This window comes from Solanum dulcamara, chromosome 2, assembly GCF_947179165.1.
Source record: "Solanum dulcamara chromosome 2, daSolDulc1.2, whole genome shotgun sequence".
Taxonomy (NCBI): Eukaryota; Viridiplantae; Streptophyta; class Magnoliopsida; order Solanales; family Solanaceae; genus Solanum; species Solanum dulcamara.
In genome coordinates this window covers 77,102,067-77,174,155 of record NC_077238.1, presented here as the reverse complement: position 1 = coordinate 77,174,155, position 72,089 = coordinate 77,102,067, and the positions used below count along the sequence as shown (strand labels likewise).

Here is a 72,089-nt window from a genome sequence, read left to right as displayed (position 1 = left end):
TTTTACTATATATTAATGATGATTGTGTGTATTGACAAATAATAAAGCTTAAACAGTCTCTAATTGCAAAATTTACACATGACTTGGAGGTAGTTTGGTTGTTGGTAAGAGACTTAGAGTTATGTATGTATTAATAATGTAAAAGTTATTTATATAATTATTTAGTAATATAAAGATTAATTACGCAAAGTTTAATTATTTATGTAATATCAGTTATTTCTTTTTTTAAAAATAATACATAAAATTGACTCATATTGATACATAAACCCTATATCTGATGCGCTAAATTTTATACAAAGAAACTAAAGAACTATCAAACATAAGAGAAAATACATAGAAACCCCCTTAAACTATGATTCTTTTTTAAAAAAGACACTCAAATTTTGTGGGGATCCTATTACACCACTAAATTAGTTTAAAGTGAAATTATTCAATTATTTTTGGGCATCTAACACAAAGAGTGTATATCACTGTTCCGAAGAGCGTGAAAATTAAAAAAAAAAGATTAAATTTTATTTTGCAATATTTTTTATTTATAATCTTTTATTTTATTGTTTAAATCTTTTTTTTTTTCTTCTTCTCCATCCTAAGCTTCATCATTGAAGGAGGATGGCAATGGTTTCAAGGATTTTCTTTTCTTTCTTTTTTTCTTTCTCTTTCTCTTTTCGTTTTCCATTTAGATTGGATTTTGACGACGAAGAGATTCAGTTTTAACTGATTTTCTCCGCAATAGCGGCGATTTTGTTGTTTCATCTTTGATTTCTTCTTTTCCTTTTTGGCCGGCAGGGGTGAGAAGCACCGAAAAGTTGATGGCGACGACATCGAAGAAGGAATCGTTGGCGTTGTTTTAGGTGACACCTGATCAGTTATGGGGGCTGGAATAATCCCATCTAGATACAACTCATGTTGATTTAGAGCAAAAATCAAAGACAAATTACACACAATTTTATTTTTTTAATAGAGATTTGAATTTCCAATTTTAATTTTGATTTGATGATAGAAATGGTGTTATAGCAATGATGGTGATGGTGGTCATTCCATTGGATTGTTGGCGAAGAGGAGCAAAAGGAGGGTTAAGGCGTTAAGAAACTGAAGAAGGAATGGAAAATAAAGAATTAATGCTTAAAAAAAAAGCAAAAACATAAATAAAAATAAAGATTAGAAAATTATGTAAATTTGACACGTGGCAAGCAATAATTGGTGCATGATTGCACCTTTTTCCTTATAGGTGGGATTGGCAAAAAAATGAGATCTTTATATCACTTTAAACTAATATAGTGGTGTAATAAAATTTCCGCAAAATTTAAATATTTTTTTTAAAAAAAGGTCATAGTTTAGAAGGGTCTTTATGTATTTTCACCAAACATAATAGTATTAACTATGAGCCTGTTTGGATGGGCTTAAAAAAAGTAACTTTTATGTATGAAGTGCTTTTAGAACTTTAAAGTGCTGAAAGTTATTTTTATAAATAAGCAGTTGAGTGTTTGGATAAAAGTGCTTAAATGAGGAAAGTTATGTGAATTTTAGGGTTAAAAGAATAAAAAGGATAGTTTGGGAATTTAGTTAAAATATAAGGGATATAAAAGTAATTTCCATGGTCAAAGAAAATGACTTTAAACACTTAGAAAAAAAAAAGTTAGGAATCCCAACTTTTCATTTTTGACTGACTTTAAGAACTTTCTGGCTTAAAGTTAGCATTAGGCAAACACATTCAAAAGCTGAAAAGAGGCTTTAAGTTGGTTTTGACCAACTTAAAGCCAATCCAAACGGGCTCTATGTTAGTTTTAACTATGAAGTTAGTCGGGGCGTGTCAGAAGTAGAACCGAAGACCAAAAGGGTAGACCCAATTTAGGGAAAAATTTAAGAACAGCCCATTTATCTGCTTTTTGGCGTCATACGTGGCTTGTCACGCTCTACTCGCGCGACTTGCTGTGCCCCACAATCCCCCACCCCCACACGATCCTCGTTGACAACATGAATTTGTATGCAAGATATCGAATTGGATCCTCCGGGTGTGAATTATCACTGCCGTTATAATTTATTTATTTATATTAAAGCGGGGATAAATGGGGGCGTTGAATGGATGGAGAGAAGAAATTGAACTTGAAACATTTTTTCTGCTTTTATTGAAAAAATTATTTTTAAAAAAATTGTTTCTTTAGAAAAAATTTTAAAAAATTTCGACCGATAAAATAGGAGAAGTTAGAGAGCATTTTTTGAAAAATTGTTCTTTCTCAACTTAATTCCTATTTTTCTCTTTAGTTTGAGACAATTTAAAGTATTATTTAAGCCTTGAGGCTGATTGTTTTATAATTAAAATAAAATTAATCATTTGAGGTTGATAGTGTAATAATTAAAAACATTAAATCAAAAATTCTCATATTCGAACTTTTTGGAATGATTTTTTTTTTTGGAAATTAATGTCACCTTTAGAAATAAGCTTTATAAGATGCAAATATGAATTTAATCGAGACCAATATAAATATAAGATATCAAGTAAAAAATAAAATTCGAAATCCTAAATGAGTCAATTTCCGTGGAAGCCAAAGCCAATGAACCATCGTGATCATCAGCATATAAGGTTGTCATTTGTTTCTTTTCATGATAGTGAATTTCAAATTTATAAAAAGTTTTTAAAATCTTAAATTTGTATTTATAAAAGAATAAAAAAGAAAAGTAGAAAAGGTTCGACTGAATATGACTAAACAACAAATCCTCGCATAAACAAATGCAATGTTTAGTGTCAATTTTTTTCTCGAATATGACATAACATTTACGGTTCGATAGTGTGTATAAAATTAATATTTAATAAAATGTATTAATATTAAGAAAATTAATAATTTTAAAATTAATTATGTTGAAATTATTTCTTATTTATTATTTGAGTTGATGTATTAAATGTTGTTTCACTTTTAAGAGCTTATTCATGTATTAATATGCCTTGTATTATTAATATTATAATTTATTATGTATTAATTATACATTTTATAATATTGAATAGCGTATAAATTTAATACATTTATTAGTTATACATAAGCTGAAAATTCTATCAAATAATGAATTAAATAATACCATGATTAATACATGTATAACAGTATAACAGATTTCTTGGCACAACTTTGTGCCTGTAACAAAGTTATGTCTGATCATAAATTTTGAGAGTAATTTTAAAAAAATTATTTTTGAATATTTGTTTAGTCATTAAATTTGATTAGATTTTTTTAAGTTTTTAAAAATTAACTTAAATTAGTATTTAAATTTTTGGGACTTCCACGCATAAAACTTCAATATCAAAATCTATAATCAAACGGAAGCTTAGTACATGTATGTAGTTTACAAATTCTACTATTATCTGAGCTAACATTAAGGAATAGGCGGGATGCTTAAGAAAAGTGTATTTTCAGGTAGCTATGAAATTGCTGTTAGTAGACTGAAAGGCTATTCCCTCCCTAACTCTAAGGTAATCGCTACACAACTCATTTCCTGGGCAGGGGGAATCGTATCAATCCAAAATGGGCTTTTATTTCTTTTTCATCATCTTAAATCAACCGTAAGGCTTACGCCCTTGGGTACTTTACATAATTTGAAATGAGGAAACTCCTAATGCGAAGATAGACTCCGGTCTTCTTATTCAAGTAGTTAACTCCCTTTCTTATCAACACTGTAAAAATTAATCTGTTATCCCTTTTTATGTTATACAATCTTGAAATTTACTGAGTACTTGAGTGGAAATCAATAGAAAGCTGAGAAAGCAGCTTAAAGCTGAACATAAATAGGGGCCGTTTGTTTACTAATTAGAGTTATGTAGATATTAATTATGCAGGTATTCGTTATGCAGAGTTTAGTTATGTAAGCATTAGTTATGAAGAGTTTAGTTATGTAGAGTTTAAGAAAATTAGTGAGCTAATTCTTATTTCTTAATTTCAAAATGTTTAGTGAGCTATTATTTATTAAACTTATTAAAATAAATATATAAATAACACATTAAAATTTAAATAAATATCAATAGCTAAAATGAGAAAATGTGTAATTTATTATTTTAATATATGTATAACTAATACCCACAAAAACTTATTCCGCCTTCTATCCCGCATAACTTATATATAGATTCTCTCATAAGTTATATAAGTATTAATTATGTAGGATTACAAAAAATGCAACCAAACATTGTATTAAAGTAATACGTTAATAACTTTTAGTGAAAATTTTATAAATGTCATATTTAATGTAAGAAATTTCGACTTGTGACAGTAGTTTCTAAATTTTAGGTTGCATCAATAAAAAACTTTCAAGTTATAACAGATTTGAAAATAATATGCATTAATTAAAGTATTAAAAATGAAATATATATATTTAATAAAAACCGGAATAAAAATGGCATTGTATTTAGTTACCATAAAACTTGGGATTCCCATCAATCCTAAATATTAAAAGCCTTAACTTTCTGTTGATTTGTTGTAACTGTAAAACGAATTTATTGTCCTTAAATTACTCAATTCCTTAAATATAGAGTTTTATAAATGATCAGATATATCAATTCTTGATTTTCTCCATTTAATTGGACTCTATTTTGTTGTTATCAATCTACTAATTAATATCCTAATTAATAGTATCAATCTATTGTTTTAGTTTCTCTTTCCTCCTTCTTTCTACGACATTTTATTATTATTATTTTGAAAATTGATCTCATTTTTATTTTTTTTATTTGAAAATCATTTTTTTATTTAGTATTCTTTTTACTTAAATCTGTTTTGTTTTTTTAATCTCTCCTTAATATCCTCACAAATTTTCTCCCTTAATGTACCCATATTAGTTATTTTTTCTTTAACTTTGTTTTTCTTTTTCTTTCCTATTTATCTTTAATATAAATTTTATGTTTTCATCCATGATTTTAAATTAATTTATTTTTATATAAATTATGTAAAGTAATATAAAAAAATTCAGTATGAAATATGACAACATTCATTCAATCTTGATTCAATAAGGAGATAATAAAATAAAATCTTAATTAAAACTAGTATCTAGATTGGAACTTTAGTTTTGAAAAACACTACATATACAAAGTAGTAAGAATTAAATATTTTGAAATTCAATTTAGATACCGATTGCATATTTTGTTACACATAAGCTATTCATATGAATATCACTTGGATACAGCATTAACTAATTTTAGCTTGGCTTACTCGGTTGAAATATTAATTATATGTTGTATTTTCAGCTGGATATCAATTAGATACCAATTTCATACATGGTTAGACTTTTCCAGTTGGATATCAATTGCATACATTAGTGGACTTAATTTTTCAAGTGGATGCCAATTGAATACCATGTGGATTCCAAATGATTATCATCATTAATCAGTTTTAGTTTTTGAGTATACATTTGAAAAGCAATACATACACAAAGAATTAAGTATTACACATAATATATATTCTGAAATCAGAATTTATTGAGTTAAAAGCCCAAAAAATCAAAATATGTGTTTGTCACAATTAAATAACTAAACTAAAATAAAAAAAATTATGACTAATTTTCAGCAAGATAATTTGAATATGTCTTCCTGTTGTGTCCTTCTCAACGACATGTGTTGCACGCAATATATAATTTTTTCTATTTGAAAATCAACATACTTTCTTGTTCCATCATAAATTTAATGTATTACATAATACCAAATAGAAATAACATTTATACATATTTTATATCATATTCATGCAAATGCGTATACATTTTATAACAAAGTCATATTAATTTCATACAAACTGTAAAAATACCTATATAATGGCACAATATATCAAATTTTCATACCATTTTAATACCACATATAACTATAAAATAGATATCGAAAAAAATAATAACATATTCTATAACTATACCAAAATCATAAATGTAGACGAATTAGAGATTAAGTACCAATTTCATAAAATAAAAAAAAGGACAATCTGGTGCACTAAAGTTCCTGCTATGCGCACGGTCCGGGGAAGGGCCTGACCAATTTCATGCTAATTATAAATCACATCACATCAACTTCATATCAAATTAGTATAAATTGTAAAGAAAATCAAAATCTTATCACATTATGTCAATTACATGCCATTTATATACATAAAAAAATACACTGTGTACCAGTTTGTGACAATTATAAAATTCATACCAAATTTATGACAACTATAAAAAAAAAATCAAACTAAATCTGTACACATTTTTCACATGTATATTCACATAAAAATACCATTTTCATGCCAATACATAAGTTTGGACTAAAAAGATTAGAATATATCAAATTCATAATAATTTCATACTAACTTCGATAACAGGGTATTAATACGAAAATTAAACCAAGAGCAACAGTAATTTCAAATTTCTGGAATGACCTTCTCCCGTCGTTATGGATAAACCAATGGGAAATGATTTTGAGCTAGAAAACTTCAGATAATAACTTCGACAAATTTGAGCATAGACCAAACTTGGACGAATTTGAGCATAGGCCAGACTTGGACGAATGCTGAGTCAAGTGAATTTTAGGGTGATCACATGAATGATGGGAGGTCAAATTTATAATTTGATTGAATAGGCTGATAGCCAAGGCGATACATAGCATTTACGGCTTTGCGAAATCGCATTCGGATGAGTAAAACTCCCGAAATTGAAGTTTGCATTAGGGTTATATTTTAATACGTCTTTGAAAGGGGGGTGTTGTGAAAGGGGAGCTTGGAGCACAAACTCCGAGCTCACTGTTCCCGCATATCCCTTCAGAGAGGGATTTGTCATGCCAGAGCGAGACAGTTGCGACTTAAATCGTGAAAAAAGATCAGAAATGGTCTTTTTCTGCAAGATCAATTTCTCGAAACCTAAGAGGCAACCTAGGGCAATTTTCATTGATTTTCCATGGATTTCCACGCTTAAGGTAAGGTTCTACTCCTTAGATTCATATTTTGATTCTTAGAAACTAGAAGTATGAGTGATAATCATTGAAGAATGGTTTGAACTGAAAATTTATGGTGGAAAATAGCCCTAGGGTAAGATTAGGATAATGAGTTTAGCCTAGGGAATGAAATTGTGTTATATTTCTTGATAGTTAGGCCATGATATTGATCCTTGATATGTATTTAAGTTTCTAAACCAAGAACGAGAAGAACGAACTCGAAAAGGGAAGGCTATTGCGTTGTAAGATTCTGAAAACTTGAATTTGAGGTAGGTAATGACTAGTGTCTCTTATGTGTTTCATATAATTGTTAAATTACTTTATGATATGCATATGTGTGTATGAATAGGGAAACATTCTAGATTATGTGTGAAATGATCACTTGTTGATCTATTATTGTGATGAACCTGTTCTTGGTGGGATAAATATTGTAAACATTAAATGTTCTTGTGATTGTGATATCTTGGATTGGGTGTCACATTTCAACACGTATTTGGATCGAGTGTCACATTCCGACACAAAGTTGATTGTTTGTAGGTCCCTTGAGAGGACCCTTGTGAGAATTTGTAGCACGTGGAAGACATTAAGCTGTGATATTGAGATGTGGTTGACTTATTCTATATATGAATATGCCTATTGTGTTGAAATTTACTTGTCTATGATCCGCTTACTGGCTAACCACGTGATCCTATCAATACACCATTATTTTTGTGTACTGATACTACTCTTGCTCTGTTTTTTGTTGAGTACATGACATATTTAGCCAGTAGAAGAGAGACCTCGATTGGAAGATAAGCAGGTTGTTCAAAGTCCAAGGGTGAGCTATTCTGTCATACTGCCATGGACTTTTCTATTAATCTCAGTCCTTCTTTCGGGACTTAGATGTTTAGACAATATTTCTATGTATTTACTAGTCTCTATTTGGAGTTGTACTCTTGTTCTAGACTTGTTAGTTAGAGTTTTGGTACGATGATTTTCAGTTCCTAAGATGTGTTTACTTTCACATTTCGTTGTTATTAACATGGTTGGCTGAGTTTATGAAAACTCAGTATTATTTCTGGTTTATTCCTGCTCCCGCAAGTCTTTAACTGTTATCTCCTAAAGTTTGCTAAGTTGGGCTGTACAAATAGTTCTCCCGCTGAAATAAGTATTGTGGGTGCCAGTCATGGCGGGTTGGGATCGTGACAGTTTCCACCTTCCAATGCGCAGTAAAAAAAAAAAAATAGGACGATTGCCGAGGACATAAAAGCACTTCAATTGATTACTGCAATCAAAACCCCATATCTACCAAATTGAAGATTCGATCTTGAGGTTTATCATGCCTTGGTAAATTTGTAAATCTGAAATGACGTCGAGGATGTGATTGCTGGTGGCAGTACAAGTGAAGGTCAATCGATGACTTGCGATGAACACACCATGTTCATTGGTCACACAATCAATTGTTTTGGTGGATCAATTAAAGTCATTGGAAACACAGGAAGCAATTTCACGAGTGAAGCAATCCATGCGACAGAACAATGATTTACTGTAGGATTTGGATTAGAAAGTGTTTTGAATTAAGTTGAAGAGAGAAGGTGAAGTAGAAAGATAAAAAAAACTGAAAGTACCCGAAAAGGGTGAAAAATATAGGCGTGGGTTATCACCCAAGATTACAGTGATTTGATTTGATCCAATTAATACGATGTTAGATTGTATTCATCTCTCTCCACATAATTATCTCTTATTAATTGTGATCTAAATAAAAAAATTATAAAAGATTTAATTTAAACTAATTTTAAATAAATAGAGATATGTTAAAATCTGAGAATAAAATGTTATAAGTTGAACATACTTAAAACTATATTTAAAACCTGAAATATTCACTCTTAAATACATGTATGGTGTAATTTTTCCTCACTTTCATCCTATTTGTAAACCAAAATGGTATAAAATTAGTACATGGATAACCAAAGTTATTCATGTATTAGTTTTGTGTTTATCTCATAACCAAACAATGTTATACCTAGTTTAGATCGTCTTTCTTTTTGTACGATAGTAAGTGATGGACTTAGAATTTTCACAAACCAATTTAAATTTAAAATATAAATAAATAAACACGCGAAAAAACTAAAGAAGAATTAACATCTTTGATATATACCTAAGAAATAATTTTAATTATATATACATTATTTAATTTTTAGTCGAAAAGAATTTAAATAAACCTCGTTAATCTCACTTGGTTCCGCTCTACATAGAAGAAAGGTTCATTTGGACTTTTTCCTGTCATTAAGGTTCCGGAAGGGAAAGATTGAATGATGAAAAAGGACACGCTCAGTGGCAGAGTCAGAATCTTTAATAAAAGAGTTCAAAATCTAAAAAAAATAGACATACGAACTAATCAAAGGGGGTTCGACATTTACTATTTATACATAAAAAATATTTTAATCATTTATAAATAATATAATTTTTCGTCTCCACTCCTAAACACGCCTGCTCATTATATGACTCAAATAATAATTTAATTGATTACCTTCTTCTTTTTTCAAACATCTTGATTTTTTTAATTATAAAAACGATCTAGATTACCCTTTATGATTTTATTTATTTTTTGTTAAAATTAACATGACTGAATTAATAATAAATATTTAAAAATTAAAATGTACATTAAGATCTAAATGTTTGTATTTAAATACACATCTAAAATTTAAGAAATTATATTAAAATTTGAATACTAAATAATTAAGAGCGATTATTTTCTCAATATCTGAATATATAAACTTGTATTTATTTAAAATTAATAAAATATTTTTAAAAAATTATATGAAGGTTGATGGTGATGATGACAAGCGGTGAGGTGGTTGTGGATGACGATTATAAATTCTGTTAGATGATGATAACGATGGTTGTAGATAGTTACTAGTAGATGGTGGCTGACAGTAATGATTAATAATGGTTGTTGATTAGGGCTGTACAGGACAAACCGATAAATCGCACCAAACCGACAAACCGAACCAAACCGGAAAAAAACCTGACTAGTGGTTTGGTTTGACTTGGTTTGGTGTTTGAAAAAAAACCCGACCATTATAGGGTTGGTTTGGTTTTAACTAAAAAAAGTCAAACCGAACCCAAATCGACCCGATTATAGATATACTATTTTTAAATTATGTTATACATAAAAATATTTATTAAAATGTAATTTATAAATATTTTTTAAAATCTTTTCATAATTTTATTTTCTTTCTTACATTTAGATTTGGACTTGAGTAGCCCATCTAAATAATATACAAAAAAAACTTATCTTATAAAGTTATATTATAAAGTTAAAACTTCAAACAGTGTTGTGCCTTCATCTTATATGTTGATATTTTGTACTAGAACTCTTTTTAAGAAGCACTGCTCTGTGCTTTTTATTAGATACTATGAGAAACTCGAAAAAATCCGAAAAAATCCAAAAAACCCGAGAAACCCGAAAAACCCAAAAAAACCCGAAAAACCCGAGAAAAATTGATATCGAAAAACCCGACTTTTATTGGTTTGGTTTGGTTTATAGATTTAATAACCCGACACAAATGATTTGGTTTGATTTGTAAAAAATCTGAACCAACCCGGTCCATGTACACCTCTATTGTTGATTATGATAGTTAGTGATGACAAATATTAATTGTGGTGGACGTGACAACTAAAGGAGGTGCTAAATGACGATAATAGGTGATTATCAATATTAATTGATGAATATAATGGTGATGGACAATAACGATAGTAAATAATGACTATGATAGTATCTGCTAATTGTGGTGATTACCATTATCGGTGGTGAATAGTAATAATTGATTATTATGGGCGAAAATGACAATTAAGGATAAAGTAGTGATAAATTATCATCTTCCATAAAAATCTTTAAATAGACATTTTAGTTATATTCAAATTTTAATCAGTTATAAATTTTTAATAACTAAAATCTTGATATTTCATTTATCACACAATGACTTTTTCTTTTCTTTGTCTTAGTGGAGGACAAAATCATTAGGCTTTGGAGGAGATTGAAATGGCATGTGAAAAGTCCCATCTTTGGTCAACAAAACATTCCCTTACCCTACCCTTGCTTGAAGAAAAAATTAAGGCTTTTTCCAAAGTAGAGTATGTTTATGCATTATTGCGCGAATGTATAAAAATAATATTGTTTATAATATATTTATAATATTGATATTAATTAGTAATAGTAATAGTAATGATATTAGTGTTAATTATATTGAAAATATTTTTTTATACATTGTTTTTTATTTAGTATATTAAAAATGATATGTATTGTTTAATTTTTAAATAAACTATTTATTTATAAAAATATCATCCACAAATATAATGTAAAAGATGTAGAAAAGATTTTGAGGATAACTGTATCTTTGATCACGCTAATACATATATTAAAATCTCTTTCATTGCTAATACCATGATTTTCATGTATTAGTTATACATAATATAATACCAAATAAATTATATACATAAATTGAAAAAGTATATCAAACAAAATATTAATAGTACTCAAAATTAATACATACATTATTTTTTCTAAAAATAAGAGAAAATGACCTATTATACCCATCAACTTTGCTATTTAAAGCTAATATATATTTTGTTATTAACGTGACTCATATATATTTCTACTGTTACACGAATGGCTCATATATATCTTTTTCCTCTAATGAAAGTGAAAACAATTAATTTTTTATTTTAAAAAAATCCATGTAGGTGTATATTTGTTCTTCTCACACATATTATTTTTTTGACTTTCTTGATTCAACATCTAATTTGAATTTATTATTTTTGTCACTAATTTTCTTGTAAAATTTACCGTAGATGCCCCAATATTTTTCTACAAATACAAAAAAAACAATTACAACATAACTGCAAATAAATTAGTTTTAAATTATAATATAGCTGCAAAAAATTAGTTTTAATTTTTTTCTTATTTTTTTTCTCCTTTTCCATTCACACTTCTTTCTTTTTGTTTCTCTTATTTTTTACACTAAAGTACGAAAGAAAAACAATGAAATACGAATAAAAAACTCAAGTAATAATAATAAGAAAAAGTCAAAAAATAATTTGTGTGAAAAAGATAAAATTTACTCTTAAACTTTGCTAGAAAGATCATAACCTCTATATTGATTTTTTTAAAATTTAAAATTAATTTTTTCATTTCTATTAGTAAAAAAATCTTTACATTATTAGTGCAGATAAATTAAATCTTTCCAAGTTTATATATATCATTTTGGAGGGAGAAGAGGGGAGAGGAGGAAATGAGTAAATAACCACTTTTAACATTTGCTATCAAATGCTAACCACTATTTTAAAAGCTATTGACATTCAACTACTTTTTTGACAAGGAGAGTTTTAGATAAAAATATGTCTTAAAAACACGAAACAATTAAGGATTGACAAATGGAACCATTTTTTTTCATGGATTTCAAACCTTTAAAAGTTCATATCAATGAAGGATTTATGAGATTCAAACCTTTAAAAATTATTGCGTATTTTAAATAGGGTCCAAAATTTATTTCCCTAAAAGTATGACTGTTTTCCTATTACTTTTCAAATGATGTCTAAAAACTAATAGCAGACCTGAAAATCATTTACCTAATTTTTTTAGGTTTTGGAATTAGGGGTTGTCGTAAACATGACTTAATTTGCTGGAGCAATTAATGCCTTTTTAGTCAAGCTTTTTAAAGTTCAAAAGTACTTATTTTAAAAAAGTGAGGTGTTTGAAAGCTTTTGACTAAAAATAAATATTTTTGAGAAGTAACATAAATTATTTTTTAGAACCTAAAAAAGAAATTAGTTTTTTCCTAAAAATACTTTCCTGAAAAGCATTTTTTTTTAAAATACACTTAATTTTTTTAAAAAAAAATTCAAAAATATTTTCTTATATTTATTGACCAAATATAAACTAAAAAACACTTTTAATAAGTAAGTTGATTTTAAAGGCTTAACTAGATAGATTACTAAAATTTGCAAGAGCAATCAAATCTTTGTTCCATAATGAACCATTTGAAAATAAGCTGAGATTTTTGGTGATTAGATAGATAAAGAAGGTAACTAAGGCATACATGTGATCTATTAACTATTCCCATAATCATTCATTTGGAAACATTTGAAATATGGAAGTGATGTAAGAACTACAAGATTGACAACAAAAGAATTTTATTTCAAAGAAGGCCCCGTATACTATATCATTGCAATTCATAAAAGAAGTTGCTTTAAAGAGAAAATATACTAGTATTATGTCCCACCTACAATCATTTCCAAAGAATAAATAAACAACAAAATGATTTTACGTCCTGCTTCACCCTTAATTAGAGGTCTCGAATTCGAGTCATAGGTATAGAAAAGATCCTATAAGAAGTGTCACTCCCGAATGGGCCATACAGTGCGTGATCCGAATTTAATCAAAACTCCACGAACTGTGGGCACCAGATGGGAAGCCGAAAAAAAGTATGTACATAAGAGTGTCAAATGGACAAATTAGATTGAATTCAAATGAGTCAAAATAAACTGAGCTGATAAATGATTGAGTCATTAACTCATCCAAAAGGTCAGTTGGGCTAAGATAAATTGGGTCAAAAGAGGCTAAGTAATGAGTCATAACCCAACCGGTCAACTTTTTGTAAGTTCTAATTTCATTAACATTTTTTTTTAATTATGACTATATATATATATCAATCCAAATTTTAGATGTATTAAATTGGGGGTGGTGGGGTTTAAAATAGGGTGAGTTAGTAAATGAACTAGTTAATCTATTGAATACGCTAAGTTGGGCGGGTTAAAATGAACTGAATTGATTAATCGTTGAGCAAGTTAGATCATATTTTGTCACCCCTATTCATCATTAATGTATAATTAGTTAAAAAGGAATAGAAACTATATTGAGAATGTTTTTAGGATTTAGGAGTAACCAAAACTGTGTATTAAGTTACAGAAAAACTATCACGACGCTCTTATTTTCCTCTTTATAAAGAGATATACAATAACCTGTCCAATTGACTTTCGAGTTTGTTTGGTACGAAGGAAAATATTTTCTTGAAAAACAAGTAAATTGCTTACTTATTTTTTAGTGTTTGGTAAGTAAAAAACTAATATACCAAGAACATTTATATGTAAGATAGCAAACATTATGAGGGTGGACCGGAGTTGGAGGCGGCTCAAATATATCTGTGGGCTAAAGCCAAATTTAAATGGAGGTCTTAATTCTTTTTATAAAGTTTATTATAAATCAATCCATTTAATCTTTATTGAGACATAATATTCTAGCTTTGTCAAACTTTTAATAATTCTTCCCTCTTATATAAAAAGTTACTATTTTCTACAAATATTATTAAGTTTTTTAATAATACTTATAACCTATTATTGCTTTAAAAAAATGAGACTGCTCAAATTAGAGGGCCCAAGACAACTGCTTTTTTTATAAGCCTATCGAGCCGCCTCTAACTGCGGTTGGGGACACTGGGTGAGTGGGGAGGAGACAAATTTTTTGGAAATAGCGTATGGAAATTGTTTTTCGAGAAATCATTTTTCTCATTTTTAAGGAGCTTATTTTCTTCCATACCAAACACACCCTTCAAGTGGTTCTTTTTCTCCTACAACTTGTAACCGCCTCTCTACCTCCCAAGGTCCTGTATATACTCTACCCTCCTCAGGCCCCCAATTTGTGAGATTACTGAGTTGTAAACAACTGTTCTTTTACCTCTACTTATAACAAATGAATATAAATGGTGAAAATAGACAATTAAAGAAGCTTATTTTAACCTAGGTGAAAATAGAGTAAAACAACAGATTAAAACTCAACCTTATTGGTGAAGACCAAAAAGAAGGTAAAAATCTACCCCGGGTGCAGTATTTATCCAGAAACAATGAATACAAACACATGTGTTGACATAATCTTGTCACTAAGCTATGGTTAACTAATATACATTCTCATCTTACTCATAAATTAGTATGGTTTGGTGTGAACATCAAGGGCAAATGCTTTTTACCAAATAATATATTCTAAAGCTTGCACTTAGCAGATGATTAAATTTTGGCTAAATGAACTTACTGTTGGAGAAAGGAACTTCACTCCTTTTCCACTTTTTCTTCTCTCCACCTTTCAGCTTTTCTCTTCTTTCAATGAAATATAGGTATATCCCAAATTGGATCAACATTATCTAGTTTACTTTTAAGATTTAATAGCATGTAAATGTATTCATTTTCTAAGCATTGACACGATCAATACTACTATCGAAATGAAACAAAGGATCTAAAGAAGAGAAGCCATATTAGTAACACTGTTTTTTGGTGAAAAAAGTCACTTCTAGACATTACTCTATTCAGAATTAAAAGGGATTTATCTTCTCCAAATATTGATTTACAAATTATAGATATCTTTCCATCTAATTTCTGCAATTTGAAGCAAAGGGAAAGGTACTAATTCCATTAAAGAGTCAAACCTTTCAAGCAAAAATCAAAAAACATAATCATGATGCAGAATGTTTGAACTTTGTCCTCCTCCCCCCCTCATTATGAATTCTACTTATTTTAAGGCCTAGTCTACTTAATCATCATAGGCTTCATTTCCCCACTTTGGCAACCTTTTTACCCAAGTTCTCAATGCTTATAATTATCAAGCTCTAATATCACTGGACACTTGTATGGACATTGGAAGACAACCCATACACCCCTAAAAGTCTTCTATGATCACTTAGTTTTCCTTGGCCTTGTCATCCATCACTGTGCTTATTCTCTTTTTTGATAAAAGTGGTATCCTCACCGACTTACACAAAACTCGATTAATTCCACAAGCTATCTGCTACCTCCTATCAACACAGGTACCGGGTACCTTTATTTACCACTTGGACGATGAGAAGAAATCACCTTGTGTATATGCTACTTCATTGACCACTAGGTTCGGCGTGATCCATCACTCTGCTTCTTTTCGAGGACCTATGAAAAAATATCTCTTATCTATTTGGCTATTCATGATTGCTATACGAGGATCACTTATGGATTTGCGAAAGGCAGGAATTAGATTTATCCTATAAGAGGAACCAAACTAAGCAAAATGATTTTTTAAGTTCTACTCCAGCTGGAGGAATCCAAGGACTAGATACGAGAATTGATATAATGAATACATGAGTTTCTCTATTAAGCAAGATGCACTTATATGTATATAAAGTATCTAACATGCTGAAAAGAAGGCTCCAAGGTCATGTAATAGTAAAGCTTCTGATCATTTTTTTTAACCGTAGTGTCTGGGTCAGCTTGCACGCACCTCGACTAATTCCACGGGATACCAGGTAACTCTATCCAGAAAGGCTAGGATAAATGGGAAGCAATCGCCTAGTATTTTTATCTTTGCTGGAATTTGAACCTGAAACCTCATGATTGTCAACTCACTTCATTGACCAGCATAGTTTTTGCTTCGTAAAAAAGGGGGGAAAGAAACCAAAGGAAAGATAGGGCAATAATGCTACATATGCACAACATAGTATTGACATCAATCTTACTGCCTCAGTCAATTCTCCATTTCAATCAAATGTTTGAAAGAAAGGCATAAAGGTGAAAGCAGTGAAGCAATGATACCTCTTACCCCTTACATCACTTGGGTGACAAGAGCATCAAATGCAAGATGAAACAAAAAAGAACAGCATAAGATAATCAATTAATTTATGAACCTGCACAGGGATAGAAATAAATATGAGAAAAGGTGGATCACTAAGTTGTAAATGCATTATATACTTAGCAATGAAACGTTCAATCACTTTATATTATCATCGGTTCTTGATCCTGATTGATCTAGGAACGCAGCAAGCATCAGAGCTTAGAACTTATAAAAAGGAGAGGGTAAGAAAAAGGAACTTGCTTAATGCCATCAGATGTAATTAAGTAGGCATCTTGCCAAGTGGAGACCAGAATCAGACATCAACCCAGCGGATATTGAAAATAAACAGAAAAACAACATTGTAAACCAAACAAATTAATTAGTGATCTTCAAAAACATCTTATAATTTTGATGTCTTTTAATAGTTCTAAAATAATGTGTTCTCTTAATAAGTAACTTTCTCATCTTTTTACAATTGGAAAATTCAGGTCATTGATTTGAACGAGTACAATTCTGAGATGTCAACACTGCTTGCATTCAATGTGGAAACCTGACAAGTAAATACGCATACTTGCAGCATTAAGCAAATATTATGGCCAAACTAGAAGGAACATAAACCAGTTCATGAGAACATCAAAAGAGAGTTCCTTCATACCTAGTAAAAATATGAATTTGGCTTTGAGATGCAACAAAGAATTGTCGATATGCTTTGAAGAGCTAAATGCTATCTTCTTTTCCATAAAATAATTGATAATAAGGTTCTTGCTTTGACCTGCATCGAGAGGCATCTGCTTAGGTGAACGTCAAACTTAAAACATAAAAGAAATTTGAGTATTAAAGATTTGGGGAAATAAATCCTCACTGGAGTGGGACTTTCTTCTTCAGTCAGCATGCTCCCGGAAACGTACGATATTATTGATAAAGGTCCTCTCGCGACGATAGCTGAAGATTAAGATAGATAAGACTCACGAATATACACACAATACTTTCAGAATACAATTTAGTTAAAGGACTTTCAAATTATAACAGTTCAAGTTTTGATGTTGTCTTTGGGCCTAGTTTACACTTTACCACACTTCTAGTCCACAGTGCATTAGACTACAAAATGTTAGCTTTGCCAAAGTTGTTTAACAAGAGTCATTTTTGTAAAGAAATGGACCCTTGGCTTGACTCAACAACAAAAACTAGCTCAAAAGGTGATAATTGCCCCAGACCATACAAGAAGACAAACAATCCATCCCACAACAAATGCAGGACAATTTAATACACACATACACACCCTCCCAGCGCGTGGCCAGTCCAGCCAATTGGTGCGTGGTCAACATAATATGGGGGTCAACATTGGGTCACATAATAATAGGGACGGTTTTGGCTCTGATACCATGTTAAGAAATGGACCTTGATCCTAACTCATGAGGTGAGGATTATCCCAAACTATATAAGGAGACAAACAACTCATCCCTCAAACCAATGTAGGACAACACAACAATATTCATAAGCTCCCCACAATCCCTTCTGATAAGAAAAAATATATATGTATGTGTGCGCGCACATTTTTGTGTGTGTATGAGAGAGAGAGAGAGAGAGAGGAAGTCAAGAAATGAAATGCTGGTCATCTGGGAGGGAGTCAAGAGTGCTATACAAATAACCTAGACAAGTTTCAAATATTTTATGGGTATACAGAGAATAAAATCCTCTACTTACATGATAAAGGCTGCTAGCATGAAACTGGTTATGCCCACTAAAAAGTGAATGCTAAATGTTCTCCAGAAGTCATCCGGATCCAGAAATATCTTTTCTGAAACTAGAGTGACTATTCCAGAAAAAAGTAGAAAGGTCCAACCAGAGGGCAGGCATCTGCGAAAGGAAAATGAGGACGAATCCTGAAAAAAATCCGAAGAATATATCGTCAGAATCCAAGGAAATACCAACTTATCAGAATCTTGAACATCCAAAAATCACAGGCATCAGGGAAAATACCTGGAAATAGTTCCTAATGAATACTGCTGAGTAAGTGATCCTAAGAGCCATATCTTTTAAATGTCAAGGAACTAATGGCTACAAATTTTAGATGTCCTTAAGGACAACCTACAACATGGTTCGCACTTCCAAACATGTAGTGAGCCGCTCATGGGCTTCCAATTCTGTATACAGATGCAAGTGCAATAGGAGAATAAGCACAAATCACATTAGAAACTATTTCACTATTAGCAAGTTCCTGTACTTGTGAAAAGGGTGACTACATGCTTCTGTTACCTTGACATACTTGGCAGATAGCCATTTCAGTTTAAGAAGTCAGCCACAACGATACTAATAAAAATGCTTGCAACACTACTACTGCTGCACCTTTATTAACTCTAAAACACAATAGCAATCATCAGGTAAACCCTACCTTCTCCTCATCATATAAAGCTTCCAGACATCACCACAGTGAAAACCATGCTTTATTTAGCCTACTTCTACATATTAGAAGTGTTCCTAAAAATAGTTCTTTCATAAAATGATTGATTATGACCTTGTAATGTGAAAGATGCTGAAAATAAAATATTCAACCCTATGTATGGTGCAACATGAATATTTACTATCGTCAAGACAGCACCTAACTGCAAGACCTTGCCTTATTTCTGAACCAAGATCTGCAGTGGGAACAATGATCATCAATTTTTTTAAAACAAAAGCAAACACTTCAAAGTTCCAAAAAGAAAAAATACTAGAACTTTAATATGTCATGAAAGGATACTCAAAGAATTAGCTAAAATCAACCCAATTGCACCAGCTGAATGTATAAGAGAAACATTCAACACCAGATAAATCAATGAGAATACAAGCAAGGAATCATTTGAGCGCTTGAGTTGAATCTCATTTGCGACTGCATGCAAAAATGCTTCTGATGTTCCTGCACCAAAGACAGAGAAAAAGTCAACAGGATTCACAATAGATCTATAGACTAGTCACCAGGGTAAATTCAACATATCATCTTCACAAGCTGAAGACAAACACAGAGCAAATTAGTGGCAAAATCTTTAGGTCACATCATTGCAATTAATGATGCAGGTTACAGCAGAAGAGAACACACTTGATTGTAGATTTCAGCTACTTGAAATAGAATTAACAAGCTTTTTAAAAGATATTTAAAGCAGCCTTATCAGAAAAATGTAAAAGGACCAAACGGATTCGTAAATGATCGAATTAATAAAATAAAATTTGTACGGAAAATAAAGCTAAAACCTCCAACAATAATTCATAAAGGAAATTGGTCACAACATCATATTAGCATAGCACAAGATGCAATGCACTGGAACGACTTCTGGATTTTTTTTTGGATTGGTAAGAACTTAAGATCAAGTATGGAAAAGATCACGGATATTGGGATCTTTTGTTCCTATCATACAGGTATATGCTGTATTTTAGCTGAAAGATGCAGGGAGCCTGCCAGTGTTACCAAAAGTGGAAAGCGCAAATTAGGCGCAATATATATATATATACACACATTATTACACAGAGATCCTATTTATAGACATTACAATACAATCCTTTACAAAGTAGGATACTATTTATTATTCTTATTCCTATTCTAACGCTCCCCCTCAAGCTAGTGCATACAAGTCATATGTACCTAGCTTGTTACAAATGTAATTAATACGAGGACCGATGAGGGGCTTGGTGAGATATCAGCAAGTTGATCACTCAACTTCACAAAATTGACTATCAATCTCAATGTGCTTAGTCTTTTTGTGAAATACTAGATTTGATGCATAATTCCAGTCAATCTCAATGTGCTTAGTCTTCTCATGAAATACTGAATTTGATGTATAATGTCGATAAAACACAAAGTGATAAAATTACAGTGTTGAACTTCCTAAACGAAACTTGAGAAGACTGTTTCAGACCATAGAGTGACTTACACAACTGACATACAAGGCTACTAAACTCCCATTGAGCAACAAAACTAGGTGGTTGATCCATATAGACTTCTTTACAGTGCAGCGGTCTCTGAAAAGTGCTCGTATACCACTTGTTAGGACCGAAATAGTCAGGTGTTATGCAAAAGCTAGCAAAGTGAACCTCGAAAGACCATGAGTAAGAAGACAAACGAAAAATATACCAAAAGAGACACACATTTAACATGGTTCAGTCAATCTACCTACATCCACAAGATGAGATGAGCAATCCACTATATAAAAGAGGGCACACAATATTGAGAAAAACAACCTCACCAATTCACTCAGAATAAAAAGAAGTTCACACAAGTGCTAATGTAACACTTATGTCTCGTTGTTTCTTCCCCTACACAAAACTCTCAAAGCCTCTAGGATTACATTGTGAATGCTACCAAATTAGAAGGAATGAGGTTCTATTTATAGAGTCATAAACTTTTTCCAACAAGAAAAAAGATTAGCCAAATATGGAGAATTTGTGTTTTCCTTTTAGGAAAAGGTAATCTTCAATAGGTTGAATCTCCATCTTCAAAATTTCTTCCATCAAATATATGTATCGACACAGATAACCTTTCTGGAAAAATTTCTCCAACAAAAATCTTTATTGCTGTCAAATAGGTTGTGGCTAGAATTGAACCCGCCAAGATGATCACCATTTTTAACCTCGCTCTGATACCATGTGAAAATTATTGAAGAAGAATATTATTGAATTGTGTCTCTGCATTATTACACAAAGACCCTATTTGTAAACACTACAATACAATTTTTTACCAAATAGGATACTATTTATTATTCCTATTCTAAATAGGATGGTATATATATCCAAGACTAATTAGTATAAGCAAGAATAAAAAATATGTGGACAATGAAATTGAAAAAATTACGATAAACTAAAATTTCAATTGTTTAGTGCAACCCCTTTAGGAAAGGCTCATTGGCAAGGACAAGTATGTCTTAGAGCCTTGATGACAACATTAAAGCGCACATTAAGCGAGGCGAAGCGCTCAACATGGTTTGAGTCTCGTTTCAAGCCTTAAGCACATCTTTGACAACACTGAACTGTGCCCTGTCCTCATTGGTACATGACCCCTGATGCTTTGGGACAAGAGCACAAAAGATGGCCTATTCCTAAAATATACCAAATTCATCTCCGACAAGAGACTGGCTGGGTGAGGCATGGCTTCATGAAGCTACCCATTTATATAAAAGGGCAGCCCGATGCACTTAGCTTCCGCTATGCGCAGGGTCCGGGGAAGGACCCGACCACAAGGGTCTATTGTACGCAACCTTACCTTGCATTTCTGCTAGAGGCTGTTTCCAAGGCTTGAACCCGTGACCTCCTGGTCACATGGCAGCAACTTTACCAGTTACTTCAAGGCTCCCCTTCTAGCTACCCATTTATATAGGATCCGAAAAATACAAAAGAGGAAAATTCACCAAGTTGTTATTCAGGTTGAGCAAACGTACAATAAGCAGGCTCTCGAACACTCCAAGCACCATATAAAAGAGGTGTCCGTCAAATGAGATTTTTAAGCATGTCATGACATAATTAAAATGTCCCCTCTATAACAATAAAAGTTTTCAGATGAGGCGATTCCCAATTTCACATAGTATAGTGAGTTCAAGTGTCACTGTCATCCATAATGAAAAGTATATTCACATGCTTGGTCCTATAAAAATTATCAGGCTAGCACGTCATGATTAATTAAATGGAAAAGGGTCGAAATTACCCTCGAACTATTCGAAATAACGTTTAAAGGGCATTTGTGGTCCAAAACATAGACTGCAGGGGCAGTTTTGATCCCAAAAATAAACGAAGGGTAAATGTGAGCTATTTCGAATAGTTCGAGGGTAATTTTGACCCTTTTCCGTTAATTAAATAACTAAAGCTGTAGACTCTCTAACAGTTTGGTCTTCTACCTGAAAAGATTCACATAATTTAATAAGACAAAAGAAACTTGCTAATAGCTCCATCTCTACCAAATATTTTTTTTTAAAAGTCACCAATTTTAAAGCATGCATCAAGGTTGCAGCAGCTCAAAAAGAATGAACCAACAAAAATGACAAATGAATGAACTTGGCCAGATTCCAGTTAAGAGCATGTTTTATTTTATAACCTCCAGTTTAACAGCATGCTTTTCCAAAACTTATCAGAAAGCTGAAGAACTGCATCACTCACAGAAATTTCTAACATGAACAGAACTCTTAAGTAATTTCTGACATGGAAGCTGCAACGGTACAATTAAATTACAAACTCAAATACATCAAAATCAAAGACAAAGTTGAGAATTCCAATCCTCACAACATTTGTTTCCAATATACACATAGCGCTGTTTCAACATCATTATTTACTAGATTTGAAGTTTCATAGGACCTGCTTAATTATCATAATATACTGTGGTTCTTGCTTCATAAGACAATCCAGTTATTAAAAAATAAACTAGTTGGATAACTTCCATGAGGTAATTCAAGATGAAACAATGGCAGTCTATTCTTCAAACCAGCTCATGCAGCAGGATATCACAACAACAGTAGAAAATTTGGCGAGCACTGGAGACCCATTACGAATTGAAGAATCTAAAGGGGGAAAGGAGACAGAATCTTTTTGCTTAAAAAATACCGAAGAATCTGAAAGAGGAGCAGGGAGAGAAAATACTAGATAAATCTGGGAATCAACATTGACAGTTGGGGATGGCCAGCAATGGGGAACTCTGGGATGTTCAAGAGGTCAAACCTCTTCTTGTTCATCACCAAGAATCTCTACTTGATAAGGAGATGAAGGCAACAATGTGGGTTCAACAAAATTTACTCAAATTACACAAGATGTTTGGAGTAGATTTTCAGGGTCATGACGAGGAAGCACTTGAGCTTCTCAAGCAGATTGATGCATGTAGGCAAGTGAGAAGAATGGAGCAAACTGTGGATATTAAAAGGACCAGGTTTAAAGGCACCAAAGAGTTAAAGAATCTGATTACCTTTGATGTTAAATTCAAAAGTGATGGTGATAGATCTAAGGGGAAGGGGAGTCTTCAATCTGTCCCATGAAGCTCAAATTAATATCTGGAATGTTAGGGGGTTAAATGACTTGGGGAAGAAGAGAATTATGCAGAATTTGGTTCAAGATTGGAAGGCAGACGTAGTTTGCCTCCAAGAAACAAAATTAGAGGGGAATGTGAAGGATATCATCAAACAGATTTTGGCAGGGAGATGGATCAGAAGTGCTGTCTTGAAGCTAGTGGAACCAGAGGTGGAATTATTTTACTTTGGGACTCTAGAGTATGGAAAGGGGAGATCTTACAGGTTGGAGCTTACACATTATCTTGTAATTTCAAGGCCCAGTTAAGTGATTTTGAATGCCATATCACTGATGTTTATGCTCCTAACAGCAAATTGGAAAGAAGATTGGTATGGGAGGAATTAGCTGATGTCAGAGGTCTCATGGAGGGACCTTGGGCTATTTGTGGTGACTTTAATGTGTGTAGATTCTCCTCTGAAAAAGGGGACTGCATTAGGAGAAATTCAGCTATGGGGGAATTTTCAGACTCTATAGAGGATATGGAGCTCATTGATTTCAGTTAAATGGTGGTACTTACACTTGATTTAAAGGAGCCAATCATACCACTGCCTCTAGAAGACAGGATATTGGTTTCCACAGAATGGAATAACCAATTCAGCAACATGAAGAAATCTGCTTTACAGAGAGTGATTTCAGATCATGTTCCAATTGCTCTCTTCGGTGGACATTGGGAACAATCTAAGTCATATTTAAGTTTGAAAATTGGTGGTTAAACTCAGAAGGTTTTGTTGATAGAGTTAGTAACTGGTGGAATGACTTTGCCTTTACTGGGAAACCAGATTACATTCTTGCTTGTAAACTCAAAGCTCTCAAAGGAAAGCTAAAAGAATGGAGCAGGGGAATCTGAAGCTTCAAAAGAATAAATTGCTTAGCCAGATGGCTGAACTAGACTCTTGTTGGAGAATAGAGCATTGACAGAGGAGGAAATTGCTAAGAAAGCCAATTTGTTCATGGAATATGAACGGTGTCTGAAGAATGAACAAGTGGCTTGGAGACAGAGATCAAAGGCTTTATGGATCAAGGAGGGTGTCCTAGGTTCTTTGTGGGGATTTCAACACTGTGAGGTACCCATCAGAAAAGAAAAATTGCAACAAAATCAACAAAGGAATGGCAGACTTTTCAGACTTCATAGAAGACATGGAGCTAGTTGATCCTGAATTATATGGGGGAAAGTACACCTGGAAGAAAGGAGACATACATACAACAGCAGCCAGACTGAACAGAATCTTGTTCTCTGAAGAGTGGGAAACAAATTTCAGAAATCTAAGATAGAATATACTTCACAGAGTGACCTCTGACCACTCTCCCATAATGTTACAATGTGGTGATTAGGAAAACACAAAAGTCATACTTTAAATTTGAGAACTGGTGGTTGGACATAGAGGGTTTCAATGACAAAGTAGGAGGATGGTAGAATTTTTTCAACTTCAGAGGGAAACCTGATTATGTACTGGTTGCAAAGCTCAAAGCACTAAAAGAGAAGCTAAAAGAATGGAGCAAAACCGCACAAGGGAACTTGGGAACTCAAAAGTAAAATGTTCTGAAACAACTAGCTGAATTAGAGGAGATACAGGAGCACAGAACCCTGAGGACAGAAGAGAGAACCTCTAGAATAGCTTTGAACATGGAGTTTGAAAACATAGCTAAAGGGAGGAAATAGCTTGGAGACAAAGATCCAGGGCAATGTGGCTAAAGCAAGGGGACAGAAACACTGCTTTCTTTCATATAACTGCAAATGCACAAAGGAGAAAGAACACAATTTCAAAGTTGAAAGTGAGAGGAGAAATTTTGAATAGACCAGAGGAGATACAAAAGGAGATAGTTACTTATTATGAGGAACTATACTCTGAGCCAGAAGACTGGAAACCCTATTTGCAAATGAGAGATTGCCCTATGATTCATGAAGAAGAGACCAATTTACTTTTGGCACCTTTTGAGCAGCAGGAAATACTAGAGGGCATAAGAGCATGTGCAGGGGACAAAGCACCAGGGCCAGATGGTTACTCCATGGCTTTCTTCAGTCAGTGCTGGGACACCATTAAACCTGATCTGGTGGCTACAGTGCAGAATTTTCATGAGGCAGAAATGTTTGAGAAGAGCATTAATGCCACCTTTGTGGCCTTAATTCCTAAAAAAGTGGGAGCTGTGGAACTGACAGACTTTAGACCTATTAGTCTAATAAGTGGGGTTTATAAGATCATAGCTAAACTTATGGCAGAAAGGCTGAAGAAGGTGTTATACAGACTTGTAAACAGACAACAAATGCCATTCATAAAAGGTAGACAAATAATGGATGCAGTCCTGATAGCAAATGAATGTGTAGAATCCAGACAGAGAAGTCAATGCCCTAGAATTCCATGCAAGCTTGATATTCAGAAGTCCTATGACCACTTAAACTGGAATTTCTTACTACTCATGATGCAAAGGATGGGTTTTGGAGGCAAGTGGATTAGATGGGTGAAATCCTGCATAAGCACAGTCAAGTTCTCTAGTTTAGTCAACAGAACTCCCAGTGGCTTCTTTCCATCTCAAAGGGGACTGAGACAGGGTGACCCCCTGCCACCCTTCCTATTCATTCTAGCCATGGAAGGATTGAGTAATCTAATTAAGACAGCAAAGGTGAAGGGTTGGGTAAGGGGCTTCCAGGTGGACAACACTACACAAAATGACTTGGAGATCACTCATCTACAATATGCAGATGATACTTTTATTTTTTGTGAAACGGTGAGAGAGTAAATGGTGATTCTAAGAGTAATATTCATCATCTTTGAAGCAGTTTCTGGATTACACATCAACTGGAGAAAGAGCTTCATTTACCCCATTAATGAAGTGGCTGAGGTGGATAGTTTGACAGACATTTTGGGTGGTAAAGTAGGGGAGCTACCAACTATATACCTAGGTATGCCATTGAGGCAAAGATCAAATCAAAGGGGATCTGGAATGGGGTAATAGAAAAGAGTGAGAAGAAGTTGACTAATTCGAAGAGCCAATATTTGTCTAGGGGAGGTAGACTCACTATGGTTAATAGTGTGCTTGATGCATTACCAGCTTACATGATGCCTGTATTCCCAGCACCAGACAATGTCATAAAGAAGATAGATGCTTTGAGAAGAAACTTCTTATGGCAGGGAAATGAAGATAAAAAGAAGTTCCATTTAGTCAAGTGGGAAGAGGTCATAAAAAACAAGAAAGAAGGGGGGATGGGGATCAGGAACATGAAAAGGCAAAACAGAAGCCTTATGTTAAAATGGTTGTGGAAGTTTCTGACAGAAGAAAATATGCTATGGAAAGATGTGGTTAAGGAAAAATATGAGATTGGAGAATAGGAGGATGACAAAGATGGTGACTACTCCATATGGATGTGGTATCTGGAGATCAGTAAGAAATCTCTGGCCTTTTCTTCTATCTAGAATCAGATTCTAGGTGGGTAATGGCAGGAAGGTGTTATTTTGGGAGGACAAATGGATAACCCAAAGACCCTTGAAACAATTATTTTCACACTTGTAGGCACTAAGCCTCTAGCAAAATACAACCGTCTCTGGAATGCTGTAACGACCTTGAGGGTCATTTTCGGAAATTTGTACAAAATTACCATTTTACCCCTATCTTTAGTGCCCCAATTGTTATTTGATTGGGTTGTGTTGTTGGTTTTGTTAAAATCTTAATAAGTTGTGAATTGTGTGAGTTTTTGAGTTTTCATAAGTTTTAAGTGTTAAAAAGTGATTTTCGGTACCAACCAGAGCTACGGGTCTCGGAACGGGGTTCCGTCAGTTCCATCAACTCCGGAATGTGAAAATTGATCTAGGAGAGTTGTTGGAATCATATTTGGGGTTAATACATGAATTTGAGGTCTTGAGTTGAAAATTTTGATTTTTATTAACTAAGTTTGACTTTGGTCAACAAATCGAGTTCTGAGTGTCAGATGGTGATTCTGCTAGTACCATTGACTCTGAAATGTGTTTTTTGATCAATTTGCACTATTGGTTTATATTTATAGAGTTCTGAATGAGTTTTGAGGGTTAGAAACATGTTTTGAAGGGTGGTGGTGTAAGTTGACCGCAGTCAATGCGCGGTCAACACGCGGTCAGCAGTAACTTTTTGGGCAGAAAATGCCCCTTTCTTTCCATTTCAATAATTTTCACCATTTGTTTGAGTTCTTGAACTCCTTGAGGTGATTTGAGAAGAGATTTTCGGGGTAAAGTGTTGGGTAAGTGATTTTTGACCTAAAACCTTCCTTTTTCATTAAATATTTGATGATTTTAACTCCTAAATCTTAGTTTCAAACCCCAAAAATATTTGTTTCTTCTCTAATCCGAATTTAAGGAAAATAGTAATTGCTAACTCGTTTTGAGCTCTATTTTTATGGGGTTTTCAATGATGAGTTCCTTATTACCAGTAAAATGTGATTGTCTAATAAATTTCCAGATTTGACCCTTTTCAAAAATAATTAAGTTTTGGACTATTTTACCTCCGATTCCAAAACCTATCAATATGGGTGTCATTGGACTCCTTGTGATGTGTATGTTTCATTATTGATAGTGGATTGTCATTCCGGGCGTTGAATTCGAGAGTTGCTTGTCTGGTGGAGGTATTCTGGTGCGGTTTCTGCAATTGAGGTAGGTTTGGCTATCCTTCTTTGAGACTGAGATGGGGTAATTAGTCATTCATATGTTATAGATTTTGGAATGGGGTTGTAGTATGAGTTGAGAATGTTATATATATTGTGATGCCCATGGGGGGCTTATTTATTAATGTGTTGCCGTGTGGGGGTTTATTTGTATTACATAGCCCGTGTGGGGGCCTTATTTGTTATCTTATTTGCTTTGAGAGCATGTGATTCATGATTTGCCTATGAGAGAGGCTTGAGTATATTATTTGACTTGTGATGCCCGCATGAGGGGTTGAGTTGGGGATTTTGAGCATGCCTGAGTATTGAAATATTATTAAAAAGGGGGTGAATATTTAAATTGAAGTATTTCCTTCCCATTACTATTTATTGAGGGTGAATATCCTGCGTAGGTTAAGTTTTAAGAACTTTGAACCTTGTACTACATGTGAGTTGAATATTACTTCCATGCCATACATGTTTTGATGCATTCATCCCCATTTATCATGTCATGAAACATGAAAAGTTGAGAAATATGGAAATTCTTTTTGAGAAAGAAAATGAAACACCTTTAAAACCTTTGTATCTTGAGTCCCTAACCAAGGTAGTTTTACGGCAGGGTAGTGGATACATTGTGATCCCTTGACCACGAGGAGGCGGGAAGGATGGTGAGATATTGTGATTGAGGTATATGGTCTGCGAGAACCCCATGGGTCTTGCTTGGTAACACAGCTCGGTAGGTGTATACGACATGCTGTGAGATAGTCTTAATTCCACCATACCACCACATCATTGCATCCTCATATTGCATTGCATTGCATTGAAATCTGTACTGCTTGAATTATCTGGTTAATTGTGATTAAGAGCTGTTGTTATGGGATTAATTTATTTGCGCCATTCTATATAAATTGGCGGCACCCATGCCGGAGTGAGACTTTTCTGTATGAAGGTGGAAGCGTTCCTTAGTTTATTTCATAGCTTTGATTAATTCCTTATACTCAGTCGGCTAAAACCTACTGAGTACATGTGGATTGTACTCACCCCTACTTTTGTGTCCCTTTTTGATGTAGATACTAGTCAGGGTACCTCACGTGGCCGCTGATATTCTAGAGGATTGTGTACTCTCAGATTAGTGGTGAGGTTTCGGGATTCGGATCTTCACTAGTCTATCTTTATTTCTCAGTCTTTTGTATCATACAGAGACTTATGTTGTACCTTCAGAATCGAACCTTGTATTAGATGCTCTTTATACATGACACCAGGTTTTGGGATAATTTCATTGTTGTCCGTTTATTGTGTTTAATTGTGGCCTGACTTCCCTTTGGGAGTCTCGTATGGTTCTATTTTTGGGGGGCTTACACATCGGGATGGGATTTGGTATATGTGCCATCATGACCTCGATTTTTGGACCATGACAAATGTGGACAGGAAAGGGGTGGAACTTGCATCTTAGGGGGAACTTAAATGACTGGGAGACGGGAAATATAGAGGCCTTTCAAGACACAATGGCACAATTTAGTAATCTGGCTGATGGGGAAGATAAGGTTGTTTGGAAGATTGGCAGCACAGGGGTTTTCAGTGTCAATTCAGCTTATAAAGACCTCAATCATTCAAACGACAGGATGGAGCACTGGCCATGGCAGATGATCTGGAGAACTAAAATCCCATACAAGGTAAATTGCTTCACATGGCTGCTAGCCAAGGGAGCAGTGTTGGCACAAGAAAATTTGAGGAAGAGAAAGTTCCAACTATGTTCAAGGTGCTACTTATGTGAGGAACAAACAGAGACAGTCAACCATCTCTTTTTGCATAGCAAATGGACAGATCAACTGTAGAGAATATTTAGCAGTCTTAGAAAGATCACTCGGGTGAAACATAGAAACATAGCACAACTTGTAAGTTGCTGGATAAACGTGGGCAACACTACAGTAAAGAAAGAGATATGGAAGATTGTCTCAGCTTGCATATGGTGGACAGTGTGGAAAGAAAGAAACCAAAGGTGTTTTGAAAGCAAGAAGAACAATGTACAGACTTTTAAGATGAATTGTTTAGCTCTTTATTATTTTTGATGTAAACAAGTAGTATTAGTACAGACAGAAGATCTTTTTGATGTTTTAGACTATTTGTGACGAAAAGCACAAATAGAGTGTTAAGTTGTAATATGTTTTGAAAAGGGGACTACATTGATGTAGTATACCTGTGGTTATATAGAGGAAAAAGTTACCATTATCAAAAAAAATAATAGAAACACCAAATTTTTCCACCAGACTGCTAATGCTCACAAGAGATATAATCACATTGATCAAATGGTAGTACGTGAAGAGACTATAGTTGAGCCTAACAGAATCAAGAGGAAATCATATTTTCCACAAGAAGTTATACACAGAAGCTGAAGAATGGAGACCCACTGAAAATATAAGCAACCACCCAACAATCACAAATGTTGAAAAAGAGGCAAAGCCCTGGTCCTGATGGGTATACAATGGGATTCTATTTAAAATGTTGGGAGGTTCTAAAGAAAGACATAATGGAGGCGTTTCACAATTTTCATTCAAATGAAATGTTTGAAAAAAAATTTAATCCAACATACATTGCCCTGATTCCCAAGAAGACAGGGGCCAATAGACTTTCGAACTATTAGTTTGATTGGAAGCTTTTACAAGCTGATCTCGAAGGTCCTGACATAGAGATTGAAGAGGCTGGTGGACAAATTAGTGGACAAACAACAAATGGCTTACATTAAAGGAAGGCAGCTATGGATGCGGTGTTGATAGCAAATGAAGCAATTGACTCCAGAATCTCACAAGGAAAACCTGGCATTGTATGCAAACTTGATATTGAGAAAGCCTATGATCATGTCAACTGGGAGTTCATTCTTAGTATGTTGAGACACATTGGTTTCGGGGAGAAGTGGATCAACTGGATTAAATTTTGCATCTCCATTGTGAAATTCTCCATCCTTATTAATGGGGCTCCGGAAGTTTTGTTAAGTGCAAACAGAGGGATTAGTCAAGGGGATCCTTTATCCCCTTTTCTGTTTATCATAGCAATGGAGGGTCTAAACAATATGTTAAATATTACTAAGACAGGAGGAAGGATCCAGGGATTTGAAGTTGCCAAAGACAGTGGGAGCAGTTTAGAGATCACTCATCTTCAATATGCTGATGACAGTCTAATCTTTTGTGGTGTTGGTCTATTTTCAAGCCATTTCTGGTCTACATATAAACTGGAATATGAGTCACCTTTTTCCAATCAATTTGGTCCCTAATATGGAGCACCTATAACAGATTCTGGAAGGAGTGGTGGGTGCATTGCCATCATTATATCTTCGCATGCCTTTGAGAGCAAAGTCAAGATCCAAAGATATCTGGAACCCAATTTTGGAGAAATCTGAGAAGAAATTGTCCAGATGGAGATCACAGTATTTGTCACTAAGAGGTAGACTAACCTTGATAAACTCTGTCCTAGATGCTTTACCAACTTACATGTTGACCCTATTTCATATACCCTAAACAATGGTTCGAGGTTGGATGAAATCGGGAGAATTTTTTTGTGGCAGGGCAACAAGGAGAAGAAAGGATACCACCTGGTCAAATGGAAGAATATCATCGGAAGCAAAAGGCAAGGTGGATTAGGCATCAAGAACCTTAAGAACCAGGGCAAAGCTCTTAAGGTGAAATGGCTATGGAAATACCTACATGAGGCTCAAGCTTTATGGTGTAATGTCATTAAAAACAAGTATGGGGAGCTGGACAATTGGGTAACTAAAGAAGTAACTACCCCTTACAGTGTTAGTCTTTGGAGATCCATCAGGCTCTTCTGGCCATTCCTTAAAAATCAATCTACTATCAAGGTACACAATGGCAACAAGACTCTTTTTTGGTTAGACAAATGGATGGGATTTGATAGTTTACAAGGTTTATTTCCTGACATTTTTGCCTTGGCTCAACATCAACACAAGACAGTTGCTGAAAAGTGGACACAACAAGGCTGGGTTTTGGTCCTCAGAAGACATTTAAATGATTGGGAAATTCCAAGAGTGACTGAATTATACAAGTTTTTGGAGAACTTTCAAGGACTACAGAGAGGAGAGGATTTCTTGTGGTAGAATGGGCATAGCAAAGGCATATATAAGGTGAAAAAGGGATACAAGCTGACAAACCAAACTAGAGCTCAAATTATTAAGTGGCCTTGAAGCACATTTGGAAAGCCAAAGTGCCACACAAAGGGGCACGTTTCACTTGGCTTTTAGCTAATGAGGCTGTTTTGACCCTTGACAATGTGGCAAAGAGGGGAATTTCATTGTGCAACATATGTTCTTTATGTGGAAAGGAACAGTTAGACATCTCTTCCTACATTGTAAAGTCACTATCTAACTGTGGCAGATTTTTCTCAATCTCAGAGGCATCTGATGGATAATGCCGAGTAAGATTGATGATACTTTTTTCATTAGGGAAGAAGCTGGATTTGGAGCTAGAAACAGAGACAGATGGAGGATTATTCCTTCTTGCATATGGTGGACTATATGGAGAGAGAGGAATGACAGATGTTTTGAAAACAAGAGCAACAATGTGCAGGAGATTAAACTTAAATGTATTTTGTTATTCTGCTTTTGGTGTACAAATGTTTACTCTAATGAGACAGAGTCAATTCTAGATGTTTTAGGGTCCATCTAGAGTTAGGATCAATTATCTGGAAGTTTTTTTTTTGTTTTGTTTTTTACTTTCCTCTGTTGTAAATAAGGTTTCCTCCAGTACTACCTAAGTACTAATATCAATACAAATGTTACCAGTTTTCAAAAAAAAAAAAAAAAAAACTAGTTTTTATGCAATGATTTGACATCTTCTTGCCTTATTTACTGAGAGTTTCAGGTTGATTAGGTGCCAAGTATCACGTTTGACAGTATAAGAGGCAGTAATCAGCTCCAATTCATGGTCTGAGGCCCAAGGTTATTAATTATTATTAAAAAGCTCCAATCCACAGGCTGAGGCCCAATTCTAAAATCTACATAGTTGAGAAGAAGTCAAAAGACCGCAATATTTCATGATCAAAAGCTTTTCATTTTAAGTCACAACATCAGGATATGGAAGGACGAATCACTTAGCCTTACTCACTATAAAACTAAGAAAAAACCTTTGAGTCTAGATCATGGTCAGTAGCCCCACCAGGTCCTAGTGAAATCATCTCATGATAATACGAATGAACCATACCGTAAAAATGGCTACTCAAACAGTCATTCTTCCCTTTTCTGTCTAAACTCTTAAGTAGAATTTTTCATGGATCACTCTAGAAAAGGAGGACGTGGTTTATTTGGAACCATTTAATCAGAATTCCTATCGGATTTGTTTCATTAATCTGAATTGGGTTTAGTTATTATATGAGCAAACATTGTTAAGCGATAACGGCATAAGGTTTTCATGGAAGTCATTATTTTCAATCTAATTATTCAATAATTGCTTTTTAAAAAAATTATAATTGTTTGCTATTACGGAAACCAAACATGATCTTACCATTCATGGCCAACAGAATTACATAGAGGCAATAGTATCGTAGAGCTGTTGATGCTTCTCCATCACTCCACTTGCGACCATACAGAAACCTAATGAGAGAGTAGGAGTAGCTAGGACCAAAGGCCATGACTACCAAACCTAAAAGAAAAGCAGTTTTGAGAATGATGGTTAGCTATTTAGAATCTCAATTTGTTTTAAGCACAACAACAACAACAAAAACAACAACACACGCAGTGAAATCCCACAAGTGGGGTCTGGAGAGGGTAGGATGTACACAGACCTTACCACTACCTCATGGAGATAGAGAGGTTGTTTCCGAATTTTGTTTTGTTTTAAGCACCTAATAGCTAAAATGAAATAAAAATACATGGATACAAGCAGAGAGTGAAACATATTGTGTGTCAGTTTATTATTTGAAACACATATGAAATAAAATAAAATTGAAGCATAGGGTAAAGATGCTGACACATCCAAGCAAAATGAACATATATTGAAACTTCTCATTTCAATGGCAGCCAGAAAACCAGTTTGCTACACCTTTTTAAAGTCTTAGTAAGCCATAACATCCCTTCTTTATCCCAAAAAAAGGGTCATAACATCCCAAATGCTGAGTGTAACGCACATAAGCCTCTATCTTTTGAGGCTTTCAAGTACTTTTTTCATAGGTAGATTGTGAATATGTAACCACAGTAGACATGTGCCCAAAAATACAAGTTCTCCTAATTTTAACTCAGGTCTAGCTTCAGGATTTAGTAGTCCATTCCACTAGCGCAAAAGGCCACTTCGGTAATGAAGGCACATGTTTAATTAATTCATAAAAATTGTCTAATTAATTTAAATCTCTCTGTTTGCATAAATAAGTGCCCAAGTAATATGCTTTACTCTATATAACTTGTCCTTCAAACACCTCATATTTCTCTTTCCAGATCACCCATATGATGCAAAATGGAGAAATGTTCCACGGTTTCTTGCCCATATCATACGGGATTGTGTAAAGAACAGTAATTAACAAGGCAAAGAGAGGGCATGATAGTGACTTCATATAGTTCTCTTTATTCTTACTCTTATTTTGAAGTAGTACTCACATTCGAAAAACAAGGTTATTCCTGTAAGAAAATATATCACATGCTGTATAATTTGTCAGAAAGTCAATGATCAGCACCCAGAATGTTTAACAGTAGAATAAGTTCCAAAAAAGGACCTCATTGGTAAAACTGGATCTGAGAATTTCAACCAATGTTTGCTAAGAGAACAGATCTGAAAAGATTAGGACTTGGCTCAACTACTAGAAGATGAACATTCATTTCTTATTTTACTCATTCAGTAACAAGTTCCTAATTTTATGACCCAGTAGGATATTAGTAGAAGTAGGTAACCACCAGTCTATCTCTATAGAAAGAAAAGTTTTAAAGATATATTTCTTTTGAAGTAATATTGAAGCAAGTTCAGTTATGAAAGAATGTCAGAGTCACCTATTAGCAAAACAAGTTTCAACGCCTCGGTCAAACTTTTTCCCAGTTTCTTTTGCTTCTGTGTCTGATCACCTGTCAAAACAGTGAAACAGTTTAGGTATCAAATTGCCACTTCAAATTGAATGAACAGAACAGAATAGACATGAAGTTTAATTTTTTATTATAGCTTTGCAGTAGTGACAAACACCAAAAATGCAATAGCAGAAATGAGATTAAGTAAATGGTTGTTGTTAAAGAAATGGACCTTGGGCCTAACTCAACCCTAAATGCTAGCTCATGAGGGGAGGATAGTCCAAGACCATATAAGGAGACCAAGGACCCTTTATCCACCGATGTGGGACTCCAACCCTCACAACTGGGGGGCCCAACATCGGAAATAATGAATTGTGTTGGGCCTGACTCTGATACCATGTTAAAGAAATGAACCTTGGGCCTAACTTAACCCCAAAACTAGCTCCTGAGGGGAGGATTGTCCAAGACTATATAAGGAGACCAAGGTCCCCTTATCCCACCGATGTAAGACTCCAACAGTTGCAAGTTTGGATATCAAGCTGTAAGTCATGGATGGAATATAGCTACTCATCGGGTTTTGGTGCACTAAATCAGCACTCTAGGAAAATACAGTGTTATTTCTCTCATCAATTCAAAGAAGCTTTTTAGAGAAAAACAAGGGGAAAAGATGGCATTTTGCCTTTTGCTATCAAAGGCACTTTCTCTTCTTATACCAGTTGTTTGAATAGATTAAGCTTGTTTTTGAGAATAGTAACTGTGTATTATATCCAAAACCAGTACTTAGGTAGTACTAGAGAGATTAAGATTGGAGACCTATAGATCGAGATACTGGAAGAGTTAGTCTGACAAGTGCAGAATACAATTGATGTTAAAAGATAACTGGGTTCATGGAAGTAATAGATCAGGCAAAATCCTGTCAAAGAAATAAACACACCAAGTAGCATCAGAAAATAATCAAAAGAAATAGTGCATGCAGATGGTTAAGGTTAAAGAAAAAGATAAGCTCATTTTCTATTTCTTAGCTTCTGTTCAAAATCGAAATGTAAGACATGCTGACAACTAGTAAATACCAGTATAACTTTGGTTTAAAAGAATAAAAGTATTTTTAATAGGCATCGTAGATGAAACACTATTCTATCTGTATCTTGTCTTTGAACTTTCTTAGAAGCCAATCAACAATCGTGTTAAGAACAGGTTCTGCTTGGGCAAAAAGTGTCATTTCCCTGTTTGGTAAGGAAAAGTGAATGTAGATTGGAAAGAGGAATTATCTCTTTTACTTCCCTTGTAATTGTGTCATAATTTATGAGGAATAATCCTACTAAGGAAGTAAATTGATGAACTTCCCTCTCCTTACCCCTCCCTCCTTTCGAAACCAAATTAGCATTACTCACCAAGGTAACAACTATTTAGAAAAACATACAAATTGAAAAAATAAGATGATTACGACCAACAAGAGTCCTAAAAGGAAGGCGAGATAAACCTGATGCAGACCTTGCAAATGTAGTATATGAACTTTCTTCAAATGGGAGAAACACCAGCCTAACCACTAAGCTGCCTGAAAAATCAATTATATGTTTGTATCTGGTAAAAATATGACACATTTAAGCAAAATATGCTGCTTTGTTAAGAAAGGCAGTAAGTAGAAGCCAGAATAACTAACTAAAATACCTAGTTTATCTACAAGCCCATATACTGCTTGGTTATATGGTGTGTCCAACCATACAAGAACCAATTTTTCTCCTTCTTGAAGAATCAACTTGCGGAAAGATTGAAAGGTAAACAACATACACATTTTTGAAAGTTGCTCATCAATGCCTCCACTTCCTACACTAAAAGGATATTAACTGTCAACTAAAATAATGGTAGAGCACAAACATTCTAATAGAACTGTCAACATAAAAGGAAAGTGCAGAGAGATTTTGTAAACATAAACAAAGTTAAACAACTGATAACACCAAACCAAAGGCTGGCTTTGTAAAGCCCCCACAAGTTTCTAGATTTAATTGGGACCAATTTTGAATGTAAATGAAGTTATTGAAGTGAATCAGAGGCATGTGGACCCACATAAAGGTGTAGGAACATGGTTCATATATCAAAGTAGTAGTCTTTGAATTTTAGTCTCAATGCTTCAAACTGTTCAGCACTTGAAGTTATATAGATAAAGTAATGCGCGATTTAGTGAACAACATACTTCGGGAAATGCAGCGCAGATTTGCCATTGCAGCGCACGCTCAGCAGAGACACTGCCAATTGTGGTACAGATTTGCACTGCAGCACAGAAGTGTGGCTTGTGAGCCACGATGCAGGCTGGTCCAGGTTTAAGTATAAAAGAATGGGAAGAAAGAAATTGGTACCATTCTTTTAAAGATGACATTTTCTCTCGACCCCAAGTAATTCAAGGTTTCTCCTACTACCAAAGGTAAGTTTCTAAATCGTTTAAAGTTAAATTACTACTCTCAAACTATGATTCGAACAGGACTTCATCTTGAACTAGATTCCCAACAAGCATTCAGGAACAAGTTAGGATTCAATTGAGAACTTTGCAACCCAACTTCTACTATGATTCTTAGAAAAAAAATATTTATAGAATTCATTCGTAGGAACCACCACAAAAACCTAGGATGACTATTATCCTGTTTGGATTGACTTATTTTTAAGCAGCTTATAAGTTGAAAACTGCTTATAAGTTTTTAAAAAAAAAGTAGGTGCAGGCCAACTTTTTTTTTTTGACTTATAAGCTGTTTTCAACTTATAAACTGCTTAAAATAAGTTCATCCAAATAAACCCAACTATTTATTGGGACTTATTTTAAGCACAAAATGACTTTAAGTTGGTCAGTCAAACACTCAAAAAAAGCTGAAAACAACTTATAAGCAGCTTATAAGCCAATCCAAACGGCCTTTATGAACACTAAAAACTTGGAAAATCCATCCAAGGGTTTCTAAATTGGGAAAAGTATGAAAGTTTAGAATTGATTCTTAAATTGATTGTGTAGAAGTGATATGGTGAATTGAGCCATTCAGAGTGGAGTAAACGGTTGCTCTAAAAAATGGAAGGAATAGAGGAGAGTTGAGACAATGATTTTACTATAGTTGTCTTCTAACAAAAATCATGTCACATATTGTAGTTAAATTGTATAAAGGGCAGCCCGGTGCACTAAAGCTCCCGCTATGCGCGGGGTCCGGGGAAGGGCCTGACCACAAGGGTCTATTGTAGTTAAATTGTATAGAAAGCTAATATGGATTTTGGTTGGAGCAGCGGGCTCACATTATCCATTAGAATTGCAGAAAAGTGTTTAGATGATTATCCTGTTTATACTTCCAAGTAACCGTTCCATCATTGCATTTCATGACTTGCATACCTTTTCAGATATAATGAAATGATGAAGTTTTTCTTTCATATGATTTGATAGAACTATAGTTTGATAAGAATTATGAACAAATATTGCTGACTTGAATTACATGATTATAGAACTGTTCAAAACTATTTTTGAGTGTCCCTAGATCTCTGAGAGAGATTAGTAGCCTTTGGTGGGTTATGATACCTTGGAACTACTCGTGCCATGTAGGTGAATAGTGTATAGTTGAATTAAGAACAAATATTGCTGACTTGAATTACATGATTATAGAACTGTTCAAAACTATTTTTGAGAGTCCCTAGATCTCTGAGAGAGATTAGTAGCCTTTGGTGGGTTATGATCCCTCGGAACTACTCGTGCCATGTAGGTGAATAGTGTATAGTTGATCCTGACACTACAAAGAATAGCCCTAGTAAAGCATAACAAGGCGAGCATGTTAGAATCTTGAATTGTGTGTCACCAGAAGGATAGAGCCTAGACGATCAGGCTAGGATCATCCTTGATTTATACAGAACAAGAAATATGTCAAAATCCTTGAAACTCCCCAGAAAAAAAAGTAGAGAGATTTTCATAAAAAGAAAATAAGTTTTTCAATAAAATGAAATATGAGTTGTTTATCTCAATTCTTCATGAGAAGCTTCATTTAGAATTATATCATGTCATGCATTCATACTTCTTTCAGAGTCTTGTTCCAGCTATAGTGGGAGGATTTTTTTACTCACCGAGCACCATTGTGGTGTACAGACGTTCCTTTGTTTTCTTGGAACCTACATTGACTTATATCAACATAAGCACAAGTTATTTAGACGGGCAGGCTACAAGTTAGTTGCACCTCCCATTTCAACAAATTCTTGCTAGGCTCCATTTTTCCCAGACTATAGAGTTCATTGCATTTGACTTCAACTTTTACTTTTATTTATTTTAGTTGAGGATTAGCTGGTGAGCTATGGTCTGAGCAATCCACCTAGATTCTTTAGAGACTTCATAGATGTAGTTGAGTCAAAGATTTAGAGTTCAGATGTAATCAAGTTTTCCTCCAGATATTTGATTTTACAGATGGTTTATGCTAAATGTTTTCAGAATGTTTCTCTAAACTTTAAGAAAGATATTTTCTTTTGGTTTTACATGTTGAACTGCTTGATAGAATAGAAAGAAAAGATTAGAAGGTTTGCTAGGCCAAGTTAAAGCACCAAGTGTCAGTTACAACTAGGTCAGGAATCGGGTCATGGCAGGCTTCCAATTATTCCTTCATATTTATTGCAGCGACATTCCCAACCACCGCTACTTCCAAAAAGGGGGAAAGAAGAAAAGAAGGAAAAAGCTCCATTCTCATAAAAAAACTTCACTTGTTTTCTTTAGGACCAATACAGATGCATTATGTGTGTCTACTCACATCTCTCTCTCTCTCTCTCTCTCTCTCTCTCTCTCTCTCTCTCCAGGTGATTCCGTACTTCGTCTGTAATTTTTCTATAAGCACCTCCTTGCGCCTTACTTTGTGTGGAAAAAAATCATCATTTATCAAGAAATATGAAATGTATAACATATATGTGAGCCAATAGAGAGGATTAGAACTCTTACCTAAAAGGGAAGAGATCAGAACTGTTATACACGTGAAAAAGAAGAAAGTAGCCCCAGTAGCCAAAGAACACACAAGCTCCAAATGCGACTTGTGACAATGCAAATATAATTGCTTTCTCCTGAAAGTAAGAAATTCTAATCTTCAATCCTGAACAGGTATACTACGCCATTGACAACAACAGAGTCCATCTTTTGCATAAACAATTTAAGACAGTAATTCATGTTACAAATGAACATGATTAAGAGCAGCTAACAGTAAACTAACTTAAACTTTCAGTAAATAAAGATACATTAAAACAAAAAACTAAAAGAGTAAACAATGCAGATGTTGTAGTTTACCATGCCAGGTAGATTCACAATGAGGATGTAAGTAGTTATACAACGTGAAAGGGTAGCTACACTTTCAACTACTAGACGCAACTTGAGGAGAAGCAAATTCTGGGATAAGATGTAAAAGGGTTCAGCCAGTAGCTCCAGTATACACGCAAAACCTGCTCGGTGGAAATAAAATTCCAACCAAAATAAAAATGTCAAACAACAGAATTTTTAGTTACCAAAAAATCACAAAATCAAATTAAGGGGAAGGTCATAAGTCGGATACATGCTACTATCAATTCTCAAACCTCAAACCAGATGTAGGCAGAAGAAATGGTTCTAAGCAGGTCAGGATGATGTTAAAAATCACATCAAAGCCAAAGACATACAGCCAATGAACTGATTAAAAAAATGCACACACCCAATAAATAACGATTTCAGAAGGGTCTAGATCCAAACTCTCACCAGTGATGGTTCAAAAGCCAAAAAAAGATGCAACCATATAAACAGAATCAATTTTTTTTTTTGAGATAAGTAACCATGGAAAGCTGAGTTTTCCTTTCTCACATCGATAAGCAGCTTGTACAATTAGCACAAAACACAATGCTTTATAAGACTGTATATCAAAGTTTAAGCTCACCATTTATCCATATAGCCTGTGCAAATTGACTAGAATAACTTAGTTCTTGCCACCATAAAACAAAAATACATCCTGCAAATGTGATAATTATTCCCAAAGGAAGAGTCATCCATGCTACTTTCAAGAGTTTTGCTGCATTTCCTCTCCCTGAAGATCCATCACTGCAATTTAAACACAGTGACATTCTTAAACATTAGACGCATAACCAAAAAGATATTTGCAATGAGATTCACTGAGCAGATGTAAAATGGCAGAAACAGAACAAAAAAGAACCTACATGTACTCATCACAATGTTAAACCAGGGAAATAAACCCTCTATTTGCTCAATTTTAGGATCTGTGAGCTATTTGGAGTTGATATTAGGAGAGCCATCCAAACGTTCAAAAAACTGACACTTAGTTTCCCAAAATATTGTATTCTTTTTTCCTTCCTCGCATAATTGTTCTGAGAACTCAAAACCATAGCCAGCCTATTTGCTCTTGTCTGTGTCAGAGACCTCTAAAAATCTTTTCACATACTTATCCATGTTGTCACAGAAAGAATTAGTCTTTCTCCAGACAGGACTTTTTACATTTTTTATGTCGATGCTGAGAAAAGCAGTGGATTTTGTGTAGAATTTAGGAAAATCTGAAAAATGCAAAAGTGGATGATTTTACAGACCTTCTGAGCTATTTGCAGATTAAATGAAAATCCTTGATAATACACCTGCCTAGTTCTTTTTTTTTTTTTGACAATGGTAACAGTTTCTGTATCTATTATAAACCAAAACAGTGCATAGGTTGCACTTAAACCATATTTACAAGAGTATTCTATGATCTACTGTCTTGTGACTATAGAGAATCTAAAACATCAATGATAGAGACAGTACATCTGCCTAGTTCTTTTAATAAGTACAAATAAAATACGTCTTCTTAAAAGAAGTTAAAATAACAAGCATCATTAGGTATGATGTGAATCACATAAAACAGACACGACAAAAGTATAAAAACACGTCTTATTAACTATGACCATTCAACTTGAAGAAAATATATGCTTACTACATGAGATAAATAGTGAACTCTTTAATCTCAATAATGAGACAGAGTTGCGACATGTTTCCACTGATTGATAATTTTATCTATTGAAGCTAAAAGAAGTTGTGAAATGAAATGCGAACAACAAAACTAAATGTGGCATCATAGTAAATATCCAATAGTACCTATAAATGTCTGCCCTCATGCATGCTCGTCTGAAGCCTTCTCGACTAAGAAAAAGCACACAAGTAATGAACAAGTGAAATTGTACAGCATACAACTGCATGATTTACCAACAAGATGTTAGACATTTTCCGGTACATAAAACCAAGAAATCAGGTTGAAAAGTATAATAAAGCAGCTGAGTTGATAAAACAACTTAAGGAACTCAAATCACCACAAAAATCAAAGAAATAATGGTTAATCCATATGGTACATGTAAATGTTGTGACGTCTAGTTTACAACCAGTCAGCCACAAAAGTTTATACTAGTGAAGCCGGGGTAGGAGTGGATAGGAAAGGGAATGTAGTTATGGATTTTCCAAGAAAGTTAGAAGCACGTTCTCCCGTGAAGAGGACACCATGTTTAACCAGAAACAACTAGTGTTAGGCATGTCTTGTTAGTCCATGTTCTTCTGCCCACTACCATTTTCCTTCCATCAGGTGTGGAGCTTGTTCAACAAAGAGGTATATTTCATGCCTTTTCCCCTTCTTATATTTTCCTGGGATGCGAGTGTCAAGTAGACACTTTTAAAGGACATCGCATATCAACTGTCTGTGTCATCTTTTTTTAAGAAAGTTTTCTGCTTGTTGGTGCTACATAGCCAGCAAAGGTAGCTCCAAGTTTTAGGCCTCTTAGGCTGTAATTGTCTTTAACACATACCTCGAACTTGTAGTTCATTGTGAGATTTTGAAACCGAGGAAGTATGTCTTTTATGCCCTACTGTCTTTATTTGACTATATGATGCTTCAACTGCAGTTGCCTCTAAACACAAAGGTACCTCCAAATTGGGTCAAAGTGAACAGTACTAAGAAAACAATACGTTATCATCTACCAGAAGTATTAGTGGCCTTAGATGAGTTAGCATCGGAAAATGAGCAGCTCACTTCCATTTGGCAAGCTGCATGGAATAATTTTCTGATGGGATTTGGTGGATACTTTGCCGAGTTCCAAGCTGTTGTGCAAGCCCTGGCTTCATTGGATTGTCTAAATTCTCTTGCCATTCTTTTGAGGAATAAGGTCAAAGATTACGTTCTTCCCCTTTGTTACTTCTACTTGCTTTATTGGATGTACATAGTCCTTTATTGTTTGTTCCAGAATTATGTCCGTCCGCTCTTTGTGGAAGATGATGAGGCTGTTCAGATACATATTCTCTGGTCGTCACCGGTATGTGCTAAAAACATAGTTCATGAAAGTTTTTCTATTTTAAGACTTCATATATTACAGTTTAACTTCTGTTGTTACAGTGAAGGTAACTTCCTTAAGCTATTTAAATGACAAAGACCGCAGACCTAATCCTGGTATTTAAATGGAGAAGGGTAGAGTCATAGAGGGGATGGCCCATTATTCCACCGAGTTATGAACCATGCATCGGCCAGTCCTCTGGAATTTTCTGGTCATACAAAGATGACAAGAGGCCAAAGGGGAAAAGAAACAACAAAAAACCTCCGGAAGAACAGGTGAGAGAGCTCTTCCCACTCTTCAATCCAGCTAATTTAGTTGACAGATCCCTATTTTCTTTCTGTCCATGGAGATGCAGAGGTTGCTATCTTTTATAATTCAAGTTAACAGCAAATTAGTAGTGGTAATACCTAAATAAACTCAATGTGGAATCTATCTGACAGACTATTACATACTTTAACTACTATTTTAGAATATGGCTGAGGTACTAACTCATATATATGACCAATTCATACTTTCTTTTGTTCAGCTTTGATCACCTGGCTGCTAGTGACCACAAAATTCTATTCAAATTTAATATGAAACACCACAAAATGAAAAACAGTTTCCCTTTTCTATCATTACCTATAGTAATATTTCCAAATGTTGTATCCTCACCCCAAGAAGAGTACAACAAGTGAGACGAAACAACTGCAAACCAACTTATTGATAAATATGCACTTAAAAATTGATATGCAGATACATAAAACAATAAAAACAACATAGCCTCAATCACGAACTTGGGGCTACTTATATGAATCCTTTATATGCATTCTTTTTCTAAGATTAGCATTGAGAACCCTGACTATCAGCACAGATATCAGGTAACCATATCTACTAAAGTTTAACCAGATTGGGAACAAAATCAACTAGCAAGGATCAGGGTTCACCAAATTCATTAACTGCTATCTCCTATCTTTAGCATGATTTCTTCATTACTGTTCCATACTTGAGTTTGATGTGTCTTGCTTGAGCCGAGGGTCTACTCGAAACAACCTCTCTACCTTCACAAGGTAGGGGTAAGGTTGCATACACACCACCCTCCTCATACCCCACCTGTGAGATTACACTTGGTTTGTTGTTGTTGATGCTATGCTACACCTTGGGAGCTGAATCCTCTACATTAACTCCACCTTTCTTGGGCTCATTTCATTCCAATGCTCACTAATTCGTCATTGAAATTTTTGAAACAACTTCTGATTGGATCACATACTATATAGAAAGATGATAATTATTGGATAATTGTGGTTTCCGGGACAGACTAAATCTACGGGATACTTGTCATCTCCCATCAGCAAACAAGTACAAGCTATCTCTATCAACCGAGGAGGCTAGGACAAATGAAAAAAAATCACTTAATTTGAACCTGATACCACATGATTCTCAATTCACTTCATGAGACCTCTTAATTACTGAAAATTATTATTTTCTTAAAAAAAAACGGAAATGATATAGAACAAGGATTAAAATAGAAGATTACCGCATAATCTTCTTCAGTTAGGTGCCGAACAATCCATGAGTTGAATATGAACGGTATTCCCCTTGATAAAAATTGAGTAGCTACAAGTATAACACATTAATGAGAACAAACTACACGAAGAAAATATAAAATTGAATAAAGAAAAACTGAGAAGCTAAGCAACTGACCGAGCAAGTACTTGAATGTGTGAGATAGATTCCCCGGACGGTCACCATCTTCACTTGATTTTGACATTGCTTAAACTAATTTCTCTTCTCTATCAATGGCGTCGATTGATCGAACAAGTAAAGAAGAACATGAATGCAATTGGGTTTATTGGGTTGTTTACGGCCCGCTCTTACGTTACAGCTTGTTTGGATGGTTGTCTAAGATATCCGCTTTTCTTTAATTATGATTTGAATTATTTTTTAATTATATAATATGATATAATTTGACTTCATTTTATAACACAAAAGTCTTACTTTTTGAAATCATCAATTTAATGATATTTTATTATTTACTTTTTTATTATTATTATACTTTTATTTAACTTTAAATAATTTTAATTTATTTTTTATTTTTTATTTTTTATTAAACATTACCTTAATATATCTACTATTTTCATCATCATATTATTCATTTTTCTCTGCAGTAATTTTTGAGGCTTTTATGAAATACAAGTGCGACTCCTCTCTTTACACCAGTAGTACAAATGAAACATAAAATATTTTAATACTTAAAGGTTTTAGTATTCTACAATAATCTCATGTTTCTTCAATCCAATTAAGATAAAAGAAACCCACTCCAGCTACCGTCCACTCTTTGCCTCTCTTTTCTAGTCTCCAACTTGAATTACATCATCCACAGTCTCAACAAAACCCATGGAATGTTGGACATAGCGAACCACAGTCCCGATCTGCGAGGTAAAGCTATAATAACAAGCTGAGCTGGTTTTGTCGTTTCTGTAGTTCTTACTACATATGCAATTCATAACAATTTTTCTTTTTTCTAAGATTAGAGATGGAAAATAATAAATTTAATATTTATAATAATTAAAGGCATTTTCATAAATTTATCAGTTATGATACAGTTAGAGGCGGATTCGGGATTTAGAATCTCTGGTGTCACGCTACTTTGAACAATAATGTATGGCAAAAACTCCAGCATAGAGCAAGATAATACTTGATATTTATTAGCAAATTTACATACAAAATTCAAACTTATTCTATTGGTTTAGTTAAGATTTTACTTACAAGAGGTTTAGGATTCTAATCTACTTATTCACAATTCTTTTTACAATAAATTAGCTAACGATATTTTGCATGATCATTAGCTAACGATGTTTTGCATGATAAAAAAAAGTTTAAAGAAAATACAAACTCGAACTTACATTCATATGGTGTTAAACCTGAGCTTTAACCACTAACACCACAAGACTCGTTATTTCTAAGAGTGTCACATTTAATATTTATACTTTCTTTATAAATATATACATAAATATACATGTATATACATATTTTTAACCAAAACCACAGGGTGGAGTGGCACACCCTATCATCAACATAGATCCGCCCCTAGATACAGTACTATACAGTTAAATCAAACAACAAAATTATCATTAAACAATAGCAAATTATACAATCTATCCAAAAATAGTATTGTATTGTACTGTATAATACCATACCATATAGTATCATACACTATGAACCATGAAACATCACCAGCCAAACAGAGTGTAAATGATATGGACTTGAACCGGGTTTATTCGGAGGAATTGTATTGATGTATGGTGCAGTCAGTCATGGTGGAACTGCTTAATCGGAAATCTCAATTTGAATCTTCGGTATAAAGAAAATTTTGTTGGGAGCTCAAAATAGATTTTGTAATGCATAATTCTAATTTAATCAAGACTCTAATATAAATATAAACTATCCGACAAGAAATTTTAAAAAAAAAAAGAAGGTGAAAGTGAGAGAAAATGAGATCTCTTATAAAAAATTTTTATAAATAATCTACAAAAATAATTTATTATGGATAGTGACATTGTGTTGTTACCTAATTTTGACCATCTCATTTTATTTATTTTGTCCCGTATCATTCTTAGGACAGTTTGAGATTCAAGATAAGATGAAATATCTCATAATTTAGTTAATGGTATAAATTTATCCTATATGAACAAGTCACTAATCTAATTGAATTAGATGATAATTGTTGAAAATCTTTCATTGAATATTTGATGTAATGAATTCTTGAAAGTTTAGACATATCAAAACATTGTCCCTAAGAATATTTGTGATTTTTTTTAAATCTGATTCATTTCATTTGAAAACACCTGTAATATTGATAATAAATAAATAAAATAATAGTTACTGTAAAAATTCAATAACAAACTTGAATGAGATTTATCTTCGAGTAATTCAATCTTAATGACAAAATAATTATTTTATAAGAAAATTCTTTTTCTCAATTCCAAATCAAGTATCAGGTGTCCCTAGGATTGAAACACAAAATACAAAACTTGAGAATATTGTAGTAATGTCTTTGAGATATTGTAAGGTCATATTATTTAAAACTAAATTTCTTCATTCCTTTTCATTATTTTTTTCATTAGTATTAGTTTCTTCAAAGTCTTGTCAATTATGCTCTCTATTACATCCTTCTGAAAGGTTCAAACCAAATTCAGCAACAAATCAAACACTCTATCAACAATATATATTTTTATTAGTTGTATTGAATAGTATCAATTGAAATTCTTCCTTATTAATTAAATAGTTATTAATCATTGCGATACTAATTTTATTAAAAAACTCATAAAAAACTTTAATCTCACTGACGCTAAAAACTGTCTCTCATGCAAGAATCTAAGCATCGTCGAATTTCCTAATTGTTAAGAACCTATGTACATGGTAGAGTCATGAGTTAAAACCGCAAAATAAGAAGAAGCTCATTAACCTTTTTTTTTCTCCCAACTCTATTATGTATTCTTTTACCAAGGTATTTGACTCTTTTCATATATAAATTGAAGAACTATTGTCCAAAATAAATTAGGACACTTTTACTTTCTTTTTTCTTTTTATAATTTTATTCTGACTGTTAATTAATCAATATTTAAGGAATATTTTAGTCGATTAACATCTAACAAAAGTTATTCATACTTTTATAGATAATCAAACAATTTCACATACAAGATTTGTGCCAATATCTCTTAATTCCTTATTTAGATCAAATTTTATAAAATATTATGTATAAATATGTTTTCATTCGATATATTTTGTAAATCAAGAAATATACTAGTTTGGAAAGATAAAACTCTAATCAAGCCAACTAGATAAAACTCTAATTAAGTCAACTTTCTTTCAGTTAGCTAGATCAAGACGAACAGAGAAATGACAATTGAAATTAGAACTAGAAAAATTAATACAGGAAATAAAGATGTTTCTTAAAAAAGGAGGAAATTCAAAAATTGATCATAATTTCTCTCCCCTTAAAGAATACTCTCTTCATCTCATATTATATGTGTTTTTCTTTGACACATCTTTTAAGAAAACATCAATTAAGAGAAAATTTTAACTATTTTACCCTCTATTTTATCTTAAAATATAATCATTTTTTATTAAATATTTATTTTATTAAAATATTTATAATTTTCGAGAAAAATTACTATTAAGAAAAAAATAACTTATTTTATTTTAAATTTTTAAAGTGACAATTAATCTGAGACAACAACGACGACGACAACAACAACCCAGTGAAATTCCACAACGTGGGGTCTGAGAGGGTAAATTGTACGCAGATCTTACTCCTACCAAGGTAGGACGGCTGTTTCCGGGAGACCCTCGGCTCAATAAAGCATAAAAAGACGTTAGATAAGGCTAAGAAGTCAAGAGGTTAATAAGTTCAAAGCGATATGATAAGGCAAATAACGGGGGCGCTATAAATAAAATAGAGTAATCAAAGTACGGAAAATACGAAAAGTACTGAAAGTAATAGATAATAGCAGACATCGGAGAACAAGAAATTATAGTTTGCTAAAGCATCTACTAATACGATAGAATACAGTGACTATGTACTAGCCTTCTACCCTAATGTGAGTCCTCCACACCCTCCTATCTAAGGTCATGTCCTCGGTCAGCTGCAGCTGCGCCATGTCCTGTCTAATCACCTCTCCCCAATATTTTTTCGGCCTACCCCTACCTCTTCTGAAACCATCCACGACCAATCTCTTACACCTCCGCACTGGGGCATCTGGGTCTCTCCTCTTCACATGCCCAAACCATCTCAGTCGCATTTCCCGCATCTTGTCTTCCACCGAGGCCACTCCTACCTTGTCCCAAATAGCCTCGTTCCTAATTCTGTCACTCCTGGTATGCCCACACATCCATCTCAACATTTTTATCTCGGCAACTTTCATCTTTTGAACGTGGGAGACCTTAACTGGCCAATACTCCGCCCCATATAACATAGCCGGTCTAACCACCACTTTGTAGAACTTGCCCTTAAGTTGTGGTGGCAGCCTCTTGTCACATAGCACACCGGAAAAGAGCCTCCATTTCATCCACCCTGCCCCAATACGGTGTGTGACATCCTTGTCAATCTCCCTGCTGTCTTGCATGATAGAACCAAGGTACTTGAAACTACTTTTCTTTTGGATGGCCTGGTCTCCAAGCCTAACTTCCGCGCCAACCTCTTGAAGAATCTCACTAAACTTGCACTCTATGTACTCTATCTTGGTCCTACTCAGCTTAAACCCTTTAGACTCCAAGGTATGTCTCCAATCCTCCAGCTTAGCGTTAACTCTACTATGAGTCTCATCGATCAGGACTATGTCGTCCGCGAAAAGCATACACCATGACACCTCACCTTGAATTTGTCGCGTCAATTCATCCATCACCAAGGCAAATAAAAATGGACTGAGAGTTGATCCTTGATGCAACCCCATCACAACTGGGAAGTACTCTGAGTCCCCTCCTACTGTCCTTACCCTGGTTTTCTCACCCTCATACATGTCCTTGATCACCCTAATGTACGTCATCGGTACATCTTTAGCCTCCAAACATCTCCACAGTATTTCTCGTGGAACTTTATCGTAAGCCTTTTCTAGGTCAATGAATACTAATCTGAGACAAGTACTAGTTTTTAAAAATCTCCACGAATAATTTCAGAATGAGGGAGTTCTAAATAAGTTGTTTCATTTACAACCAAAACATTGAGCTTGTAAAATTTTTGCAATCATATTTTGAAGCCCTGTTTATAATCTCTAATCATTGAACTAAGGCAAAGCTATGAAAAAAGCTAAAACAGCTAAGAGCCCGTTTGGATGGGCTTATAAGTTGGTTTTTAGCTTATTGTGGTGTTTGACTACCAACTTAAAATGCTAAATTTAAGTTATAAAGTTCTTAAAGTCACCCCAAAAAAATGAAAAGTTAAAAATTACTTTTATATCCCTTATATTTTATTTTAATTCCCAAAGTACCCTCTCAGCTAAAGCCCTAAAATTCACATTTGTTCCTCATCTTCAGCAACAACGGAGCAGCAGAATGTGAATAATGGTGAAGATAGAACTACCTCTTTTCAAGAAATTAACACCAACAAATTTGAAAAACAGTACATGAAGGAGACTGAAATCAAGAAGACGACGAAGAAGAAAGAACCAGAGGTAAGAACTTTCCATTCTATTCTGGCACAGGCACCGACGCCGGCGTCTAGCCCACCACTTCCTTTGGTGGTTATAGAGAAAATGGCTGATTTTGCAAAGACCGGTGGATCTATGGCTAGCAATGTAATGCAGATACAAATGGGTGGTGGTCCAAGGCCTGAATTTGGGTTAGTGGAAACAAGGCCACCTTTGGCTGCAAGAATGGGGTATTGGGGTTAGGGCTGTTCAAAACCGTCCGCTATCGATAATCCAACCGCAAAATTGGCTTATTGGCTTATTGGTATTGAGTTATCGGATTAGCGGGTGGGAAATGGATTTAAATTTTATAATTAATGGCTTATCGGCATGGGGGACGGATTACTCAAATTTATTTTTGGGTAAACCATTAATTCGTTAAGAATTTATTATATTTTAATATATTTTATCCCTAAACATATAAAATATGTATAATATTGATAATTTTTATTTGTAAACCTAAAATAAGGGCCAAGCTCATTTAATTAAACAGGCCAAATCATGGACTGCCATGGACCACGGTGGCTGATCTGTATTGGAGCAAGAGTGCATTAATCTCAGTGTAGTGTTAACTGTCAAGTTGTGTGTAGTGTCAAGTGTGAACTCTTCTTGAATCTTGACTGCCATGGACCATGGTGGCTGATCTGTAGGCCTGTATATTGTTGTTAATTTGTTCACAACTTCACATATGACATATTGATTATCTGCTTACCTAAATTACATTGTGCATGCCTGGTGTGAAGGGGAATTGAAGTAAGTGGCAGAAATTTTACATGTTACCATACCACCGATGCACCGCCCGATAACCATCCGATAATTGCTAATCCGATACCAATCCAACCGATATCTTATAGGTTGGCTAGCAGATTAGTACTTTTAAAAGCCGATAACCGTTAAGTCAAACTTTTTCACAATAATAATCTGTCCGATCCGCCCGATAAGCACCCCTAATTGGGGTAGAGATAAGACTGCTAGTACTTATGATTTGGTGGAGCAAATGCATTTTTTGTATATTAATGTTATCAAAGCCAGGGATCTTCCAGTTATTGATATATCAGGGAGTCTTTAAGGGTATTTCAGTCATTTTGACAGAAAATAAGTGCTTAACAACACTTATTTGCCAAATACATCAACAACTTATTTTCGGCATAAACACTTTTATCCAAACACTCAACTGCTTATTTATAAACACTTTTATCCAAACACTCAACTGCTTATTTATAAAAATAACTTTCAGCACTTAAAAGTTCTAAAAACACTTCATACATAAAAGTCACTTTTTTTAAGCCCATCCAAACCGGCTCTAATTCTTCAAACAATAATTTAGTGACGAACTATATCAAATACACAACGGAAAATAGAAATTATGTATTTAGCAACATCTCATGGCATGAAAAAACACTATAGGAATGAGATGAGCGGAGAGTGGAAGTTTGGAGATGGTGGGGATGTGAAATGATCGAGGGGTCAGAGTTGGGGGTGGGGAGGAGACAATGAGCTTGAAAGTCCGCTTATAAAACTTGTTTTTTTGCTTCCACTAGAAAAGTCATTTTCTTTGTTTTAAATGAACTTTGTTCCGAAATATTCTGATCAATTAAACATAAAAAAATTGAATTCATACAAAACACACCCATAAAGTGTAATTCTCTTCCTTTTGTGAGTGAAATGTTGACCAAGTGAGACTTTTAAGGAATTCTATGGAGCAAACTGCAAACACACAAAGTTCTAAGATATGCACAAGATACTAAGACAAATCTTCTATACAGGAAAGTCAGAAGATCCTCTGAATTTAGAAATTTAAGTAAATATTTGCTTACCAAGCATAGCCCTAACAGAAGAAACCCTACTCTAAATTGACAAATTAAAGTGACCTTAGCTCAACTAAATCAGATTGTCCAAGAGGAAATCCACATCAGGAGTGACAACAACCCGTTTTCCGAGCTCTCCCAGCTGACAACACTGCTTCTCAGCAGTATTGATTGCAACAACATCCTGAGAAAAAGAGCATTCTACACCAGGAGAAACCTGCAAGTAGTTTCTTGATGTTAGAGGAGTTTCATGTGGACAGACACATTGCAAGCTACTAAATATGGATAAGTATATGTTGGAGACCCAAAAAATGATTTGATGTCCTAAGGGTAATAATCTCAACAACAGGAACATTTTGACGAATGTATTTGCGAAAAACTGCAGGTCTATTTTCCATTTCAATTGCACAGATCACTTTGCTACCTCAAACTTCAAACGCAAAGTAGATTCATCAACCAAAGTACCAAACATTATCGAGAAAAAGGCTAACATTGTACCACTAAGGGAAGGTTAAGAATTGTTTGGACAAAAAGTCTCAGTGGAAATAAGGAAGAAAACAAATGGAAAAAGATGTGACGCTTGTTCTGCTTAATAACTTGATTCTTTGCATAACAAAATACTAAAGTTTGGCTCATTCGAGGACAGTTCACAGTAAACACTCTGAAGTTCTAATATTTTAACCATCTTACGGAACTGTAATATCTTTAAACTGAGAAGAAGAGTTTATCATCAAACTGAAAATTTTAGTTCGTCTTAAAAGCAAGGAAAATATGTGACTCACATTGTACAGGATGTCTCCAAGCTTCAATTTAATTGCTCCACTCTTGTAAACCAGCATTTTCCCCATGTTTCCCGCAGGCATCTCTTGCAAAGTGCATGCTTTGTTTGTAATATTACTATGCCGTCTGGAGAATGTAGAGCTGTCAACTATCTCTTTCCCTTTTGCACTGGCAAGAAGCCTGGGAGGACTGCCAACAACTTCTTTTCCCTTAAGCATAGGTGATGACGATGTTGCAGCTTTATCACTTTTATCCCCTGGCAAAGTCAAGCAGCCAGCAGTATCTCTACCTCCTGTGCTAGCTTGCAGCTTGCTTAGGGGTAAATTAGCAGGAAGCTGAAGAAAAAGAATCTGTACATCATCCTTCTTTTCCTGTTAACCAAATATCCATATTAGTAATCTATGGGAAGAACTTCTTGTTTTTTCTATGAATATGTTTTTGTATTCAGAATTTACTGCACAGAGCAGATACCAACCAGTAAGCCAAGCTCTGAAGCAGCATTTACATTATTTTCATCATACTCTGCATTTTTTGCAGCCTCTCCAAATTCAGCTTCATTTAAAATTTCTACAAGCCAGGAAAAACAGGAACAAATAAATGATAATGTGAAATCATGGCATGAAACATGAGAAACGAACACAAGAGTTATAGCATTCATACTAATAGGCAATAGTTGTTGCATCTTAAACCACAATAACTTTCTTTCTTTATCATCATTCATCGCTAAATAAAATACACGACTCAAACAAGTCACATGCCCCGAAGCAACTGACAACTGACAAGACGGACTAAGCTACGCTCTTCCTATTGAAGCAATGGAAATCCTAGAGAAAGATAATAGCACCGTATTAAAAAGAGAAATACTTCTGACGACGTCCCAGATTAGCAAAAACTGACATTTCTAGTATTCAAAATGGAGAAAGGTCTAAAAGTGGATAGGCTCAGGGCTTTGGTCTAGTGGTAAGAACACAATGCATGATGTGTGGTTTAGGTTACATCACGGGTTTGAATCCTGCCACAGACAAAAGCTTAGTTATTTAAGTGGAGAAGGGTAGAGGGGCGGCCTCATTATCCATAGAGTTTTGATCCAGTGAGCCATTGGCCCACGGGGATTTCTCAGTCATAAGAAGAATCTAAAAGTGGATATACAATTAACTTTTTCGTTGAATTCACACTTTATGGTAAAATGACAAAAGGTTAGTTCCATATGGTAATATGAAATGGAAATTATAGGGACAAGCTCTAATTTAGATAATTGACATACTTTTAGGGCAACACACAGGAAAGCAAACTAGTCAATTAGGGGAAAAGGGAGTTCAATTATTTTTGCTTTATTTTTAGATACTTTTTCAGACCTAAATAGATCCAGATACACCTTGGTTGACACGAGTATATAAGTCATGTTATACTGTAATACCTGGATCTCCACTATACGGTCTTCTCAGAGGAAGAGTTACAGGATAGTTGGTATGATGGTAATCCTGCCAAAGCATCAAGAAGCAAAAGGGTCAATTAATGGATGTCGGCTTGGGCATTGTGGTGCCTAAAGAGAAATGATGGCAGGAAAATCCATTACCCAAGGTTCTTTATACTCTTTCTTCCTTTTAAGTAAAGAATCTGAATTATTCACCGACATTTCAGCAAGATCTGATCCAGTACTTGAAGGTAAAGTAGGTAAAGAGTCAATGTCCATCTTATCATAAGATTCATCGTCTTTCAGAGTACTATCCCAATTGACAGTGAGTTCCCTAGGCTTTCCAAAAGTCCTTGTGGAAGTTGGTGATGCTACTCCATGAGCAAATGCAACCTCAACTGCAGCTTCCATTTGAATGTCAATGCATTTGCATAAGAAAAAAATAATAATCATTGATGACCATAAACAATAAGGAATGAGAAAACTGCCAGTACTAATATGATGAAAAAACTGTAAAGGTGCATATGTCTAGCCAGAAAAGAGGTAATTTAACTTTAGTTTCCCCATTTCAATGTTCTCTCCGTCTCTTGATTTTTTTGAAAATTTAATCCCAAACTTTCTTAAAAGTGTGTCTCACCTTATGTAAATTACACATGCACCGGTCCCTCTTTTAGGTACAAGTATGAACTTTATTACAACATAACATGCTCTACATATGTCATGACATTCTAAGAATCATTGTTACCAAACACCCCTCTGAACCCTTATGCAATCAAACGAGTATATTTCTCCATAGGAACCATCCAAACAACAACTTCTTCCCACCTACTATGAATGATGTATCACTTCTTTAAGACAATGCTAGGTTAGCAACTCTATCCGCTTACAGGCACCCTAAAATTCAGTATCCATCTTCCAAGTCCTTCAACACCCTAAAAATGTGTTAGCTTTAGTAGACAATAGTGCCTTCAGGCGTAAAAAAATTTGGTCGCTCTAAGACACTGACTTTTCCCTTCTTTCCTCTATCCCTTAACAAGAATCAGACTTGCACACTCGACATATTCATCACAATGTATCACATATAAAAACTTGAAGAGTGACAGTAAACTGAAGCATCAATTAGTGATTCCAGGAGAAGAGAAAGCTTACCTTTTTTCTCTGTTTTAGGTTTCTGTCTAGTCAAGCGCTCCTGATCAGACGAAAGAGAACAGTTATTGGAAAGGACTTACTAAGGACACTAGAGTTGTAAACTTGTAATAGAAATACTACTAAAGTGATGCAATGTATCAGTATGTATCCATTCTTCTGTTATTCACCTTTTGTCATCCATAAAGACCCTTTTGGATAGGATGAGCGCAATTACTAAGAAATACATGCACTTATATCCTCAATCAAATAATAGACTCCACATAAAATTCACTTATAACTCCATTTTAATCACCCATTTCTTAGTTGTATTTCACATTATATCATTTTTTTCCCGGGATGATGTCAACTTATTGATTGCAGCTCTATTCTAGACTTCATTCATTTTGATTTGAATCCCCATTATAGCCTTTCCCTCTTCTTCTTCTTCCCCTTTCCATATTCACAGGGCCATCCTGCTGAAAATAATTTCAAAACCACCTTTATTCTCTAATATTTTTGGACACAACTATTTAATAATTTCATTGGATGTCCCTAAAAGACACAACTACTTTTATAACTACCATCATCCTACAGCAACATTTTCCCCTTATTTGAGCTTGAGACTACCTATGCAAAATCTTAGGTTGGAAGAGTTTGTGTTCCCAATAGAGTGAAATAGATATATGGGGATTGATATAGCCAACTCCTATTAGTTTGAGATTGAGACATAGGTGTGTTTGGTACTAAAAAATATTTGGGTTTCTTACTTATTTTCTTATGTTCGGTAGCTAAAATATTACCCTAAAAGCATTTGTATACAATTTAGATAAATACAAACATTTGTCAGGCAGGCGAGGTAGGGGTGAATATGAGGTATGTTGGAGGGAGGGAAGGTCACAACCCATATGGAATGTCAATTGGGAAACTTGTTTTCATTGCTTTCATTAGAAAAATCATTTTTTCTCATTTTTAAGGAACTTGTTTTACTAGAGCAATTATGTTCCAACATATATAAAAGGAAAATTATTGAATCCATAATGAAGCACATGGCTTTAGCATACTACAAAGTAAAGCTAATTAAGTAAACAAAAGATTAATAAAATAAACACAGTGATTATTATACTTTTTTTCCATACCATAATACAACCTTTTTTTAAAATTATAATAAACTAATATCTCTTGATTATTGTGCTAAAACTATAAACACATAGGAGCAAAGCAATAACAACTTTAAAGTGAAAAATAGAGGATGAATTTACATTGACTTTGCGCAGAATAGCTTCGGCAGCTTCATTATCATTAGTATCCTCATGTCCATCTGATTCACTGCAAAAAAAATAAAAATAAAAAATCTAACAAAATCAGTACTAAAAAATACACTGTAATAAATGCCCCAAAAAAAAGAAAAACAGAAGAGTACTTTTTAGGTTGTACAGAATTTTGCTTCTTTCGACGGGGAGGTCCTTTGGGAGCAAATTTCACCTGTTAAATAGGAGTTTAAAATTAATAATTTAGCAGCAGAAGAGAGAGATCTGGAAGATAATGGAACAAAATTTGGAAAATTGTTAAAAAAAAATAATTTAAAAAAGACCTTTCTGGTGCTGGAAGAAGAAAGAGGTAAATCTGGATCCATGGTATTTTATGTATAATTTGTAGCTAAATTGGGCAAAATATGGATGAAATTAAAGGATCTAAAGCAAAAATTACAGAAGATTATGCAAAAGATGAGGAAGAAGAAGGAAAAAAGAAGAAGCAAAAGATGAGTTTCGAACCGTAGACGTTCTTGAAGGAAAATGACTTTACAACCAAAGTAACTAAAGGCGGCTTTGAACTCTATATTGGAAAATAAATTATTTACTAGTCATTTTACTGAATTTAGGAGTTCCCATCCACCGTCCGATGTCCGTATAGGAGTCTGACTAATCGAAATTTGTATCAAATAGGTTCATTCAGGGGTGGCGCTTGTGTGATTCACAAGTGGGTTTATATGCAGATCTTAACATGTATAAGTAGAGGGATTGTTTCTTGATAGACCCTCGACATAAAATAAAGCATATACGAGTAGTTTTAAAAAGGATGTATAGAAATAAGAGCAGTAACACCAATAAAAAAATGTGTAATGAGAGCACTACACAACACAAAGATTGAATGAATAGTATGACAACAAAATAACATGATATTTGAATAACAAAAAAAACACAGGTGATAGCTGAAGAACAAGAAAGAACAGAATACTGCTAATACCATCGGTAAGAAATGAGGTGCAAGAACGATTACCAAGCCTCTTTTCCTCTCTTACTCTTGTGTCTTATGTGAAACACAAAGTCTCTTGTTAATTAGAAAAATAACTCTTTATTTATATTGAACTGTCTTCTATTAAGATTGTAAAAATCCAGTAAAAGGAAATGATCTCACACGCATGAGAAATAAACTTGCAATGCAAAATGACAAGTCAATTATTTTCCCAACCTTCGCACGTATACGCGAGACATAATCCAAATCTAGCTTTACAAACAAAACAAAATTGGCGTATTTTGAGCTTATTCAAAATATGTCCAAATGCATACTTACCACATTTATGTCCAAATTCATTTTCTCTGTTAAAAGTTAATCAATACAATTAATGTTACAATATTATTTATGTTCAGTAACAATATTATACTATTTTTCTGACATATACACTCCATTAATGAACTATAGTTAATGAAAAATATTGAGAAATATAATAGGATCTATTGCTTTAGTACAACAATTGAGTACTGGAAAGTTTCTGCAAGTGTCTGGAATAATAGTCATTTCTTATATTACAAAAAAAAAAAGTTTAAAATCAAAATGAATTCTCTCATGAGTCTCACCTATGGACTGAAGTCCTTTGTTTATATAATTATATTTAACTTTTATAATACTTGCTTCAACTAATTATTCTTACACATTATGAGTAATCTTTAGTATAAATTTAGATGAAGTTTATAAATGTTAAATATCACAAGTTTGTGAATAAGTTAAAATATGTAATAAGTTATAGGACAAATCATTATTTAACATACATAATAAATATGTAAAAAAATGTATATATTTCAATTCAATTCACAATTATATAATTCACATTTCAGCAATTTTTTTCTTTCTTTTATATTAATAACCAAAAGGTGAATGTCGAAATAAATATTTTGCCATCCTAAGAAATTATACTCCCTACATTTCAACTCATGTGAAACCTTTCGAATTTCGAAATTCAAACAAGACTTTCTTTGACTATTATTTTTTCATGTCTTTTAAATATCTTGATCAATTATTATAACTTACGATACCTTTTACATAGTTTTCAAATATGTAAATTTTATTTTAAAATTTTTAAATATTTCATATTCAAATTTGCGATCAAAATTAAGTAGGTTGATTCTTGAAACCCAAATTGTGCCACATAAATCAAAATAAGGGAAATAGTTTTGAGTGGAGGGAGCTCTCCCTAGACATTAATCATAACAAAGCACAGTGAGCCATATACAACATAAGCTATACATAAGAAAAACTTATTCTTAGTTCTATTTTTGAGGTTAACAACTTTCATTTAGAATTTGATGCAGTAGTTGTTAGTTCCAACTAGCCAATAGATCATAAACAATGTTCACTTCATATTTATTTAATATGACTATTTTCCCTACCCGCCGCCCCCCCCCCCCCTGCCAAGAATCATTCCTTAAATTCTATGGTTTGATCCATTTTCTGATAAAAGAGAGTTTTAGTAAGATTAGTAATATGAATATCCTTTATGGAAATGACACAAGAGGCCAAGCATTTTGCCATACATCCTAGCCTCTAGCCTAGGAGCCAATTCACCTTTGATATTTCGATAACTTTAATTAATTGTCAGAGTATATACTCGTATATTTATCTTTTGTATCTTAGTACCCGTATTCAAGCAAATATATTACTCTTTTCTTTCCAACTACAATTTTTCCAACTCATCAAAGTGTATGGAGCTTCATTCAGCCAAACTCAAACTTTTGAAGAATCTCCGTCTATTTGCCCAGCTTCAAGCTTTGAGGGATCTTCAGGTTAGAGTTGATGTTGTGAAACATGTTATCAAGAGAAAAACACACTTCATAGCTTCTCTCAAGATAAAAGCACACTTTAAAACAAGTGTGTAGACTAAGAAAATGTTCATATATCAAATGGCTATAATAGTGAGAATTATTTTATATTGATAAGGAAGAAGACAAACAAACATCCACACACATCCACAACAATAACAAATACAGTGTAATCCTATAAGTGGGGTCTGACGAGGATAAAGTGTACTCAGACCTTATCGCTACCTTAAAAAGGAGGAGAGATTGTTTCTGATAGATAAGACCCTCAACTCAAAGAAGAATAAAAAGAAGTGGTATGGGGGAGCAGAGCCAAGATAATAAGATAACCGCGGATAGGAACATGGAGCAATAGAAATACACAAATAATGAAAAACAAGAATAATACTAATACATAAAAAGGAAAAGAAATACACCCGACTACCTACTAATACACACATCTACAATCAAAGTATTGGATTGGAATGGAACATAAATCCTATAAAGAAAAATTAGGTTTAGTAAAAAACTTTAACCAAAGAAGGTATTGAAAGTGTTGCAAAACATATACCCAGGAAAGCCCATATACATATCTCCCTCCATTTGATTTGATGTAAAGGTGCATACAATTAAACAATATGGAGCTTGTGATCTTAAACATGCCATGACATGTATGTGGCTATAAAATCATGATATAAAGAAAAGTAGAAAGTTTATGTTATTGAGATATTAAAATTTGTCAGTTCTTTTTAAAAGAGATTAAAAAGAACAGAACATAGAAGAACAAAGGATGTTATCAATCTTTTCCCTTTGTAGTATGACGTAAACTCTCCTGCTTAGCTCTACACTCTCCATATTCTCAAAGATTTCGCAACCACAATTCTATCTCAAAGCATCAACCAATCCACATTCTAAGTTAATGCTAGCTTCCTACAACAATACACCCTTCCCGCTTAACATATAGCAAAAATCAAATGATAACACAGCACCCCTTCCGCACACTACAACACGAAAAACTTAGTCCATTACTGCCAAGGGAAGAAGTACTACGCGACTCAAACAGGAAACATTTATACAGCCCACCTGTGTCTCCCTAGGCTTCTCTTCTCACCCAGTCTGATGAGCTAAGTTATCTCTCTTGGTGCTGAAATCTAGTTCTAGAGAATAACCAAGTATAGCCAACAAGGTTAAATTTAATACAGCTATATATGAGGATAAGCAAATTTCTTAAAACTCGGCCCAGAACAGGAATGCCCATTGCATTACAAGAATCTTTTCCTGTCACAAGACATCTAGAAAATACATCAGAATGAATTAACAAAGAAATAATCCGGAGACATGTGAACGTAATAGTCATACTATCAAGTCACATACCCTGAGGACCTCCACATCTTGAAGATGCATCACCTTCTGGAGAGAAATAGCAAAGGCAAGCATCAGGCTGCTGTCTGAATATTCACTCATAGTTAAATTAGTTTTAAATACTAAGAGAGAAAACCAGCTAACAAAGAAAACCAAAATTGATAAGCAGTGAATGTCAGTCAAGAAAAAAAAAACACAACACAAACTGTCAGTGATCAGTCATCAAGAAAATCCAACAGAATAATTAAATAAGTTTGAAATCATATACTAGGCAGCTATGACATGTTCGGCATTATTAATATCCCATAAGGCACCTAATTAGCTGCTCCAACACATGAGGAATGGACTGAACTCCTCATCTCTGCAAATATCATAATAGTACAGCAAGGTTAAAGATGTCAGTCCGAAACTTCCAACAAGTAAGACATGGCAAGAGGTAAGAAATCACGTGAAGTGCTCCAACAAATCAGCCTGTCAAAACATGGCAACATCAACAAAGGATAAAGGTTAAGATCAAATCATCAAACAATGCGCTCATTTTTAATGCATTAAACTAAATTAAAATAAAGTTTTTCAAACTAGACGAAAAAGAAAAAGAAATCTCAAAAGAAGTCAAATTACAACAAGTGGAACAGAAGGACCAAATTCTAGACATAGATAATTGTCCAGAAATGAAAATGGCTGACAAAATTAGATTACCTACATTCTAATTCTCCTCGCCAATTCTTTTTTCTTTCCCAGGGAAGTTAGTGGGAGAATTAAGAAATGGTCACAAAAGATGCTGAAAAGGTTAGATACTGAAAGCACTTAAGAGTATGTCTAATATATAAGTACCCCACCCTGCAAAAAAGGAGTGTGTGTGTGTGTGTGTTTTTGTTGGGGGGGGGGGGAGGCTAAAGGTGGAAAACAGTGAGTTATCATCAGCTATGAGTCTGTGGTAATAAGAAATGATTCTCCTCCAGCCCCAGGTACCATAAGGTCGCTAAGAAATCAAGCTGTCCCACGGTAAGTGTGACTGTGAGTATGAGTGTATACATAATATTACATAAGGCATGAAAAGTGCAAACCAAGTTGTACACAAAACAAAAAGTTGCAAATGTAACATTTCCATACCTTGTACTACAAGCAAGTACAGAATTAACTGCATCATCATTTCATCTCCGACATGAACTTTTCATATTCTGCATCTGTACCATAGGGAGGTTTCTCTGCAGATGGTGGAGGTGGAGGTGGAGGTGCAGGTGCAGGTTCTGGTGGATTTGAGGCCCAGGGAAAATTGCTCATACTCTGTGAATGGTCTACATTGGACTGTGATGCAGTTGGAGGAAGAGGTGGTGGTGGTGCCATGCCATAATAAGAAGGATAGCTGTATGAGGATGTTGGGTACGGAGGTTGGGTATGGGGTGGCATTGCAGCAACAGAATTGCCATAGGCATAACTGGGTAGAGATTGAACAGGTGCACTATTATGAGATGGCACTCCGGGAGGATAACTTTGTTGTGTCTCACTAGAAGATGTATAATTTTGCTGGTTTTCGCCAGAGGAAACTGTCTGAGTCGGGACACCAGAAGATGGTGTTGGCATTGGTGGAGGATACTGTGCACCATATGGAGGTACAAATTGGCCTGGAGGAGGAGCATACATGGTTGAGCCAGGAGGCGGGTAAGAGGCATATGGTGGAGGTACAGGTGGTCCCCAAGGAACTGGAGTCCCAGCATAGCCACCAGGGGGACCAATGGGACCACCCGTCGCATACTGCTGAGATGGATAGACTCCAGCAGCCTGATTAGGAACAGGATATGGGGGCATTGCTGGAGCAGGAGGGCCTGGAGGCACAGCAGGCTGAGGGGGTTTGCCGGCAACTCTCACAGCAATAGTTCTCCCATCAAGACAATGACCATTCATGCCAGTAATAGCATTATTAGCTTGTTGAACATCTGCATACTTAACAAAACCATAACCTTTACTCAGACCACTGAGACGATCCTTTATAACTTTAGCCATCACGATGGTACCAAAGGGAGAGAATAAATTAATCAAACCATCATCATCCAGAGTAGGAGGAAGGTAACCAATATACAAGTTTGTCTCGTCAAATTCTTTTGGCTTCATTATATTTGACCCTAATCCAGGGTGTGAAGTGGAACCACCACCACTTGCATTATTACTGCTGGCCCAAGGAGGGTTATTTCCTGTGCTTCCAGGACCAAGAGCAAGAGTTGCTGCGTTCTGCTTAATTGATGATTCAGGAACTGTCCCTCCCAATTCTGCCAAGAAGTTCTGATACTCATCATCCATTTTCTTTCCAGTAGTATTTTTAACTGGACAATCTATCGTGGGATGTCCCCCATCACCACATATTTTGCAAAGCACATCACTTTTAAATGTGGTGGTGCGAGAAGGACAAGCATACTGCCTATGACCTGGTTCACCACAAAGCCTACAAAACTCCTCATCTCTAATTGTTCCATTCAACGCTGCAAGTTCCCTGAGCTGCTGCCTCTTATGCTCATTAAGTACTTCATCAACAGGCTGCAAAAGCTTCTCCAACATAGCTGCAGCAGCCTCAAGTGACTCCTGTGTATCAGCTTCCACTAGCACATGTAAATCCTCATTCTCTGCTGGATCATGTTTCAAATTCCCTTTCTGTTGTAACCTCCCTTCTTTAACCGACCCTTTACCTCGAATTACAATCTTTGCTCCAGTCTCCTTTTCCATTCTCTTCTGAGTATTCCCTCTCGGCCCAATTATAAGGCCGATAAAATTATAACCCGGGTACTCCTTCATTGGAATGTAAAGCTTTTTATGAAGCTTAGGAGGCCTATAATCTGCAGGTGGCTTAAAAGCTGGATTTTTCTTTATTATCTGTGATATAATCTCTTGTCTCTCCCTATTTAGTTTTTCTCGGGCACGATACTCCCTAGTATTTATACGTACACCCATATTATCATATATAGGTTCTGGCGAAGGGGATCGAGCTCCTTCAGGTCTATCATCTAAAGGCATACCAGATTGCAGTTTCCTACTAATTTCAAGTAATCTACTGTTAAGAGCTTGTACTTCAGGGTCAAATTCAATACCTCCACCGAAATCCTTCATGAAATCAGGCAACTGAATCACCGGCTTAGGCTCATCATCCGCCCACCTCGATTTCCTCTTTCGTCCAGCCCCGCTTCCTTCATTCCCTCCAGTACCATCGTTGCTCGAATCAGTAGGAGGTGGGTCCCATCGGCTTCTCCTCCTCCTCCTACTGGTAGTTTCTTCTTCGCCCCCTGATTGGTCCCTCTCGGCACCACCACTCTGAGTGCTAGTCAATCCATTACCCGACAACAATGGCTTCTGTAACGTAAGATTTGAATTCACATCGGATAGTTTGTTTTGAACTGAATTGTCGCCTGCCTTAGCTGTGTTTCCAAGAAAGTTCTGCTCGGCATTTTCACAAACACCTGGTGGGGGATCTTGACCTAGGGTTTGTGAAGGATTTAGATAGTACGAATCTGAAGAATTTTGATACTGCTCGTATGAATTTAGGGTTTGTGATGGTTCTTGAACTGGGTGAGATTGGGAATCCATTGGAGATTTTCGGAGGAAGAGACAATTTGGGGGATTTTCGAACAAAACGGGGATGAATAGTATAGAAGAAATATACGCGGGATTGTATATCGGGATAATACTGCAGTTTGAAAAGGGCTTGGATATGATATGTTGGCTTAATTCAATTGGGCCTACTTTACTTGGCCTATCTTGATTTTCCGAGACTTCTTAATTGACTAGTTGTAAATAGTCATAGGGCTACGGAACAAAGGATTATCTTGATCCTAGATAAAGATATTGATGGTGATTTTCTAATATCACAGAATAGAATGTAATACAATGAGATATAATGCAATAAAAACAAAGACAAGGAACGAGTTACTTATTCTTAATGGACAAAGCTAGCCCCTTTATTCTGAATTAAAGGATTCATAATCAATTAAATATCTCCAAGTAAGATTTGAACCTACGACCAATCAGTTAGCAGTCGATTGCTCTACCACTAAACTACTGAGGAACAACGAGAGATTCAATCTCATAGAGTTCAATTCTCATTCCCAGCCCATGACCAATATAAGCTCGAAACTTCTTCACAATGACTTCCTTACATGCTTTATTTCAGTGAAAACCTCAGAGTAGTTCTATTTATTATATTCTACATGTATCTCTGTTGTTTTGTGTTTTGATGATCAATAAACCATGGAACCTAATAGAGGGATCAGGTCGTGTCAACTTCAACCGACTTCTACCAAAATGCAAGCCAGCTCTAATGCTGACAAGGTTAGTGAAAAGGTGTCTGCTGACCTTGCAGACCGTGCACTGTTGCACCAATGAGAGATACCGAGGTTTCTCTTATTGAAACAATTAAAAAAAACCTTTTTCACAAACAAAAGGTGTGCTTTTTGAAATCAACAAAGTAAATCAATCAAGATTTTCTCTCAAGGAGCAACATACAATATTTGCACTTAAGGGACCTGATCAAGCACGCCCAATGGAGTCTTTTCTTTAAGTGTTATTGTATTTGAGCTATTATTCATTGTAAGATCAGTTTCTAATTTATAAAGAAACATTGATCATTCAAGTGTCATTGTAGTGTTGGATTCTTGGTTAAGTGTCAACCTTGAATCTGTTTGTTGAAAGTCTACATTAAATATGGGTAGTTGTGTAGTGGGCAATAGTCATATTGCTTAGGCTCAAAGTCTTGTGATAGAGTGTTGCAAACAAAAGGGTGAAGAGGGTTAGTATCTAGTTATATAAGTTGTAATAGATAACTTTGTACCTGCATCTAGTGAAGTTTGGTTGGGAAATCCTGTGGAACAGGTCGTGGTTGTTTCTCCCTTGAGCAAGGAGTTTTTCCATGTAAAAGTCTTGTGTTGTTTACTTCTGCACTCTACTTATTATCCTGTCTTAGCTAACGGGGACCTGGTCCCATAGTATAGTGGACACATACATCCCACTAGGAAGGGATAGAGACCAGGTGGGTGTTCAGGAATAAGCTGGATGAAAATGGAGTGATCATTAGGAACAAGTCAAGGTTGGTGGTTCAAGGCTACAATCAAGAGGAAGGGATAGACTACGATGAGACTTTCGCTCTTGCTGACAGAATGGAACCTATCAGAATTCTCATTACTTTTGCAGCATATATGAAATTCAAATTATTTGAAATGGATGTTAAGAGTCCTTTCCTAAATGGGCATCTGAAGGAAGAAGTTTATGTGAAACAACCACTTGAATTCGAGGATATTAATTATCCAAATCATGTAATGAAGCTTGATAAGGCCATATATGGATTGAAGCAAGCTCCTAGAGCATGGTATGAAAGGCTCTCAGGTTTTCTATTAGATCATGGTTTCAAAAGAGGGAAAAGTGATAACACTCTCTTCTTGAAGTCTAGAGGGAAAAATCTCTTGATAGTTCAAGTCTATGTAGATGATATAATATTTGGAGCTACAACAGATTCACTAGCAAAGAATTTACAGATCTGATGAGGAATAAATTTGAAGTGAGAATAATAGGGGAACTCAACTTATTCCTTGGGTTACAAATTAGACAAACTCCAAGAGGCACGTATATATGTCAAGAGAAGTATATCAAGGAGCTGTTGAAGAAGTATCACATGTTAGATGCAAAACCCATAGATACATCTACGGGAACCAGTTCAAAGCTTGATACCGATGAACCTGGTCCCAAGGTAAATGAGACTATGTATAAGGGTATCATTGGGTCACGTCTGTATCTTACAGCAAGCAGGCTCGATATTGTATTCAGTGTAGAGATGTGTGCTAGATTTCAGGCATGTCCTAAGGAATCTCATCTCAAAGCTGCAAAAAGAATTTTGAGGTATTTGAAAGGAACAAAGGGGTTGGTTTTATACTATCCTGGTGGTGACACATTCAATTTGGTTGGATATGCGGATGTTAATTTTGCAGGGTACCTGATTGACAGAAAAAGTACATCAGGCATAGCCTATTTTCTAAAATCTTCACTAATCTCTTGAGGAACTAAGAAACAAAACTCTGTGGCTCTTTTTACAGCAGAAACAGAATATGTAGCTACAACTGCTTGTTGTGCTCAATTACTATGGATCAAGCAATAGTTAAAAGATTTTGGGGTCATCACTGATAGCATTCCAATATTATATGATAACACGAGTGTTGTTAATATGGCCAAAAATCCTCTTCAACACAAAAGCACCAAACATATTGATGTGAGACATCATTTTCTCAGAGACAATATTGAAAAAGGAAATGTTTGTGTGAAGTTCTACAAAACAGAAGACCAAATTGTCGGCATCTTTATTAAATTCTTGAGTCGAGAACAGTTCGAGAAGAATCGTCTAAAGCTGGGATTGATAAAATTCAACTAATTCTTCATCACTCCCCTGTTGACTAGATCTAGAGCATGGATATCCAGGTTTAGACTTATTAAGCTTAACTAAGGCTCAATTTTTGTACCATTGCAGATATACATGCTCAGCTGGATCACTGTAATGAAAGTTGAAGAATGGAGAGACTGAATGGCTTGTACTCAACACTTGAGAGGGACCAGGTCCCTTCTCAGAGGTTAATATTCATTTTACTACTTTTGAAATATTTACAAGAATCGTTGAAATTGCCACGTGCCACTCATCCTATCTCTGAACCATTGTCTTGTCACTCTGGAACCTCAAAAGACATCTATTCATAGGGACCCGATACAACTTTTAATCCTCTTTAAAACCCACACTCAACCCTTTCTTAAATTACATCACTCAAATCTTTCTCTTTCTAAAACAAAATCAATTATCATTCATCTCTTCATCTTCCTCTCTCAATTTCCTCAATAATGTATCAACCCTCTACTCCATTCGAGAAAATTCCTTCATCAGATGCTGAAACACCTTCATCTTACAAAATTAATACCCTACCATCCACACCTATACACTCTCCTCTTAAGTCTGATGAGTTGAAACTCATTGATAGTGCTGTAAATCCTTCTACTGACCAAGATCTCATCCATGCTTGTCTCTATACATCCCCACCTTCATTCTCTCTAAAGGAAAATCCTTCTATTCCTTCGGAGAAAAAGAAGCCCTCTGAAGTTCCTCAAACCTTGTCTACTGAAGACCAACCATCCTCTTTTTAACCTGGTCCCGTATCCTCTTCTATGTCCGAAAGACTTTGAAGGAGATCTCTCTAAAGAAAAATGGACTAAGTCTAACATTCTTACAGCAGGAGATGAGTGGGTGGTTGATGATCTAAATGAAATAAGAAGTGACAGTTTCAAACTTCCCTTCTCCGATGTTAAAGAAAAATCACCATACTTGCCTCTTATTCTTACGTCCCCTGTATTTGATCAGACGCCTGTGAATGTTGTGAAACCTCTGAGTATTGAGGAAAATCAAGAAGTAGACAATGAGGATGAGGAGCCTTTAATATTGAGGGCTAAGCGAAAAGGTAGAAATGGTCAAAAGAAGGAGGAGATCATCAAACCTGAAAGTTCCAAAACTATAGAAAAGGAAAAGAAGAAGGTTGATAAATGAAAGAAAGCAATTGTGGAGGCTGGGAAAGCCTAAAAGAATTATCCCATAAGAGGGGCTCAACAAAAATTATTGAGTGATTCTATGATCGCAAACAAGTCTAAAACAGTAAAGAAATAAAGGCAAAGGTCGTAGTCGATAGTTGAAGAGGAAGACATTCCAACTAAAAAACTGATTGATGTCTCAAAAGAAAAGGATGGATGTGATACTGAGTCGGACATTGTGATAGCCAAAATTAAGAAAGAAAGTTCGAGTATGGTCAAGAAGGGTGTCAAAGGCGCGCAATTTGATAAAAAGATGTCAAATATGGGGGTAAGAGAAAGAGGGAGGAACCTACTCCAACCAATGGACTAGGTTCATTAAGCAAAAAGGTGAAGGTAGAAAAGGTTTTGAGAAAACAAGAAAGAATTCAAGTTCTTGAGAAAGAAAAGGTGCTGAGTGGATGAGTAGTTGATCCAGAGGCCAGAGGTAAACCTGGGATGAGTGATTTAGTTGATGTTGTGGAGACACATGGATGGTCTCATTTGTTTGAGTGGCTTGTTCCCACTCTTTATGAAGGTGAAATGCGTGAATTCTACTACAATTTAGAATTAACTGATAATGGTGGTTTTAATAATATGGTGAAGGGTCTCATAATTCATCTGATAAAGGAAATCTTAGGTCAAATTTTAGATGTAGACCGAGTGGGAATAAATTCAGTGGGAGAAAGGGAGCCTACCAAGAAATTTGTACAAGAGGCTGGGAAACTCCCTAATATGAACTGTGTAGGGGTGCCTAAGAAATTCGTAAAGGGACAGTACCAACTCTACTTCGAGTTCATCAACAAGGTGATATTTCCTAGGTGTGAAAAATGCACTGTTGCCTCCTCTGCTGATTTGTTCTTAATGGAAAGTGTAAGCAAATTGGATCCATTAAACTTGCCTACCCTAATGATGGAGCATATCATCTAGGTAATGACTATGAGGGATGGAAAGCACGGGTTGGCATATGGTTATTTATTGAACAAAGTTTTTGATCACTTTAGGGTAAAATTAGGCAAGGGAATCCTGAGACTATCAAACAGGCCTTCTCACAAACTACCTTGGTAGAATGTGAGTATATGGAGAAGAGAGCTGACAACAAGGCAAAGTCTCAAGTTTCAGACTTGCTCGATCAGCAAGAGAGGTTGAAACACCAAGTGTAGGAAATGACTGTACTGCTGGAAAACAAAGATGCTGAAATTGCCAGGTTGAATGCTCAACTATTATAGGCCCAGAATGAGGGACGAGGTTTGAGTGAGATATTGAGACTCCAGTAAAGGTCTCACTCAACAACTCCTATAAGCGCATGTAGACTTCAATCCTCGAATGACTCTCCTACTCCAGTCTCTTTCTCCTAAACCTCCTACCTCTTAAAGTCCTTCCATTCCATCCTTTTATTTCTGTTTCTTTTGTTCCCCTGTGGCTAGTCCTCTATTGTACCGATGTCTTCTTATTTCCTAAATTGTATTATGTAATACTATCTTTTTGTTGAATGCAACTGTTGTGTCTTTTCTTATTTGATGTCATTTACAGTGATTCTGATTGTTGTGTGCTTGCCCAAGCAGTAGTGAGCTTATGTCTTGCTATGCATTCTAATCTAGTTTACTGTGTTTTGTTTTAATGATGCCAAAAGGGAAAATAAGTGTTGAGGGGTCTGGTTCAGTGGGAAGGAAAGCTACGAGTAAGGGGGAACAGATTGAGGGATCTGGTACAAGGGAAAGTTGTTTAGGGGGAGCTACGAGTAAGGTTGAGGGATCTGGTTTAATAGAAAGCTGTTTGGGGGAGATATGAGTAAGGGGGAACAAGTTGTGGGGTCTGGGTCAGGAAGTAGTCAAGTTTACTGGGATAATACAGTCCATGGTTTGTCATCATCAAAAAGGGGGAAAATGTTATTTTGTATTTTGATGATCAATAAATTATGGGACCTAATAGAGGGATCAGGTCGTGTCAACTTCAACCGACTTCTACCAAAATGCAAGCCAACTGTAATGCTAACAAGGTTGGTGAAAAGATGTCTGTTGGCCCTGCATACCGTTCCCTGCTGCAACAATAAGAGATACCGAGGTTTCTCTCATTGAAAGAATTAAAAGAAATCTTTTCACAAATAAAATGTGTGCCTTTTGAAATCAACAAAGTGAATCAATCAAGATTTTCTCTTAAGGAGCAACATACAATATTCACACTTAAGGAACTGATCAAGCACGCCCAGTGGAGTCTTTTCTTTTAAGTGTTATTGTATTTGAGCTATTAATCATTGTAAGATCAATTTCTAATTTATAAAAAAACATTGATCATTCAAGTGTCATTGTAGTGTTGGATTCTCGGTTAAGTGTCAACATTGAATCTATTTGTTGAAAGTCTACATTAAATATGGGTAGTTGTATAGTGGGAAATAGTCATATTAATTAGGCAAAGTCTTGTAATAGAGTGTTTCAAACAAAGGGGTGAAGAAGGTTAATATCTAGTTATATAAGTTGTAATAGATAACTTTGTTCTTGCATCTAGTGAAGTTTGGTTGGGAAATCCTTTGGAACAGGTCGTGGTTGTTTCTCCCTTGAGCAAGAAGTTTTTCCACATAAAAGTCTTGTGTTGTTTACTTCTGCACTCTACTTATTATCCTGTCTTAGCTAACGGGGACCTGGTCCCATAGTATAGTGGACGCATATATTCCAACAATCTCAATTTTATTTATTTAATGTTCCTTTGGTGAATAAATCTACACACACTTTAAGTTGATTGAAAAATGCATAAAGTTTAGTTATGTATGTGACCTTTCAAATTCAGACAATTTTTTTGTTTTGGCAACTTCAAACCCATATATTTGAAGTTGTTTTTGAAATAAATTTTGGACACAATACATAAATATGCCTTTGAACTTGACCTCATTTTACATTTAAGTCCTCCACATTGGGTGTGCACAAGTAGATACTTAAAACTTGTATAAAATTGAACAAGTAAATACACATGTCCTACGTGACACAATACAAGTAGGATATAAAATTTTTATGTAGGATGTCATATAGGACGAATGTGTCTATTTTTTTAAATTTTGGATAGTTAGTGCACTAGTAAAGTTAGAAGTTATAATTATCAGCTGAAGTTAAATGAAGGGTCATATTTATGTTTTATGTCTAAATTTTGATACCCTGTAATTTGTGAGTGTTATTTAGTTTTGATGATCAACAAGCGATAGGACATGATACATGGACTTGGTCCCATGAGCAAGTCAAGTTGCATACTAGCCAGTTGTAAAGCTGCCATTTTCTACTGTGGTTGGTAGAACCAGCTAAGATAGCATACTTGAAGTCAATCAAATGCATCTTAGGTAGTGGATCT

At 34.7% G+C, this 72,089-nt stretch overlaps 3 protein-coding genes across 7 annotated transcripts; all 3 read right to left on the bottom strand.

The window, feature by feature from the left end:
• Positions 1 to 16,102: 16,102 nt before the first annotated feature.
• On the bottom strand, positions 16,103 to 45,347 carry LOC129880811 (uncharacterized). Of its 2 annotated transcripts, none has more exons than XM_055955014.1 (16): positions 45,137 to 45,347; positions 44,970 to 45,049; positions 42,234 to 42,328; positions 41,035 to 41,195; positions 40,419 to 40,570; positions 40,080 to 40,198; positions 36,812 to 36,972; positions 36,624 to 36,698; positions 35,132 to 35,203; positions 33,660 to 33,797; positions 19,270 to 19,425; positions 18,510 to 18,562; positions 18,234 to 18,412; positions 17,392 to 17,471; positions 17,185 to 17,301; positions 16,103 to 16,602 (listed from the first exon to the last, which is right to left on the bottom strand). In XM_055955014.1, exons 1-14 carry the CDS (start codon positions 45,201 to 45,203, stop codon positions 17,411 to 17,413), a joined length of 1,569 nt encoding a protein of 522 aa, XP_055810989.1. In that variant the 5' UTR covers positions 45,204 to 45,347; the 3' UTR covers positions 16,103 to 16,602; positions 17,185 to 17,301; positions 17,392 to 17,410. The 2 variants fall into 2 exon arrangements, with proteins under 2 accessions (XP_055810989.1, XP_055810988.1); XM_055955013.1 differs by lacking the exon at positions 16,103 to 16,602 and adding an exon at positions 16,719 to 17,079.
• A 7,014-nt stretch (positions 45,348 to 52,361) lies between these two features.
• On the bottom strand, positions 52,362 to 57,515 carry LOC129880810 (uncharacterized). 2 transcript variants are annotated; one of them, XM_055955010.1, is made up of 9 exons: positions 57,341 to 57,515; positions 57,170 to 57,231; positions 57,009 to 57,075; positions 55,771 to 55,810; positions 54,784 to 55,025; positions 54,625 to 54,688; positions 53,683 to 53,774; positions 53,210 to 53,578; positions 52,362 to 52,644 (listed from the first exon to the last, which is right to left on the bottom strand). In XM_055955010.1, exons 1-9 carry the CDS (start codon positions 57,380 to 57,382, stop codon positions 52,501 to 52,503), a joined length of 1,122 nt encoding a protein of 373 aa, XP_055810985.1. In that variant the 5' UTR covers positions 57,383 to 57,515; the 3' UTR covers positions 52,362 to 52,500. The 2 variants fall into 2 exon arrangements, with proteins under 2 accessions (XP_055810985.1, XP_055810986.1); XM_055955011.1 differs by having other exon boundaries at positions 54,784 to 55,019.
• Positions 57,516 to 61,006: 3,491 nt separating this feature from the next.
• LOC129880809 (splicing factor-like protein 1) lies at positions 61,007 to 64,880 on the bottom strand. Of its 3 annotated transcripts, none has more exons than XR_008765497.1 (3): positions 62,295 to 64,880; positions 61,194 to 61,652; positions 61,007 to 61,111 (listed from the first exon to the last, which is right to left on the bottom strand). XR_008765497.1 is itself a non-coding variant. In XM_055955009.1 (2 exons), exon 1 carries the CDS (start codon positions 64,752 to 64,754, stop codon positions 62,331 to 62,333), a length of 2,424 nt encoding a protein of 807 aa, XP_055810984.1. In that variant the 5' UTR covers positions 64,755 to 64,880; the 3' UTR covers positions 61,007 to 61,652; positions 62,295 to 62,330. The 3 variants fall into 3 exon arrangements, 1 of the variants encoding a protein (XP_055810984.1); XR_008765496.1 differs by having other exon boundaries at positions 61,007 to 61,097; XM_055955009.1 differs by having other exon boundaries at positions 61,007 to 61,652.
• Positions 64,881 to 72,089: the final 7,209 nt, after the last annotated feature.

Bases quoted from the DNA above. Each gene is read 5' to 3' on its own strand.
- LOC129880811 (XM_055955014.1), bottom strand. From the start codon at position 45,203: ATGTCAAAATCAAGTGAAGATGGTGACCGTCCGGGGAATCTATCTCAC. The intron at 40,571-41,034 runs GTGAGCTTAAAC...TCCACCGAGCAG, and splicing joins ACAGGCTATATGGATAAATG to GTTTTGCGTGTATACTGGAG. The intron at 18,413-18,509 runs GTATTTTCCCTG...GATTTTTTTCAG, and splicing joins TCATTAGGAACTATTTCCAG to GATTCGTCCTCATTTTCCTT.
- LOC129880810 (XM_055955010.1), bottom strand. From the start codon at position 57,382: ATGGATCCAGATTTACCTCTTTCTTCTTCCAGCACCAGAAAG. The intron at 57,232-57,340 runs GTCTTTTTTAAA...CCTATTTAACAG, and splicing joins CTTCTTCCAGCACCAGAAAG to GTGAAATTTGCTCCCAAAGG. The intron at 52,645-53,209 runs GTGAGTCACATA...AACTACTTGCAG, and splicing joins TTGGAGACATCCTGTACAAT to GTTTCTCCTGGTGTAGAATG.
- LOC129880809 (XM_055955009.1), bottom strand. From the start codon at position 64,754: ATGGATTCCCAATCTCACCCAGTTCAAGAACCATCACAAACCCTAAAT.